Genomic DNA, 71871 nt, shown 5'->3' with positions numbered 1-71871 from the left:
TTCACCCCACTCCATTTTCTTCCAGAGCCCCCCAGCTCTCTGTCCCCTCCAAGGGACTGACCGGGTCTGTGGCCTTCAAGTATGGCCTCCTTTGGAGGAAATGGTGAGCTAACAGGGAGGGCTGAAGGACAAACTCTGCCAGAGCTGGAGAACCATGGTGGCTGCATTACTGGCTCTGGTCGAAGGTGGGGCAGCCCTTGAGGAGGGCGAGGAATGCCTGGAAAAGACACCCCAGCCCCACCATCACCAGAGGTTAGAAGTCAGTTGCTCTGCCTTCCCTGAGGCTATCTCAGTAGCAAGAGCCCCACAGAGTGAGAGTCCAAAAGGACAGGGGGCTACCTGGGTCTCAGACATTTCCTATCCCTTCTTGTTCCTCCCAGGAACGGTCTTGTGCAGTTGCTTGCATGGCCAGAGGAATGTAGCCCATAGCAATGTGTTGTGGCTGGGAAGCCCCGTTCCCGTCCCACTGACCACTGGGGCTGAGCTCTGAGGGGGTGAGAGGAGAGGGTCAGAGGGCTGTTGCCAGAGGAAGGGGCACAGACCAGGTTCAATGCTGCAATATCTTTCACACAGTTGGTCTCAAGGGTGCTGCAAAATCCCTCTGCACACAATCACTACATCTTATAAGTATAACCCATCCAATCATATTTGATTCACTATTATTCAGTCTGAACCATGAAATGATTTTCATTACCATGATAAGGGCCTGAATCATACTGTTAGTCTCAGCCCAAGAAGACCTATTGATCCCATAGGATTTACAACCATGTGTGGAATAAGCTGAGTTTCACAAGTATTGTGATTTCACATAAGCAAAACTGTCTCTGGTCCTCACCAGAGTAGACCCACTGAATCAGCTGAATTTACCTATCTGTTGAAGAATCGTTTAGTAGTTGATTGAATGGGTCTATTCTAGCTCGATATACACAATATATCATATATAAACCAAAGATAAGATAAAAACAAAATAATTTAGGCTATGGCTGGGATACTGAGGATAGATTAAGATATTGACTATCCCAAAACATATACTACATTTAGCCACCAAAGAATTATAGTGCATTTATCCATTTGTTGCCAAATTTCAGTGGCAAATGTCATATTTAAAAAACAGTTCTGGAGAACACTGTGGGCTTGAGGGCCACAGTTCAGATCCAGAGACGTTCCCCCATATCCCCCAACATTTCACAGATGGAAAAAGAAAGACACATGTGGACAAACAACACCAGAAGGTGGTCAAGATGGCCAAAGATGTTTATGAGGAAGGTCACAAAAGCGGGGAAGGGCACAGCAGTTTGCTTTTGCCGCAGACTCCTATAAAGTACAAGTCCCTGCCCCTTCTTACCTCTTCTCTCCCCACTTTTGAGTTGATGGGGTTCAAAATCCTTGGCACTCATTTTGTAGGAACTGAAGTGAGCTGAAGACAAAGGGGAAAGTGGGAGGAGGAGAACAAAACAGGGACATTTTTGAAAGCCCCTGAAAAAGTGGGGTGGCAGAGGATTTACCAGGACTGTCTCTGCCAAATTGGGAGAGTATGTTCTCCACTTGCTTTCATGAACTGGCCCAGCAGTGAAACACATGATACTAATACCCAGTATGGGGACTCACCAAAGAGTTGTTGTACCTCCGCAGCCTCCTTCTCTTGGAGCCCAACCCCCTCCGCTTGGCCTCTGTGTCGGCCATCAGGTGGGCAGGGGTCCTGGTTGCCCTACTCTTGGGTCACTTCCAGCAACAGAGGCCCAAAGCCGTGTACAAGGAGTCCGAGATGAGGTTCCCGAGAAAAGGGACCAGGATTAGGATTGGCTTGGAAAGAAACTCTGCAGCACTCAAAGACACAGAGAACAGAATCCTGCTGGTGACATATGCAGGTGAGCAGAGCTGTGTAATAAGAAAACCCTCTCAGGAAATATACACAAAAGACCCACAAAGAGACACACTTCCTTCCTTTTGGCCCAAGGAGCCTGGCCTCCTTCTGACTCTGGAGCCTCAGGAGAGAAAGAGAGGCCTCTGTTCAACTGAGGCTCAGAGAAGGTTCTGGAACATTATTCCCCACATTCACAAGCAGCACAAAATGGCCACCGGAACACAAAATGGCTGCTGGAACACAGAATGGCCACCTCCACCTCAGCGCTTGGCACTTGGAGGCCACAGCACAGCAGTGAAGCCTACCACTTCCAAGCCTTGTCCCTCTCCTTCCTCCTTGTCTCTCTCTAACCCCTTCTCACTCTCTACTCCTCACTCACTCTTCTGCGCAGAGAGCTAAATAGAGAGGCAGAAGCTCCTCCCCTTCTTCAGTCTGGCCAATGAGGGCAAAGGAGCTGGAAGACCCTGCCCCCTGCCCCACCCTCACAGGCTCCTCCTGCAGTTAATATGGAACAAGGCAGGAGGGACTGAGGGACCCTGGAGCCCCAGCCACACGGACGCTGGCCAAAGGCACACATTCCCAGAGCCTAAGACCCATGAAATGCAGGGCAGGACCCCTCCTCCTTCTGGGCATGTGGATGCTGGGAGATCCAGTCAAGCAAATACACTGTAAATCCCATTGGCAAGAGAAAAGGCTGCTACTGCCTTTCAGAACCAGTTTCCCCCAAATCCTTTATGGGTCCAGAAACCCCTTTGTTAGGAAGCAACCCCAAATATCTCAGGAAAGCCCTATATCTCCCAAGGCCCCTTCCCTCCAGGACCTCCTTCCCTCACTCTCTCTCTCCCCTGAAGGCCTCAAATGTCAACTGCCAAGCACTCAGGCAGAGACAGCCTTTTTGTGTTCTGTCAGCCATTTTGTTTTCCGGTGGCCATTTTGTGTTTTGGAAGCCATTTTGTGTTCCAGTGGCCATTTTGTTTTCTGGCAGCCATTTTGTTTTCCGGTGGCTATTTTTTGTTCTGGAGGCCATTTTGTGTGCTGTTTGTGAGTGTGGAGAATGTTCCAGAACCTTCTCTGAAGCCTCAGTTGAACAGAGGTACACTGTTGCCAATTTTGTGACTTTCACACGGAAATTGGGATTTTTGAGTGCTTTCCGTGTGATTTCCTGCCTGGCTCTATTCTGTTGAGATTCAGGGACTTTTGCACATTTCAGCTCCAGCCCTGAAAAAAAACAACCCAATTTCCGGGACAAACCCCCGAAATTGGCACCAGTGGCCCTGACTCTGAGAGCGAGGCTACAGAGCAACCAGTCCTGTTGGGAGTCACACTGAGAGTTTTCAGGCAATCAGAGAGAGGAGAGTGGTCGTCCGCCCCCCCCCCCCCCCCCCGCCCTCAGGAAAAGCTCAGCCAGGGCAGACGTGCGGGAGACAAGGCTCTTATACACACACACACACACACATATATATATATACACACAACACACACACACATATATACACATACATGTCACAACAAACTACAATTCCCAGGATCCCCTGGTTTGACAAGGGAATTGCCTCCACACTTAGAGATCACAGCCCCAGAGAAAGAGTCTACAGTACATCAGTGTTGCCAGTTTAAGTCCACTTCTTCAGCTGCATTTGGATTTAATAATGATAATAATAATGGTGATGATGATACAGAGATAGATCTTGTAGAAAAGTTGCCAGCATGAGCTTTCCTAGACTTAAGCGTACTTCCTCATATGCATGGGAATTGTAGTTTATTGTGGCACCAGAGCTCTTTCTCAGAAAACTACAATTCCCAGGGTTCCCTAGCACTGAGCCAGGGCAGTTAAAGCAGTCTCAAACTGGATTATTTCTGCAGTATGGATTGGATCTTGAGCATTTATAATAACAAAGGTCCAAAACACACTGCAGAAATAATCCAGTTTGAGACCGCTTTAACTGCCTTGGCTCTGTGCTAGGGAATCCTGGGAATTGTAGTTTGCTGTGGCACCAGAGCTCTTTCTGATAGAGAAGGCTCAATGTCTCACAAAACTACAATTCCCAGGGCTCCCTAGCACTGAGCCAGGGCAGCTAAAGGGGTGTCAAACTGGATTATTTATGCAGTGTGGTTGCAGCCGAACACGTTTCTATTTGGCACAAAGCTTCCTGGACCCCCTTCATGTCAAAATAAATATCTTAAAGGTATTAGAAGGACTGAAAGATTCTTTGTTTGGTCCAATGGTAATTATTGAATATTCCGTGTAATATTTGGGGGGGGGGGGGGAATTCCGTGGATTTTGGTAAAACATGCCAGGAAATATTTTTGAGGATTGTTAGCAACACTGGTCCTGCCGTGCAGTAAGGCCCCTCCAATCCCTCTGAACCGAGGACTACAACTCCCATATCTTCTTATCTTCTTTCTTTCTTTCTTTCTTTGTTACTTTCCTTCTTCCTTCCTTCTTTTCTCCCTAGCTGCCTTGTGTTAGTGGTGTTACTGCTTTTGTTGTCACTGTGTGCCTCCAAGTTGTTTCTGACGTATGGCGACCCTAAAGGAAGCCCTTCTCAGGCTTTTCTTGGCAAGATTTCTCCAGAAGTGGTTTTGCAACTGCCTCCTTCTGAGGCTGAGAGAGTGTGACTTGCCTAAGGTTACTCAGTGGGTTTCCGTGGCCAAGAGGGCATTCGAACCCTGGTCTCCAGGGTCATAGTCCACTCATCCAGCCACTGAACCATGCTGTCTCTTTCTTGAGGCTTTGTAGTTTTTTGTGGTGTGGCTACAAGTCATTGCTGACTTCTGGGGAACCTCTCCTGGGGTTTCCTTGGCAACAGTTGTTCAGAGGAGGTTTGGCATTGCCTTCCCTGAGGCTGAGAGAGTGTGGCTTCTTGCCCAAGGGCACCCAGCTGGTTTCATGGAGGAATGGGGCACTGGACCCTGGCCTCCAGAGTTGCAACCCTACACTCAAACCATTGCACCACACTGCCTCCCATTCCCATGTACAACCTGAGAAATAAGTACAGACTTTTTTCTGTTCTTCATGTATGTCTTCAAGTCGTGTCCAACTTATTGCAACCCTAAGGCAAACTTATCATGGGGTTTCCTTGGTAGGTATCTTCAGAGAGGGGTTGCCATTGCCATCCTCTGAGGCTGAGAGTGTGTGACTTGCCAAGGGTCAACTAAGTCCGAAACACACTGCAGCAATAATCCAATCTGAGACCACTTTAACTGCCCTGGCTCAGTGCTAAGGAATTCTGGGAAATGTCATTTTGTGAGACATCAAGCCTTCTCTGTCAGAGTGCTCTGGTGCCACAGTAAACTCCCTTACCCAGGATTCCCTAGCACTGGGCCAGGGCAGTGAAAGCGCTCTCAAACTGGACTATTGCTGCCGTGTGTTTTGGACCTTTCTTGGCTGCAAACTGTCCATAGCCTGCAATGCATCTCCTAATTCTGTTGGCAGTCCCTCCCTCCCAACACTTTCTCATTTCCCCCCAAAACCAGAGCAAAGCTGGCAGATGGAAAGAGGTTTTAAAGCAGCATTTAAATCTACAATATTTGTTTATAAAAGACTAAATGTCACAAATGCTATTATCAGTTGTGTAGCTACTATTACAGAAAGACGTAGAGTACAAACTCCTCAAGTACCTTTATTTTCTGGAGTGAGATGGGCTTTTCCAACTGACTCACTGTGATGATCTCTGGTGGTCCAAGCAGCCAAACTGCGGCCCTGTAACAACAACAACAACAACAACAACAACAACAACAATATAGCCCTCTCTTCAGCCAAAAGGCTATCAGAGTGGATTACAAATTGTTAATTAGATATTTAGACATTATGGCTCTTAGCCCAGCAGACCCTTAACTTCCTTAAATCCCGCTGCCTCCATCCAGTGAATTATAAAAGGACTTCCCTTAACCTACACTGGGACCAGTTAAGGAACCTTATTTCTACTTCTTTACTGATCTTCCCAAGCATCAACCGAGCCAAGAGAAGTGTAAAAGGATCGTTGAGTAGTAGATACTCCAAGGAGGTATTTATTATAGATAACAAAATATAACTAAAATATAAGTCCTACAAGATATTAAGAACCTTGCAATTACAATATTTGTAAGTATATAATGTTCAGTTCATACAAGCTATTAAAGAAATAGACCTAAGTGTCCAATTCTGAGACTAACTTCCAAGATCCGCTCTTTAACTCTCTCTCTCTCGATCTCCAACCGACACAATTCCCCCAACTGTCTTTTGGTCTCTCAGGCCTTATACCTCCTTCTCACGGAAGCTTCCAGAAACACCTTTATCTTGCTCTCTGATTGGTCAAGAGAGCCTTCCGTAGCAGTGATGTCATTCTGCATTTGCATAAACCTCCCTTTTCTGCCTGAAGAAGACCTCCATTGACTGGAGCCCAGTCTTTACACTTTCCCAAGGCAAGGCTTGCACCTATTTCCCAATGTTGTTCTTGGGGTCTGCCTTCCAGTTGTTTCCAGGTCTTATGGTGACCTTATGGGAGTCTCTGAAGGGGTTTTCTTGGCAGGTTTCTTCAGAGTGGGTTTCCCATGGCCATCCTCTGAGGCTGAGAGAGTGTGACTTGCCCAAGGGTTCAGTCCTTTTGGAAGCCTTTTTGCTTTATCTTCTAGAAGGCAGCTGAGGTGTTGCTTCTTGCTCTGAAGAATGAGAGGAACCTTGTGGCATCCAAAAGGCTAACATTCTCTGGAGTTATGCCTGATGATATGTATATATAGGATTGAAATACTTGTTCATTTATCAAAAGGTTCATAGTGCACCCCATATCATAGAATCTCATAGCTATGTCCCTTAATAGTTAACCAAATTAAACAGTCTCAATGCTTAAGGTAAGGAGCAGTAACCTGAAGTAAAAAATAGCACCACCTGAATACTTCAAGCAAGGTGCATCAGCCTGAAATCAAAATGGGCAGACTCAATGCATGAAGGTAGGAGCATCAGCCTTAGGTCACAATGGGCCGTTCTCAATCCTTCAGAGAAGGTGCTTCAGGCTGAAGTCACAATGGGACAGTCTCAATCCTTCAGCTAAAGAGCACCAGCCTCAACTCATAATAGTCCTATCTAAATCTTTAAGGCAAGGAGCTTGAGTCTGAGATCACAATGGGCCAGTCTCAGTCTTCAGGAAAGGAGCATCAGCCTGAGATCACAATGGGACACTATCAATGCTTCAGGTAAGGAGCATCAGACTGAGGTCACAATGGGCCAGTCTCAAAATGGCTGCTGGACCACAAAATGGCTGCCAAAACACAAAATGGCCACCTCAACCTCAGCGCTTCGCAGTTGGCAGTTTGAGGCCTTCAGGAAACCCATAATGGAGGATGTAAAGTCCCTAAAGTCAGAAGTGACACCAAACAGGATTTCCCAACCTTAACAATACCTAAAGGTTTTCCTGATGCTCTAATATAGAGACTCCCTGAGATAGTCAGTATTCGCAAGCAAAGGAGGGCCAAGAGAGCCCTGGAGAGCCTTGCCTTGAGTGGCTCTGGATCTCTGGTGCCCAACAAACTACAAATCCTAGGATTCCACAGGATGGAGTCAGGAGAGTTAACACAGTTTAGAACTGGAATATTTCTGCAGTGCAGATACAGCCTGAGCTGGTTGTAAAAGGGTTGAAGCACCCAAGTCTGGTTTTTACCCTCTTGATAATGGTTTTACTTTCAAAAAATAAGCACTTTGTTTTTCTGTCTAATCCTTATTTTTGTTGTTGTTTGTTTCTATATTTGTTTGTTTCATTCTTGGTAATATGAGATGGTCTGGTTTGTCAACTTCCTTCATGCGTAAAAATCTATTAATAAGGAAACTGGGGAGACTTTTAAAACCTCCCAAAGGAGCCACTTTTGGCCTTTTTGGGGGGTCAAGCCTCCTCTTAGAAGCCAAAGCCCAATGTTTGTGAAGAATAAGAATAAGGCTTGTATTAAAACTCTCCTCCCCATTTCTGACCCCTTTTAAAACCCATGTTCCCCAGAAGGAGCAGAGCTTTGTAAGAAAACCCTCTCAGAAAAGAGACACAAAAGACAGACAAAGAGTCACACTTTTGGCCCAAGGAGCCTGGCCTCCTTCTCTCTCTGGAGTCTCAGGAGAGAAAGAGAGGACTCTGTTTAACTGAGGCCTCAGAGAAGGTTCTGGAACAATATTCTCCACAGTCACAAGCAGAACAAAATGGCCGCCAGAACACAAAATGTGAGTCTGGGGCAGTGGGCGTGGTCTTCCAGCTGCTCTGCCCCATTGGCCAGCTTCAAGAAGAGGCGGAGCTTCAGCTTCTCTATTTAGCTTTGCGCGCAGAAGAGTGAGAGAGGAGTAGAGTTTTAGAGGGAGAAGGAGACAGACAGACATTAAGGGAGGAAGGAAGGAAGGAGAGAGAGGGGGGTGAAGTGAAGTGACAGCAGAGAGACAAGGCCTGGAGCCACTAGGCTTCAGTGCTGCACTGAGGTCCGGCTGGGCCTGGCTTGGGTCTACTGCTGCTGGTGCTTTCCTTTGGCCACTGCCATTAAGGTGGGGAGGAAGAAGGCCCAGCAGTCTTTCTAGGCAAGGCCCACTCTCTCTGAAGGTGGGAGAGTGGGACTCCCCAAAGGGATTTCAATGCTTTTAATGGTGGATCTCATGTTGTAGCAAAGATGATGATGATGATGATGATATGAGGCCTGGGGGGGAGTATAGAGCTGCCCCCAGACCTTAATCATCATTAATGCCACCATCACTGGGCCTTCTTGTTCTGCACCACTGTAATGGCCATGGCTCAGTGCTATGGAACTCTGGGAATGTACTTTTGGTTTGGCATTTTAGGTGTTGTTAAGGTTTGGAAATCCTGTTTGAGGATCCTTCTGACTTTGGGGCCCCTTCATCCTCCCTTTTGGGTTCCCTGAAGGCCTCAAACTGCCAAATGCCAAGTGCTTAGGAAGAGGCAGCCATTTTGTGTTCCAGAGGCCATTTTGTGTTCCAGAGGCCATTTTGTGTTCCGGCGGCCATTTTGTGTTCCAGAGGCCATTTTGTGTTCCGGCGGCCATTTTGTGTTCCAGAGGCCATTTTGTGTTCTGGCGGCCATTTTGTGTTCTCATGGCCATTTTGTGTTCTGGCGGCCATTTTGTGTTCCAGAGACCATTTTGTGTTCCGGCGGCCATTTTGTGTTCCAGAGGCCATTTTGTGTTCCGGCGGCCATTTTGTGTTCCGGCGGCCATTTTGTGTTCTGGCGGCCATTTTGTGTTCTGGCGGCCATTTTGTGTTCTTATGGCCATTTTGTGCTGCTTGTGACTGAGGGGAATAATGTTCCAGAACCTTCTCTGAGTCTCAGTTGAGCAGAGGCCTCTCTTTCTCTCCTGAGGCTCCAGAGAGAGAAGGAGGCTCCTATCTAATTCCTCTTGAGAGTTTGTCCATTTTGTTTGTTTGTTTGTTGTTTTTTCTGTTTTTTAAATATTGCTTTGGATTTAATACTTTTTTAAGGAGAGGAGGGTACCATTATTATTATTATTATTATTATTAACCTTTATTTATGAAGCGCTGTAAATTTACACAGTCTGGTTTTTAAAGGCTGCAATAGATTCCTCCCAGAGGACCTGAGGGTGTGGGGCAGATTATATGGAAGCAGGCGATCCCTCAAATAGGTTGGACCCAAGCCATGTAGGTTTTTAAAGGTTATAATCAACACCTTCTACTGTGCCCAGAAACTAATAGGCCCGGAAACTAATAATAAATCAACTTCCAAAATTGTATCGCTTTCCCACAATTCCACCACATTTGATAGACTGAGCCCTGCTCCTTTTCACATTTCCAACATGAATTACTGCAATTCTTATACATCTTGCTTATTCTCTCTGGTGTTAAATACCATCAAAATGTTTTATAATAACTCTCTGTTTGATGTTTTGGCTGCAAGTATAGTTCAATCTTTTTTTCCAAGTGTATTCCCATTGGTCTAATTCAATTACAAAACCAAAGTTTTGAGACCATCTGATCACATTTTCTTTAATAATGTTCTCTTATGTACAGATTTTAAGAATACAATTATAAAGTCTTGCTAACAAGGCATCTTTATTTGACATAATTTCTTGTTCTAGATCAGAGTCTGATTTGCAAATACCGGATTGTTTTTTATCCATTAGGAAGAGCTTTCTTAATTGTCTGTAAAAGAACCATGAAAGATAATACCCTGATAATTACGATCTTCTTGTGTCTTTATTCTAGAACCAGTTCTATTTGCATCGATTCTTTATAGGAGATCCAATTTGCGTCCTTTTTTGAATCTCTGGTCTCTTTTCTCAGGAACTGCATCTCGGCCCCTTGGACACAGCTTTGGGGCACCTTTTGCTGGAAGTGACCCAAGGGCCAGACCACCAGGACCCCTGCCCACCTGATGGCTGACACAGAGGCCAAGCGGAGGGAGTTGGGCTCCCAGAGAAAGAGGATGCAGACGTACAAGAACTCTTTGGTGAGTCGAGGTTCTTGACTATTAGTTTCATCTGTGTCACTGCTGGGATAGTTCATACTCTCCCAATTTAGCAGAGACAGTCCTGGTTAATCCTCTGTTGCCCCACTTTTTCAGGCGCTTCCAAACATGTCCCGGTTGGTCTCCCTTCCTCCCACTTTCCCCCTTCTCAGCTCACTTCAGCTCCTGAATGCCATTCAGTTTGCCCCCCATCAACTCAAAAGTGGGGAGAGGAGGGGAAAGAAAGAGGCAGGATATTGCCCTTCCCAGGAGACTGAAGCAAAAGCAAACTGTTGTGCACTTCCTAGCTTGTGTGATCTTCTTCATAAACAACTTTGGCCATCTTGAGCACGTTTTGGTGTTGCTTGTCCACATGTGTCTTCCTTTTCCCATCTGTGAAATGTTGGGGGACATGGTAGAACATGTCTGGGTCTAAATATGGGGTGGTCCCAGTGGCCCTCAAGCCCACAGTGCTCCCCACAACAGTTTGTTAAAATTAACTTTGGCCTCTGAAATGTGGCAAGAAATATCTAAATGCACTATAATTCTTTGGTGGCTAAATGTACTGTATGTGTTGGGATAGTGAGTATCATAATCTATCCTCTATATCCCAGACATGGCCTAAATTATATTGTTTATTATATTGTATATTATATTGAAAGGATTCAAGACAAACTGGATCTCGAAGGCAGTAGCTTTTTTTCTTGCTGACAGAATTTAAAGTTTATTTCCTGGACTGAATTGTGAAGTGATGAAATAATATTTGGGATGAACCATGTGCTTTCCTCCCCTTTTGCTTAGTCACTTTCTGGATGAGGGCTATTTTCTGTTGCAGGTGACCTTTGCGGATGTGGCTGTATATTTCACTGAGGAGGAATGGAAACTGTTGACAAAGGAACAGAGACTGATGTACAGTTATGTGATGATGGAGAATTATCACAATGTGGCCTCTGTGGGTAAGGAACCGTAATCCATTCTCCTTTCTATGAAGAATGAGGTCCTTTTTATGCTAAATTATCATGGTGCTATGATTCCACTAGACTTATAGAATCATAGAGTTGGAATAGACCACAAGGGCCATTCACTTCAACCCTCTTCTGCCATGCAGGAATACACATTCCAAGCACCATCCAGCCTCTGTTTAAAGACCTCAAAGGAAGAGGACTCCACCAAACTCTAAGGGAGTATATTCCACTGTCAAAGAGCTCTTACTGTCCCAAAGTTCCTCCTAATGTTCAGGTGGAACCTCTTTCTATGTGGCTTGCGTCCATTGTGGTGTCTCCCTTTCTCTGTAGCAGCAAAAAGCAAGCTTGCTCCATCCTCAATACGACCCTTTCCACTATTTAAACATGGATATCATAGCCACTCTTAACTTTCTTTTCTCCAGGCTAAACGTACCCAGCTCTCTAAGCCATTCCTCATAGGGCTTGATGATTTCCAGATCCTTCACCACTTTGGTTGCCCTCCTCTGGGCATTTTCAAACTTTTCAACATCCTTTTGTATTGTGGGGCCCAGAACTGGACACAGGATTATTCCAAGGGAGGCCTGACCAAAGCAGAATAGAGTGGCACTATTACTTCCCTTGATCAGGAAACTATACTCATATTGATGCAGCCTAGAATGACATTGGCCTTTTTAGCTACTGCATCACTATCTTGGCCCATGTTCAACTTGTGGTCTACTGGGAGTCCTAGATCCCTTTCAACTGTAGTTTAATTGAGATAGCAACATCCTGTAGAATATTTGAATTTGTGGTTTAGTGAGGCACTATTGCTCCCCACTTTATAAGGATACTAAATACCCCATCGTAAACTGCCAATCGTCAGAACCAGCTTCTGTGGTTCATCCAAAATGATATTGCGGTTTAGGGGGGAATTGTTAGTAGTTTAAATCTTAGTAGTTTTAAGTCGGTAAGTATAATGGGGCCTAGAACGGCTTGGGAGAAGGGAATCAGTTGTGGAGGCTATTAACTGACTGGTTTGTGAGATTTGGGTGGAAGGCATGCCTCAGGGGGAGAGGCATATGAGAACGGTGGAAGAAGAAGGCAAGAGGTACCTTGGCAGCTGGGTTGGTTAGGGACTGAAGGGGGAGGAAAGGGAGGAGTGTGGAGACAGTAAACGACGGAGGGGAAAGATTTCGACTCTTCAGAGACTGCTTAGACGGGTTAATGTATGCTTTTGCTGGAGTTTCTCAATAAACCTTTTGGTTCAAGGACAGGACTTTTTAATTCTGAAATTTAGGATTTTGTGGGAAGGAAGCATGGAGATTAATGCTTTTCTCACCCAAATGGTACTTAGCACATCGCTGAGCAAGTTTCCTACCCTTTTTGGTCCCTCTTCCATCCTTTTGAGGCTCTGGAGAGGGTTCTTGAGGAAAATATCTCCCATGGCCATGCAATGGATCAGAGAGGGCTCAACAGTGGTAAAACAGCCTCCACTTCCCCAAAGGGATGCAATGGGATACTGAGAGGCAAAACATTATTCCATATTTTTAGGCAATACAATGTGGGGGTGCCCCTGAGATCCCCTGAGAGCCAATATGACCCCCCCCCCCATGTGACAATCGTCCATCCCTGTCTTAGAGATGTCTTTAGGCTGTTTTAAGGCTGGTCTCTGGTGCTTGATCCTCACCAAAATTTGAGTCCAGTTCCCAGCCCCCTTGCTCTGCCTTTCCCAATGAATCCTTTGTATATTGATTATCCATCCATTCTCAACAAATGGGCCTCAAAGTGTCCCTTTTATGCATCACACTCTGTGGGTGTGTGTCTGTGATAGAGAGAAGGAGGGAATGTGGAAAACAGAAAGGCAGGGAAGAGATGGTGAAGGTGAAATGCTGAAGCAGTGCAGATGGGCAAGAGGGAAGGTTGGAGAGTGGTGGGAGAAAGGGAAGGGGATCAGGCCTCTGGGAGGAAGGAGGGGAAGGCAGGAGCAAAGCCAGGAGCAAAGCCAGGATCGCCTAGCTCTGTGTGGAGAGGAAGGGACCTCTGGGAAGGGCCAGGAGAGATGCCTTGGGAATTGGGAGGCAGCCACCAACCTGACAGATTTTAAGAACTGAACTGGTGAGAACCGGCTCAGACCCTTGTTTTCAGACATATTGAGGGGTTCCATTTAGCAATTATGAGCAATGTCTATGAAGAGAAGAAATGGCAACACATAAATTCCTTTTTCTCTAATGTTTCTTGTCCAACCTGAGCTTGCTTAGCCCCATGGTTGATTCCAGAGGATCTTTGTCACTCAAAATTCTGGAGTCTGGGGAGGAAACTCACAAGTGCTATGACAGTGAGGGTGAACCTATGCCATGCATGCCAGAAGTGGCACTTTGCCCAGCCCTCTTCCTCCCCACTTATCCTTCCTGCCCTCCAAGTATCCCAAACGGGGCACTTGGAGGGCAGGGAAAGGTCTGTGGGGAGGATGGCAGGGGGGCTGCCCAGCCCCCTTCCTCTCCACTTACTCTTCCTGCCCTCTAAGTGTCCCAAGCGGGGCACTTGGAGGGCAGGGAAAGGTCTGTGAGGAGGATGGCAGGGGGGCTCCCCAGCCACCTATCTCTCCACTTACCCTTCCTGCCCTCCAGGTGTCCCAAACGGGGCACTTGGAGGGCAGGGAAAGGTCTGTGGTGAGGAAGAGAGGGCGCCTGCCCATTCCTCTTCTTCCCCTTTTGCCTTTCCTCACCCCCAAAGGGCTGCAGAGAGCCCCTTGGGGTGAAGAAAGGTCCGGGAAGAGGAGGACTGGGGCTGTGCCCATAGCTCCACCCCCTCATGGGTCTTTGCTGACCCCCAGCTGTCTCTGAGAGAAAGTGGGGGCCAGGAAAAAGGCAAGGGGAAGCCCCACCTAGAGGGTGGAAGCCCCGCCCATGGAGGGTGGAAGCCACATCCCCTGGGCCAGAAGCCCCGTCCCAACACGCAGCCCCATCCCGAGGGGCCAGAAGCCCCGCCCCCTGGCACCTGAACCTAAAAATGTTTGCCATCATTGTGCTATGATTTTAGGGGAAATTCATACTTAGCTCAAAGGAGAGATTAGGGCAACAGTGACCTCAGGATTCATCCCAACTATACCAGGCCGGGAAACACACAGATCTCCAGAGGCATTTCAAATAGGTTTTTGTGTTTTATTTAGGAGGAAAGTAAAACACACATACACATACATATATGTATTCATGCACGCATACACACACACACACACACACACAAACTAGGTAACAAAGGTGGGAGTGGTGCATAGTGTGAGGCTTTGCTAAAGGTAATACATTATCTAGATCAGTGATGGTGAACCTTTTAGAGGCCGAGTGCCCAAACTGCAACCCAAAAGCCACTTATTTATTGCAAATTGCCGTGTCCCTCTGGCTTTCTAGTAACAAACTCTGGCAAAATCCTTGCTGGGGTGATGGCACATGTGCCCGCAGAGAGGGCTCTGAGTGCCACCTCTGGCACACGTGCCATAGTTTCGCCATCACTGACGTACATGGATCTCGAATCCAATTGCTGTGGGTCCAGAATGGGGAGAGAAGACAGTAACTTCGGTGGCAAGTGGGGCTGGCAAGTGTAGAGAGGTGTTTAGCAATGTAAATCAACAGAGGGTCTGCAACTGGACTGAAGCTGAAGAACAGCCAGTTGGGGCTGATATTTATACTGAAATTGTTGCTTGGGGGCAGAAACCGAGCATTCAAAAAGGTTTAAATTGCTTTAAGATGTTTCCTGGGGGGGGGGGGAAGAATTGTCTGAAACTGAAATAAATGCAATGGGTGCTTGGTGGAAATCCTTCAGCCAAAAAGGATTATCACACCGGCTCTCAGGTCCTTCTTGGCTCTGAATTCTGGTCCCATTCAAAGCCAATGTATAGCACAGTCTGAAGGCAACACTCCCAGCGCTCAATAATAACACAGCCAGAACAGAAGCAAATCTCCAGACATACGTATTGGCAATGCAGTAACCACTTTCCACACTTAAAAATAACTCACAGACACAGTTGATTTCCTCCAAGTCCTTCGAGGTTCTTTAGCTTGAGTTGCAATAGAAAACAAATATGTACCAGCTCTCCTCCCTGACTTTCATCAACTTCACAATATCTTGTACACACAACTCCAACCCACATCAATCAGCATGTGAGCTGTATACTGTATTGGTTGTGAGTCATCTTCTGGTGACAAACAGCATGAAGCATCCTTTGCACTTAGCTTGCATCATGCCATGTGCTCTGACTCAACACTCTATGGCAGTCTCACATGAAATGATGCCACTTTTCAATCAAAGTATTTTTAGATATATTTATTGGAATATTTTTCAAAAGTCTGACTATCTGCTTCCACTGATTTCCTCATGGCAGTTACCCTACAATGTCTTCATTGATAGCTCCTAGGAGTAAGGATACAATCATTATATGGATTTGGGGGCATCCAGAACAGGGTTATGCTTGGGTCACTCACACCAACTATGGCGTGTTAGAGACCGCCTGAAAGCGGTGGTTTGCCGGCACTGCCGGTTGCTGCATCCAGGAACAGCAGCGGCCAAACCTGGACGCAGCAAAAAAGCCCGAAAATGGTGCTTCTTTCTGCACCCCAGAAGTGGCGCTGCGAGATGCTAGTCGTGCACTCGCGGTGTCACTTCCACCGTGCAATGTCTGGACGCTATGCCTCTACGACATCAAAATGGCAGCACCCGTGTGGAAGGGCACCGCCATTTTGTACACGCTCCGCGCGTACTAGGTTTCTAACCCTAGTATGCCCCTTACTAACCCTAGTACGTGCGGAGCGCGTACTTTCAGCATGTGTGTAACGCGCCCAAATTAATTTACTCTCACATAGGGAGGGGTGAACATGGGGCTAAATCTTGGGGTAACACCTTCCTCTCTTAATGCTGAGATTCAGTCTTCTCTGTCATTGTCATTCTTTACAGAAGAACTTGTCAGTCTTGAGAGAATCCACACAAGAAAGAAGTCACATAAATGCCAGCACTGTGGGAAACATTTTGCTTACAAGTCAGTCCTTGTCAAGCATTTGAGAGTCCACACAGGAGAGAAGCCATACAAATGCCAGCATTGTGGGAACTGTTATTCTCAGAGATCAAACCTAGTGACACATCAGAGGGTCCACACAGGACAGAAGCCATACAAATGCCAGCATTGTGGGAAATGTTTTTCTTTGAAGTCAAACCTAGTGATACATCAGAGAGTCCACACAGGACAGAAGCCATACAAATGCCAACATTGTGGGAAATGTTTTTATTCGAAGTCACACCTAGTGACTCATCAGAGATTGTTGCAGCTGGCTAGAATAGTTATTTGATAGATAGCCTTTGGATTGTGTGGGATGTTAGCTGAAGAAAGTTGGGGGGGAGGTATTAACAGAAAGGGGCCTAGTTTCTGGGAATGGCAAAGGTAGCCTTGTTACCTGTGGGCCATTGACTGTGGGAATTGGAAGTGGGGGCTAGGTTTGGAAGAGGGTGGAGTGTTAGGTTTTGGGGTTTTAATGTATTATTTGGCTTGGGGTTGGCAGTTCTGACTGTAATGCTGAATTTCTGACTCTGGCCTGATTTAAATGGGCCTTTGTGCAGCCCCCATCACGTGCAAGGGGTTGGCCGAGAACGTAGCATCCATACTGGCCTCACTCCTAGCATATGATGGGGGCGTCAAAATGGCGGTGCCCTGTACACACGGGTGCTGCCATTTTGACGCGACGGATGCGTAGCGTATGCACTTCCTGGTCCCTTTGTGACATGGCAAGTGCGCCATTGGCGCCTTGCGACATCACAAAGGTGCCACAAGAAGAACCTGCTTTTTCTTGGTTCTTTTTGTTCCATGTTGGAGCCACGTGGTTTGTTCACTTTGGCTCCCTTGCGGAGGAAACCAGGTTGGCGGGAGACCACCCTTTTTGGGCGGTCTGTATCCCGCCATTGTGTTCTTAATAAAGTTCTTTGTTATTTCAACACAATGGACTCATTGATGCATATAAGTTCTGAATTTGCACAAAACTGACCCTTTCTTCTCTTCTCAGTCCTCGGCTCCATTCCTAGCCATATGAGCAGCAAACACACTCACAAACACACACACACACACACACACACACACACTCAGAGAGACAGATCTGTATGTACAAAGCAGAGTCTTCACAGCCTTTCCCTCCTGAGTCCAGCTCCGCAGCTTGGCCTCCATTCCGGAAGGAAGGAAGGAAGGAAGGAAGGAAGGGAGGGAGGGAGGGAGGGTGTAGTCCTTCCCTTCTTCCAAATGCCGACAATGGAATAAGCAGCAGCAGCTAGGGCTTTGAGATCCCTGCGCATGCTCAAGAGGGGCCTTGGGTGGCAAATGTGCATGCACAGTCTCAGCCCCTGAATCTGCCGCCCTCACAGCCTGCTCTTAGGGAGGGAAGTGGGGAGAGCCCTCATTCATTCAGAATGGCTGGAGGATCTTCTGGGGGAGGGGTGAGGTAAGAAGGACGGAAAGCCCGATCTCCTCCCCCCAAAGAAAGTCAGGGAGCCTGCCAGGCCTCCTCTCTTTTCTCTCCCTTCCCTGCCCCCTCCTCTGGGGATTCCTTGGGGCCCAGGTACTTGGGGGGTTATTTTGAGAAAAGAGGAAAGGGGGGACCCTTGGAGAGATGCGTGGCCATGGAGGGGAGGGGGATTCAAAGGTAAAAGGGACTGGAAAGTGGGGCAGAAGAGAGACCCTCCCTTCATTTAGGGAAGAGTTTTGTGCCAAATACAAAGCATCACACAGGATAGGTTTCAATAGCATTGGAAACAACATTTTTTTTTGTGGGGGAGACGTTTTCTCTGGGGTCCTGGGGGGAGGGGGCTCTGTCTGGGTGGCGGGAAAGAGCCAAAATCTAGGCCAAATCCAAGAGGAGGGAGATGGAGGGACCCCAAAGCCCCATCTGGGGAGACTGACACTTCCCTGGCAACCTGGGAACTAGTCTTAAAGGCCCACAGGATCCAAATTAGGCATCCCCCACACATACATACCTTTCCCTTCACAACAACCCTGCGGAGGAGGACCAACAGAGAGACCCTCAGCCCCAAAAAGAACACCCTCCTCCCGGTTTTGGGAACATGCTGAACAGGCCTTGGACCCCCTTGAAAGGATGTAGGTAAAAGGAGTAGAAGGAAGGAATAAAGGAGTGAAAATGCCAAGGGAAGAGAAGCATAAAGGGACGGCTTAAGTGGGGGGGGGGGGATCTGGAACCTGATCCAGGCACCTGCCCCCCAGAACCCATCATCAGAGCCTACCACAGATCACTGTGATGCTTTAATGACTATTTCACAGATAATATCTCTCAGATAAGAGCTGACTTGGATGCCACAATTATTGCAGAGGCTATAGGTGAGGTGTCCAGTGACTCTGTGAATAAGATCACACTGGATCCAATTGAATCTGTGAGTCCTGAGGACGTAGACAAGCTCCTTAGAAGTGTAAAGAAGACAACTTGCTCCCTTGACTCTTGCCCTTCATGGCTGGTCCTCCAAGGAGGAGATGCACTTAGGACTCACCTGAGCTATATCATAGATGCATCTCTTAGGGAGGGCTATTTTCCATCTTGCTTAAAAGAAGCGGTGGTACGGCCGCTTCTCCAAAAGCCCTCCCTAGATCCCTTGGACATGAACAATTACAGACCGGTCCCCCATCTTCCATTTCTAAGCAAGGTGATTGAGAGGGCAGTTGCTCTTCAAGTCCAAGTGCTCTTGGATGAAACAGATTATCTAGACCCTTTTCAAATTGGCTTCAGGATGGGATACAGAGTCAAGATTGCTATGGTCTCCTTAGATGATCTCCGCTTGAGCATCAACAGGGGAAGTATGACCCTGTCGGTGCTTTTGGACCTCTCAGTGGCTTTCGATACCGTCAACCATGGTATCCTTCTGGAAAGCCTGAGGGAATTGGGGATCGGGGGCACTGTGTTGCGGTGGTTTTGGTCCTATCTCAGAAGCAGATTCAAGATGGTGATACTTGGGGACACTTGCTCCTCCAAAAGGGATCTTAAATTTGGCATCCTTTACCACATCATCCTGTCCCGAATGCTATTTAACATCTACATGAAACCGCCTGGAGAGATCATCCGGAGGTATGGGATGGGCTTTTATCAGTACGCTTATGACATCCAATATCTCTCCATGCCCCAGACTTCAGCGTCAACTAAGGAAGGCATCTCCCCTCTGAATGAATGTCTTGAGGGAGTAATGGGCAAGATGAGGAAATCAGATTGAAAGTGAATCCATTTAAGTCAGAAGTACTTGTTGTTGGAGCCTCTAACCCAGGTATGGAGGTTTGTCTACCGCTCCTGGACGGGGTCACAGTTCCCCTAAAGGACTATCTTTGCAGTTTGGGGGTGCTCCTGGTTCCTTTGCTCCAGATGTCAGCTCAGAGAGATGCGATGGCCAAGAGTGGCTGTTCTCAGCTTTGGTTGATATGCCAGCTGCGCCTTTTCCTGGAACCTGAAGACCCAGAAACTATGGTTCATGCGCTGGTAAGCTCACATCTTGACTTCTGCAATGCGCTCTACATAGGGCTACCCTTACAGTAAGTCTGGAAACTTCAACTAATTCAAAATATGGCAGCTCACTGTGACAATTTATTTATTCATTCATTTAGGTTCAGGTGAGCTTTATTTATAAATTCACATACAGTTATACATTTGCAATGTTACTTTCCAGTTATTTATAACTTCTGCCAGCATCTCTTGAACGTACACGATATTTACAGATTGGTCATATTTACATGTTCTATGTATTATCTTGGCATAACCTATATATTCTGTACTGATATTTTGCCCTTTCCTGTATTTTCCCCTTACATTAGAAAAGAGGCAGAGAGCAAACTCTTCAAGTATCTTTATTTTATTTTATGGAGTGAGATGGGCTTTTCCAACTGACTCACTTATAATTAGTATTAACTATTAATGAGTCCTTCTTTCTGGGAATGGCTCAAGCCCTTAAAGGCTCAGCCCCCTTCCTCCTCCTCCATTTTCTCCTCTGGAGGGACTGAGCATGCTCAGTGGCAGCCAGGGCAGCCATCTTCCTTCAGGGCAGAGGGGCTTCAGTGGCTGCTACTGAGCATGCCCAGATCTCTTGAGGACCATGCTCAGTACTCTCCCTCCCTCCCTTGGTGTTTCCATGGCGACAATGGACTCTGCCTGGCAACAGTGAAGGAGGCCGTTCTCAGAGGCACAAAGACACTCCTCTGGGGGGATGACATCACTGGTGGGCAACCGTCCAATCAGAGGGCAGCTGTTGGGGAAGAAGCTTCTAGAAGGTGGCTGCTGAGACTAGAGAGGCCTGAATGGGGTCCTAGGAGGCTGTGGCTTTGACCATTGGCTGCTTAGGAAGAAGAAGGGCTCCTTCTGGGTCTCTTTGGAAGGGAAGGGAAGGTGGGGCCTCCATGGGGGACTCCCCAGTTTGGTTCCTCTGTGAGAATGAGGACTGGAGGGGAAGAGCCCCATTTTGGAGCCAGTGATGGGGGGATGGAGGGCCTTCTGTAGGGAGGCAGCTTTGGGGCTGGAAGCAAGGAAGGCCCCTTCTCCTCCTCCTCCTCCTCCTCCCTCCAAAAAAGACAGAAAGGCTCCTCTGGCTGCCAGGCCTCCTCTTCCTTCTTGGGGGTCTCTGTGGGTCTATGAGATTTCAGAGGGGAATCAAAGGGTGTCTCTGTGTGAATATATACATCTGCTTCTGTTCAGGCAAAAGAGGACCATCTCTGGTGTTGAAGCTCTTTCCAGACTCCTCTCCAAAGGCTGGATCCTGGAGGGAAGGGGCTCTGGCTCTGTTTCCTTCATTGCAAACAGTTGGTCTTCTTTCAACTGGGATGGACATCCTATCGCCCACCAGATGTTGACAGACTACAGCTCCCATCATCCCCTTGGACAGCATAACAAATGAAAGAAGGATGCTGGGAGTTGTAGTACACTGACACCTGGAGGCCAAAAGAAATCCCATCCCTAGTTTTTGGACTAAGCCTTGTGCGTAATCCCAGCTAGAGGGGTTTGGGGTTGGTTTTCTTAATGAAGAAAGAAGGAACCCAAGACAAGAGCCTTTTCCTGTTCCTTCGTCTGTTCAGTTGGCTTCACTCTGGAGCAACCCTAAGAAGGAGGGAACTCCAAAGACCTTGTTATTAACTGACTGAACAAGGTCTTGCAAGCTGAAAGTCTTCCTTTCCTTGACTCAGTCCACCTCCAGCCACTCTTTCTCTTTCCTGATGCCTTCCACTTTACTGACCATCCTCCTTTTCCCCAGGGAGTCATGTCATCTAACTATCTGCCCAAAGTACAATAGCTTCATTGATTTGTTTGATCTTCTAGGAAAGGTTGAGGCTTGCTTTGCTCTGAGAGCCATTGAATTCTATCTTTGGTGGTCCATGGAAGACTGCATAAGTGTTGCACATGTAAAACACCTCCATTTGTACTTTCTGCAGGTGTGCAAAGAACCAAGATGGCCTCCAAAGGAAGGAAGAGAGGAGAAACTACCCTCAGTTCCTCCTTTGAGGAAGAAAATGGAGGAAAGAAGACCTTGGGACAGTAAATGTTCAGCCCTCCTTTTTTGAAGTAGAGCCATTGGGAATTTGAGAGACTGGGATGCAATGGGGGTCGGTTATATACAATCCTCTGTCTTTCAGTGATTAGTTGATCCGTGGTTCCTGCCATCTTGCCCTTGCTTCCCCTCCCAGCCAATCAGGGCCAAGGATGGCGGGAGGGACTGTGATTCCAGATGATCAGTGCCAAGGATAGATTGAGGGATTGGGATTCCAGCCAACCAGAGCCAGGGATGGAGGGAGGGACTGGGATTCCAGCCAATGATGGCCCCTCAGAGTGTCCTCAGGAGGACTTCTTCTGTTCCTGCCTTTGTCCTTCTTTGGAAAATTGATTAAGGGAGAAAAAGGTGACAAATGCAATGAACTATAAGGGAAGGTTATTGTTGGGGTATCTTTCCCCTTTTGTTGATTTGTTTTTAGTGGTTTTAATTCTGTGGAGAGTTTGTTTAATTGGGTTTTAGGAATAACCTTTTGAGGTCTTATGTTTTTGCATATTCTTTGGTCAGCATTGGTTTTAATTCTTCTTAGCCACTCCTGCAGTCCCAGGGCTGGGGAAAAGACAGAAGGTGGGTGGGTGGAAGAATGATGATGAAAGCAGAGGAGGAGAAGGATCCACTCTTCCCAGAGCCACCTCCAGCTCTGTCCTGTTTTGCCCTTGCAAGGCTAGCCAACCCTCGGTCCAGAATCTCAGTGTTTCAAGCACTGAGTGAAAGGGAGAAGGGATGGTTGTCTCACCAAGTCCTGTGTAGCAAAAGCAGTGGTGGTATAATCCAGTCCACCTTCATCACGAGGCTTCAGTCATTCCAGTCCATCAGGTTCAAAGGGGAAATCTGAGAGTCCTCCAGGTCCGAGCAGAATTCCAGGTAACAGGCATTCAGCCAACATTCAAGGCAAGAGCAAGGTGTCTCCCAAGCACCATGGATGATTCTCAACCATGCTGGACCGAGGGAGGTGCTGGGATATTTCTAACCCATCTGGGTCTCGCATGTTCTAGCTAGTGGCTTCCTACTTAGCCACAGAGAATGCCCTTGTCTCTCTTCTTCTTGGGGACTCTCTGTGGGAGTAGGCCCCAGTCAATCTGGCTCTGGAGGAGGGAAACCTTGCTGCTGGAAACCTGACCCTGGGACTGGCTGCAGGCTTAACTCCGGAGGATCTGGATAGTGGCTGCAGCCCTGGCGTGTCCCTGGGATCTCAGCCTCCACCTCAGACTCAGAGGACAGACCTGGCTCCTGGCAGCAGGGCATGGCAAGCCCTCACCTGGAGCGCCACCTTCATTTCAAACCCCAAAGGGGGAAAGTTCCCAGAGACCTTCCCTGCAGAGTCTTGTAGGGCCAATTGGCTGTGAGGTTTGAGGTGCTTTTGGTGAGATGCAGTTGTAGGGCAACACATTTGGAAGGCACTCATTTGGGGAAGAGGAAGAGAGAGGGAGGTGCGGCGGAGAACAGGAGCCGGAATCACCTGTTCCTCTGGATAGAACTGGATTGCAGCTCCCAACAGCTTCTAGCAAGCATGGGCAATGGTGAGGGAGAGTGGGAGTTGCAGTCCATCAACATCTGAAAATCTACCTGATTCTCATCCCTGTTGAAAAGGTTGGGTTGCTTTTAAGGAGTTTGGGGTGTGTGTGTCAGAATCCACCTTCAGTCAAGCATTCAGGGTGTATTCTGCCAGATAGATAGATAGATAGATAGATGGATAGGTAGGTAGGTAGGTAGGTAGATAGGTAGGTAGATAGATAGATAGATGTATAGATGTATAGATAGATAGATAGATAGATAGATAGATAGATAGATAGATAGAGATAAATAGATAAACAGACAGCCAGACAGACAGATAGATAGATAGATAGATAGAGGGACAGATAGATAGATAGATAGATAGATAGATAGATAGATAGTAACGTTTAGAATAGGGGGGGATGCCGCCATGGGGACTAAGCCGGATGGTCACGTAGGGCATGGCAGTTAGGCAGTTTATGAGGGGTTGTTGGGAATCTGAAACCAAACCTGTATACAGCCTTAGATCTCTACTTGGTAGAAGAGCCAGGAACCAAACGATCAAACCGCCATTCCTTTCCTCCTACAGATCAAAGGGAGGGATTCTACATCAAAGGCAGAAGAGTAGGGTACCAACTCAAAGGGAGGGGTTTGGGGAATTTTAAGGTTCTGACTGTATTTGGGACCCTCAGTTTCGACAAAGACGTGGCAAGAATACTTACTCCCAAGTTCTTCAATAAATTTTCTGTATTACCTGAAGTTTGTTGTGGATTTTTGGTCAGAGTATTTCCAAAGTCTCACAGGGGGGTGGCTTGCCCCCAAATTTGTTGGGCAATCAGCTCAGGACTGGCATCTCTGCCAGGATGATGTTCCTGCCACCCTCACGCTTGACCTCGCCTTGAGCCAGGGAGAGCTGCCACACTCAGAGGCATTCCTAGTATATTTGTGCAAATCAATCATCAATCATCCCTCTCTCCCACAGCCTTTTCGGGTCCAGCGGAGCTGCTGGACAAGCAGAAGAGGGCGAGGCTCACTTTCTCTTGCCAGACCCATAACTTCAGCACCCCTTCCCAGCAGCGCACTAGGTGATGCCCCCTGCACCCTCCTGGCAATGCTCTTGGCCATCTTTCTGGCCTGGGCCAGTCAGGCACTGGGCCGTTTCCCTTCCTGATCTCTCACACCAAGTTATAGTCGGTGCCCTGACTGAGGTTCTCTGGACAGTGCTGGAGGAAATGCTTGCCTTTGCATAGAATGGGAATCTCTGGCTTCAATAATCTTATTCAAGAAGAATATGCGAAGATTCTGAGGAAGTCAGTGAGCATGTGAAATAAAAGTACTGTCAGTCCTCGGTATATGCTGGGATTTGGTTCCAGGACCCACGGTGGATGCCAAAACCCATGCATGCTCAAGTTACAGTGGACCCTTGTTATACGCTGGGGTTTGGTTCCAAGATCCCCTGTGTATTACAAAATCTGTGTATGCTCAAGTGCCATTCAATACAATGACAAAGCAAAATGGTGTCCCTTATAAAAAAAATGGAAAATCAAGGTCTGATATTTGAAATTTATACTTTTTTTAACATTTTCAAACCGTGTATCCTTGAATCTGTGTATAAAATAATCCATGTATAAGAAGGGCTGACTGTACCTTAAATACAAGGGCATACTAAAATAGTGTCCCTTAAATAAAATAAAATAAAAAGAGTTACTTTTTGGAACTGATAAATTTTGAAAATATTTTCAAGGTCTGGATGCTTGAATCCATGGACAAACATCCCTGGAAATTAGCTGGGAAACAAAGCAGTCCCAGATTGCAAGCAGACCTCTAGAAATTGCCTTTAGCATCCCAGGGAGTCTTGCCAGCTGGTCCAGAAACATTCTATCTAAGCAGAAAGGCAGACTAGTCCATCTTCTGGGATTAAGCTGGAGCCACGTCTAGCCAGCAAGAAAGGTCTGAAAGAGAAACAGCATGGTGCCATGGACTGAGGGCTGGACTAGGACCAGGAGGCCAGGATTCGAATCCTCACTTAGCCTTGGAAATCAATGGGTGAGCCTGCATATATCACACTCTCTCAGCCTCAAAGGAAGGCTCTTCTGAATAAATATGGACATAAAAGAGACCCCTACGACTAAGTATTATACAGTGGTTTGAGTATTGGGCTAGTACTCTGAGAAAGTTTAAATCCCCACTCGGCTATAGAAACTCACTGGCTGCCCTTGGGCAACTTGCACTTTCTCAGTCTCAGAAGAAGGCAATGGTAGCAAGGTTTTTACCAGAGGACCTCAATGTGTGGGGCGGATTGTATGGGAGAAGGCGATCCCGTAAGTAAGGTTATAACCAAGACCTTGTACTGTGCCCTGGAATTAATAGGCAGCCAATTAAGAGATTTTAATATAGGTGTGATATGGTCACCTCTAGATCTTCCAGTGACCACTCTGGCAGCCATATTTTGGATGAGTTGAATTTTCCAGACTTGGTACAAGGGTAGCTTAGGTAGAGCGCATTACAGAAGTCAAGACGTGAGGTTACAAGAGCATGCATGATAGTTTTCGGTTCTACAGGTTCCAGGAAGGGGCACAGTTGGCATATCAACCGAAGCTGATAACAGGAACTCCTGGCCATCGCATCTATCTGAACTCACATCTGGAGCAACGGATTCAGGAGCAACCCCAAACTGCAAGCACAGTCCTTTAGGGGAAGTGTGACCCCATCCAGGACCGGTTGACAAACCTCCATACCTGGATTAGGATCTCCATCAAGTACCTCGGTCTTATCTGGATTCAGTTTTAATCTGTTTCTCCTCATCCAGCACATTACTGCCCCAAGACATTCATTCAGAGGGGAGATGCCTTCCTTAGTTGATGCAGAGGTCTGGGGCATGAAGAGATATAGTTGGGTGTCATCAGCGTACTGATAGCACTTCACTCCATGTCTCCAGATGATCTCTCCCAGCAGTTTCATGTAGATGTTAAACAGCATTAGTGACAGGATGATGCCCTGAGGAACACCAAATTTAAACTCCCTTTTAAAGGAACAACTGTCCCCAAGCATCTCTGTCTGGAATCTGCTTGAGAGATAGGACTGAATCCACTGTAATGCATTGCCCCTGATCCCCAATTCCCTCAGGCTTTCCAGAACGATACCATGGTCGATGGTATTGAAAGCCACTGAGAGATCCAAAAGCTTCAACAGGGTCACACTTCATCTGTCGGTGTTCAAGCAAAGTTCATCTACTAAGGCGACTATAGCATTCTCGACTCCGCATCCCATCTTGAAGCCAGTTTGAAATGGATCTAGATAATCTGATTCTTCCAAGAATGCTTGGAGTTGAAGAGCAACTTCCTTCTCAATCACCTTGCTTAGAAATGGAAGATGGAGCTGTAATTGTTCATGTCCAAGGGATCTAGGAAGGGCTTTTCCAGAAGACGCTGAACCACTGCTTCTTTTAAGCAAGATGGAAAATAGCCCTCCCTAAGAGATGCATCTATGATACATCTCAGGTCAGTCCTAAGTGCATCTCCTCCTTGGAGGACTAGACACGAAGGGCAAGGGTTGAGAGGGCAAGTTGTCTTCTTCACATTTCCAAGGAGATTGTCCACGTCCTGAGTACGCACAGATTTAAATTAATCCAGTATGATCTTATTCACGGAGTTAGTGGACACCTCACCTATAGCCTCTGGAATAAGGGAAGGAATACGCCCTTTCTTCCTTCCTTTCGGAATGGAGCCCAAGCTGCGGAGCTAGACTCAGGAAAGGCTATGAAGACTCTGCTTTGTACATATAGCTCTTTCTCTCTCAGAGTGTGTATGTGTGTGTGTGTGTGTGAGAGAGAGAGAGAGAGAGAGTGTGTGTGTGTGTGTGTGTGTGTTTGCCTCTGCTGTTCTTATAGCTGGGAATGGAGCTGAGGACTGAGGAGAGAAGAAAGTGTCAATGTTGTGCAAATGCAGAACTTCTTTGCATCAAAGAGTCCAGTGTGTTGAAATAGCAAAGAACTTTATTGAGAACACATACAAGGAATTCAGTGGTTAAGCCAGAACTACCCACCCCAAGCCAAACTATACATTAAAACCCCAAAACCTAAAACACCACCCTCTTCCCAACCTAGCCCCCATCTCCAGTTCCTACAGTCTATGCCCCACAGGTAACAAGGCCCCCTTTGCCACCCCCAGAAACTAACCCCCTTTCTGGTAATATCGGCCCCCAACTTTCTTCAGCCTACATCTCACCCATTGCAAAAACTAACATTCCCATAACTATTCGAGCCAGCTGTAACAAATCCCACCCCTCTATTTCGCTAACCGATACCACAATCTCCAGTCAAATTTATAAACTATGATCTATACTAACAGCAATGAAAACCTAAACTTAACAAAATATAACTTTAAAACATAAACAGACTTATCCACAGACAAACCATAGACATATGGATAGACAACCCTTACAAACAAAAGCATAAGGGCCTTTTCACTGCTGGATTGAAAATATATTTTCTATATTAATTCTTGAAAAAATAATGTTAGTTCACTTCTGGGATTTGTGTGGCTTCTCTACTGTGTGGCCTCTTTGATGTCTTACTAGGTGTGACTTCGACGAAAAACATTTCCGACAATGCTGGCATTTGTATGGCTTCTCTCCTGTGTGGACTCTCTGATGTGTCACTAGGCTTAACTTCTGAGAGAAACATTTCCTACAATGCTGGCATTTGTATGGCTTCTCTCCTGTGTGGACTCTTTGATGTCTTACTAGGTGTGACTTTGAAGAAAAACATTTCCCACAATGCTGGCATTTGTACGGCTTCTCTCCTGTGTGGACTCTCTGATGTGTCACAAGGATTGATTTACGAGAAAAACATTTCCCACAATGCTGGCATTTGTATGGCTTTGCTCCTGTGTGGATTCTCTGGTGTCTCATTAGGTGTGATTTCAGAGAAAAATATTTCTCACAATGCTGGCATTTGTATGGCTTTGCTCCTGTGTGGACTCTCTTATGTGTCACTAGGTACGATTTCAAAGAAAAACATTTCCCACAATGCTGGCATTTGTATGGCTTCTCTCCTGTGTGGACTCTCTGATGTGTCACTAGGTTTGACTTGAAAGAAAAACATTTCCCACAATGCTGGCATTTGTATAGCTTTGCTCCTGTGTGGACTCTCTGATGTGTCACTAGGTTTGACTTGAAAGAAAAACATTTCCCACAATGCTGGCATTTGTATGGCTTCTCTCCAGTGTGGACTCTCTGATGTGTCACTAGGCTTGACTTTAGAGGAAAACATTTCCCACAATGCTGGCATTTGTATGGCTTTGCTCCTGTGTGAGATCTCTGATGTATCACTAGGTATGACTTTGAAGAAAAACATTTCCCACAACGCTGGCATTTGTATGGCTTCTCTCCTGTGTGGACTCTCTGATGTTTCACTAGGATTGACTTCCAAGAAAAACATTTCCCACATTGCTGGCATTTGTATGGCTTCTCTCCTGTGTGGACTCTCTAATGCTTGACAAGGACTGACTTGTAGGCAAATCTTTTTCCACAATGCTGACATTTATGTGACATCTTTCTTGTGTGGACTCTCTCATGACTGACAAGTTCTTCTGTAAACAAGGACAATGACAGACAAGACTGAATCTCAGTGTTAAGAGAGGAAGGTGTTACCCCAAGATTTAGCCCTACGTTCACCCCTCCCTATTTCAGGTTCAATTAATAAAGTTGGTGTGAGTGACCTGAGCATGACACTGTTCTGGATGCCCCCAAATCCATATAATGATTGTATCCTTACTCATAGGAGCTAGCAAAGAAGAGATTGTAGGGGAACTTCCATGAGGAAATCAGTGGAAGCAGATAGTCAGGCAGTTGAAAAATATTACAATAAATATATGTAAAAATACTTTGATTGAAAAGTGGCATCAATTCCTGTGAGACTGCCATTGAGTGCTGAGTCAGAGCACATGGCATGATGCAAGCTAACTGCAGAGGATGCTTCATGCTGTCTGGCACCAGGAGATGACTCACAACCAATACAATATACAGCTAAAAAGCCAATGTCATTCTAGGTTGCATCAATACGAGTAAAGTTTCTAGATCAAGGGATGTAATAGTGCTACTCTATTCTGCTTTAGTCAGAATAATCCTGTGTCCAGTTGAGGGCCCCACAATTTAAAAAGGATGTTGTCAAGTTGGAACATGCCCAGAGGAAGGCAGCCAAAGTGGTGAAGGATCTTGAAACCATCAAGCCCTTTGAGGAGCGACAGTAAGAGCTCTTTGACAGTGCAACTCCCTTACTTTTGTGGAATCCTCTTCCTTGGAGGTCTTTAAACAGAGGCTGGATGGTGTTTGGAAATGTATTCCTGCAGGGCAGAAGGGGGTTCAACTGGATGGCCCTTGTGGTTTATTCCAACTCTATGATTCTATAATGCTAGTGGAATCATAGCACCATGATAATTTAGCACAAAAGGGACCTCAGTCTCATAGAAAGGACAATGGATTCAGGTTCCTTACCCACAGAAGCCACATTCTCATAATTCTCCATCATTACACAATTGTACATAAGTCTCTGCTTCTTCGTCAACAGATTCCATTCATCCTCAGTGAAATATACTGCCACATCCGCAAAGGTCACCTGCAACAGAAAACAGCCTTCATCCAGAGAGTGACGAAGGAAAAGGGGAGGAAATCGCATGGTGCAACCCAAATATTATTTCATCACTTCATAATTCAGTGCAGGAAATAAACTTTAAATTATGTTAGCAAGCAAAAACCTGCTGCCTTTAAATCTAGTTTGTCTCGAATCCTTTCAATATAATATACTTAGGGAGCTGGACATGTTTAGCCTGGAGAAGACAAGGTTAAGAGGTGATGTGATAGCCCTGTTTAAATATATGAAGGGATGTCATATTGAGGAGGGAGCAAGCTTGTTTTCTGCTGCTCCAGAAAACAGGATCCGGAACAATGGATGCAAGATCCAGGAAAAGAGATTCCACCTGAACATTAGGAGGAACGTCCTGACAGTAAGGGCTGTTTGACAGTGGAACACACTCCTTCCTCAGAATGCAGTGGCGTCTCTTTCCTTGGAGGTCTTCAAGATGAGGCTGGATGGCCATCTGATGTATATGCTTTGATTGAGAGTTCCTGCATGACAGGGGGTTGGACTGGATGGCCCTTGTGGTCTCTTCCAACTCTATGATTCTAATATCATAAACAATATAATTTAGGCCATTGCTGGGATATTGAAGATGTATTAGGATACTCACTATCCCAATACATACAGAACTTTTAGCCACCAAAGAATTATAGTGCATTTAGAAATTTCTTGCCACATTTCAGAGGCAAACGTCATTTTTAATAACAGTTTTGGGGAGCACACTGGGATTGAGGGCCACTGGGGCTACCCCATATTTAGATCCAGAGATGTTCCCCCATATCCTCCAACATTGCAGAGATGGGAAAAGCAAGACACATGTGGAGAAGCAATCCAGAAGGCAGTGAAGATGGCCAAAGTTGTATATGAAGGAGGTCACACAAACAGGGAAGGGCACAGAAGTTTGCTTTTGCTTCAGCCTCCTGGGAAGGGCAATATCCTGCCTCCGTCTTTCCTCTCTTCTCCCCACTTTTGAGTTGATGGGGTGCAAACTGAATGGCACTCAGGAATTGAAGTGAGCTGAGAAGGGGGAAAGTGGGAGGATGAGAGAGCAACCGGGAAATTTTTAAAAGTCCCTGAAAAAGTGGGGTGACAGGGGGTTAACCAGGACTGTCTCTGCCATATTGGGAGAATATGTTCTCCGCTTGCTTTCATGAACTGACCTAGCAGTGACACAGATGAAATTAATAGTCAAGAACTTCAACTCACCAAAGAATTCTTGTACCTCCGCAGCCTCTTTTTCTGGGAGCCCAACTCCCTCTGCTTGGCCTCTCTGTCAGCCATCAGGTGGGCAGGGGTCCTGGTGGTCTTGCACTTGGGTCACTTCCAGCAAGAGAGGTCCAAAGCTGTGTAGAAAGAAGCAGAGATGAAGTTCCTGAGAAAAGGGACCAGGGTTAGGATTGACTTGGCAAGAAACCCTGCAGCACTCAAAGACACAGAGAATAGCATCCTGCTGGTGACATACGCAGGTGACACATGCCTCCTTTGGGCCGATGCAGAGGTGGGCATCCCCTTCCTCCCTCTGCACCAAACAAAGCCCCCTGGACTTAGCATACACTCACTGCAGCTCCCCTACACAACAGATACTCCATGTCTTAGTAGAGTGATGGGGGATTAGGGGGTGGGGAATTGGAGAGGGCCCTGGTTATGTCCCTGTAGCTGGATGTGAAATGAGTGCATCATAACTAAATAAATGAATAATCTGCTGAAACCTCCAGAGGTCCCCAGTGCTTTCCAGCATCAGCCCCTTTCCCAAGAAGGCTGCATCCACACTGCAGAAATAAAACACTTTGACACCGCTTTAACCGCTCAGTGCTATGGAATCCTGGGATTTTACCTTTGGGACACTTAGCCTTATCTGCCAGAGAGCTCTGGTGCCACAACGAACTACAAATCACAGGATTCCACAGGACAGAGCCAGGAGAGTTAAAGTGGTTTCGAACCGGATTATTTCTGTAGAGCAGATACAGCCTACATCGCTTGTAAAAGGTTAGAAGCACCCAAGTCTTGTTTTTACTCTCAAAATAATGGTTTTCCTTTTAAAAAATAAGTGGTTTGTTTTAGTCTGTAATCCTTATTTTTGTTGTTCTTGTTTCTTTCTATTTTTATTTGGTCATTTGAGACGGCTTCCTTCTTGAGTGAAAATCTCTTAATAAGAAACTGGAGAGACTTTTAAAACCTCCCAAAGGAGCTACTTTTGACCTCGTTTGGGGACAAGCCTCCTCTTAGAAGCCAAAGCCCAATGTTTGTGGAGAATAAGAATAAGGCTTGTATTAAAACTATCCTCCCCATTTCTTCTCCCTTTTAAAACCCATGTTCCCTTTTAAAACCCATGTTCCCCAGAAGGAGCAGAGCTGTGTAATAAGAAAAGACACACAAAGAGACACACTTCCTTCCTTTTGGCCCAAGGAACCTGGCCTCCTTCTGACTCTGGAGCCTCAGAAAGAAAGAGAAGCCTCTGTTCAACTGAGGCCTCAGAGAATGTTCTGGAACATTATTCCCCACAGTCACAAGCAGCACAAAATGGCCACCAGAACACAAAATGGCTGCCAATGGCTCAGCGCTTGGCAGTTGTCAGTTTGAGGCCTTCAGGGAACCCAAAATGGAGGTTGAAAGGGCCCCAAAGTCGGAAAGGACCCCAAATAGGATTTCCAAACCTTAACAGCAGCTAAAATCTTTGCTGATACTATAATACAGAGACTGACTGAGATACTAGAACATGGCCACATAGCCTGAAAAACCCACAAAAAACTATCACTGAGATACTATTTATAAATATTTTTATGTCTTTATAAATAAATAAAATTTAACAATAATACTACGAAGAAGAAGAAGAAGAAGAAGAAGAAGAAGAAGTTGCAACCAGGAGCTAGTTCTCCCAGTGGTTTTTCCCCCAGGAGCCCCCTTCTCCTTCTCCTTCTTCCCCTGAAGAATCCTCAGAGGCCTCTCTGCTCATTCCTCCTCAGGCCCTTCCTCTATGCCTTCCTACACCTCCTAGGACTGCAATCCTGGCCCCACTTTCTGGGAGTTAAGTCCCACTGATTTCTGGTTCAGAACACACTGCAGGGATGATGATGATGATGATGATGATGATGATGATGATGAGTCTCTTCCTTGAAAAGCACAAAGCCTTGTGGAAGCTCAAAGGCTAACAGAGGTCCAAATCACACGGTAGAAATAACCCTCTTTCAGACAGCTTTAACTGCCTTTGCTAAGTGCTAGGGAATTCTGGGGATTGTAGTTTATTGTGGCACCTCAGCTCTCTGACAGAGAAGGCTAAATGTCTCACAAAACTGCAGTTCCCAGAATTCCCTAGCATTGAGCCAGGGCAGTTAAAGCAGCCTCAAACTGGACTATTTATGCAGTTCATTTTGGATCTCTGTTAGTCTTTGAGTTTTCACAAGGTTCTGTGGTTTTGGGAACAAGAAACTAATTATCATAATTGTTGATGATGATGATGATAATAATAATGATAATAATAATAATATCTCATTCCCCCTCATAAAGTGACACAACTGAAATTACAAGTTTAATAAAATTAAATTATAACATACAAAAGTATACATTAAAATAAAAGTAAAAAGAATTAAACTTATTCAGCTCCCCCTCTGGAAAGTGGGAGAGACCTGAAAGGGACTTGAAATGGGAAGAGAGGAAAAGAGGGGAGATGCTGAGGGGGAGTCTCTCATGTCCTGGAGTTTGCACCCATTGCTCCGTCTCCCGGTCTCCTCCGCTGGGAGGAAGGGAGCGTGTGGAATTCTGGGAAAGGCTGGCAGTTGGCTTGGAGCCTGAATAGGTTTCTAGAAGGCTGGTGGCTTTGACTGTTGGCTGCTTAGGAAGAAGGGCTCATCTGGATTTCCCTGGCAGTGAAGGAAAGATGGGTGCCTCAATGAGGAGCTCTCAAATTTGGTTCCAATGTGATAATGATGAATGAAAGGCCCCCAGGTTGGAGTCAATGATGGGGGGCTGGAAGGTCTTCTGTAGGGAGGCAGCCTTGGGGGATGGAAGCATCCTTCATATGAAAAGGGCTCTTCCGGCTGCCAGGCCTCCTCTCCTCTCTTCGGAGTTTCTGTGGGGCCATGATATTTTGGAGGGGAATCCCAAAGGGAGTCTGTGACCAAGGAACCTCAGAATATGATCAAGATTGCAAGGTTCTTCCTGAAGAAGGAGAAGCAAACTAGGAGAGGCTGCAGCTGTTTACTTTTGCCTGAGCCTCTGGGAAGGGCCCCTCTTCTCCTTTCTCCTTGGCTGTCTTCATGGAGGGCAGACTGCTTTTGCCCTTTGGACTCAGTTTGCAGCAATGGCAATGAGCTGAAGAGAAGGGAGAAATGGCAGGAGGAGGAAGAAGAAACCAGGACATTTGAAAAGTAGCTGAGAAGGTGGGAGGGCAGAGGATGAATCAGGGGGAATGTCCCTTCCAAACTGGGAGAGTTGGAGGGCATGCAGAAGGAGCTGGGCCTGGAAATGGAGGAGGAGAAGGGGGCTTGCAAAATGACATCCATGGATGAGAAAGCTGGGCCAAGTCCATGAAATGAAATGGCCCAGTGAAATGGTGTCCATAATATAGGAGCCAGTGTGGCATATTGGTTTGAGCATAGCTGAACTATGTCAGATTTGGAATCCCAGCTCTGCCATGGAAAACCATTGGGTGACCTTGGGCAAGTCACACTCTCTCAGCCTCAGGGAAAGGCAATAGGAAAGCTATTCTGAAGATATTTGCCAAGGAAAGCCCTGTGATAGGCCTGCCTTAGGGTCACCATAAATTCAAAACGACTTGGAGACACACAATAATAACAACAACAAAAGCAACGTCTGTTATGTAAAATGGCAAAACCAAGAATTGCTCTTGGAATTTACATTATTTTCTATATTTTCAAGCCTTGAATGGTTCAGTCCACTGGTAAAGAAATCTGTAGATAGAGAGGGCTATTGTCATCATAATAATCATCATCATGAAAAAGTAGAGGGTCTTCTTTATCAAATTTGTACCAGGAGGCCGACTAAATGGTGAAGCGTCTGGAAACCAAGACCTTTGGCTTAACAAGGCTACAGGCCTCTTCCCCCACAAAAAACTCTAATGCACCCCTGAAAGGAGCTCCTCCCTCTCACTTCTTCTTTTTGTGGAGAGCCCCTTCTCCCCTGCCAATGCCCCTCTCTCTTCTCCTCACAACCACAATCACAACAACAACCCTGTGAGGTTGTTATGCCAGGCAATAGAGACCTGTACCTCCATGATCTCCTTCTGGGTCAGAGGAGGGGGATGGAGGGAAGGCCTTGGCAGCCATTGCTTTGTGTGTGTGTGTGGGGGGGGAGGCAATTGCCTTCATGCCATAGACCAATACTTCCCCCAAAAGAGAGTATTCTTTGAAGCCTTTCCTCCTTCCCTCCATGGCCACCTTTCCCTCCTCCTTCTAGGCCTGACCCCCAAAATCACCTTTCCTCTCCTGGCAATGGGAAATGGGGGCTCTAAGACTTTTCCTGTCCCCCTCTGAGAAGCAGCTCCCCTACACAACAGATACTCCATGCCTTCTTAGAGTGGTGGGGGATTAGGGGATGGGGAATTGGAGAGGACCCTGGTTATGTCCCTATAGCTGGATGTGAAATGAGTGCATCATAAATGAATAAATAAACAAATAATCTGCAGAAACCTCCAGACGTCCCCAATGCTTTTCCTCATCATCGGCCCCTTTCCCAAGAAGGTGTCCTCCACACAACAGAAATAAGGCACTTTGACACCGCTTTAACCGGTCAGTGCTATGGAATCCTGGGATTTTACCTTTGGACACTTAGCCTTCTCTGCCAGAGAGCTCTCATGCCACAACAAACTAAAAGGCCCAGGATTCCATACAATGGAACAAGGAGAGTTAACACACTTTAGAACTGGATTATTTCTGTAGTGCAGATACAGCCTGAGTCGGTTGTAAAAGCACCAAAGTTGATTTTTATCCTGTTAAAAATGGCTTTGCTTTTTAAAAATATAAGCAGTTTGTTGTTTGTTTGTTTGTATGTTTATTTGTTTCATTCTTGGTAATATGAGTTACTCTGGTCTGTCTCCTTCCTTCTTGCCTGAAAATCTATTAATTAGGAAACTGGGGAGACTTTTAAAACCTCCCAAAGGAGCTCCTTTTGGCCTTTTTTGGGGGACTAGCCTCCTCTTAGAAGCCAAAGCCCAATGTTTGTGAAGAAGAAGAATAAGGCTTGTATTAAAACTATCCTCCCCTTTTCTGATCTGTTTTAAAACCCATGTTCCCCAGAAATAGCAGAGCTGTGTAATAAGAAAACCCTCTCAGAAAAGAGACACAAAAGACACACAATGAGACAGTCTTCCTTCCTTTTGGCCCAAGGAGCCTGGCCTCCTTCTTTCTCTGGAGCCTCAGGAGAGAAAGAGAAGCCTCTGTTCAACTGAGACTCAGAGAAGGTTCCGGAACATTATTCCCCAGAGTCACAAGAAGCACAAAATGGCCTCCAGAACACAAAATGGAATTCTGGGAAATGTAGTTTTGTGAGACATTGAGCCTTCTCTGTCAGAGCGCTCTGGGGCCACAATAAACTCCATTTCCCAGGATTCCCTAGCACTGGGCCAGGGCAGTTAAAGCGCTCTCAGACTGGACTATTGCTGCCGTGTGTTTTGGACCTTTCTTGGCCGCAAAGTGTCCATAGCCTGCAATGCATCTCCTAATTCTGTTGACAGTCCCTCCCTCCCAACACTTTCTCATTTCCCCCCAAAACCAGCACAAAGCTGGCAGATGGAAAGAGGTTTTAAAGCAGCATTTAAATCTGCCATATTTGTTTTTAAAAGACTAAATGTCCCAAATGCTATTATCAGTTTTGTAGCTATTATTACAGAAAGACGTAGAGTGCAAACTCCTCAAGTACCTTTATTTTCTGGAGTGAGATGGCCTTTTCCAACTGACTCTCTGTAATGATCTCCGGTGGTCCAAGCAGCCAAACTGCAGCCCTGTAATAATAATAATAATAATAATAATAATAATAATAATAATAATTTTATACCCTTTTCTTCAGCCAAAAGGCTATCAGAGTGGATTACAAATTGTTAATTAGACATTTAGACATTATGGCTCTTAGCCCAGCAGACCCTTAACTTCCTTAAATCACGCTGCCATCATCCAGTGAATTATAAAAGGGCTTCCCTTAACCTACACTGGGACCAGTTAAGGAACCTTATTTCTCCTTCTTTACTGATCTTCCCAAGCATCAGCTGAGCCAAAACACGTGTAAAAGGAGTGTGAGTAGTAGATACTCCAAGGAGGTATTTACTATAGATAACAAAATATAACTGAAATATAAGTCATACAAGATATTTAGAATCTTGCAGGTACAATATTTGTAAGTATATAATATTCAATTCATACAAGGTATTAAAAAAATAAATGAACCCAAGCATCAATTCATATAAGTGTCCAATTCTGAGACCCAAACGTCCAATTCTGAGACTAATTTCCAAGATCCACTCTTTAACTCTCTCTCTCGATCTCCAACCGACACAATTCCCCCAACTGTCTCTTGGTCTCTCAGGCCTTATATCTCCTTCTCACGGAAGCCTCCAGAAGAACCTTCATCTTGCTCTCTGATTGGTCAAGTGAGCATTCTATAGTAGTGATATCAGTCTGTATGCAATGTGGGAGGGACTGGGCTTCCAGCCAATCAGGGCCAGGGATGGTGGGAGAGACTGGAATTCCAGCCAATCAGGGCCAGGGATGGTGGGAGGGACTGAGATTCCAGCCAATGGCAGCCCTCAGAGTGTCCTCAGGAGGACTTCTTCTGTTCCCAAAAGAGCATTGAGCCCATGGCTTTGAGACAGGGCTGGTCCTCCATTTTGATGCAGTGAGGCTCCTGGTGCAGGCAGTTGGTTTGTAGCCATCATGAATGGAAGCCATTCCTAATGACTGAATGTGTGGTCTTCCTATTTTCATTGCTAAGGAAGGGAAGAGGGCCCTGTGGTGTTCTCTGCCTTTTGTGGTAAAAGAACTTGACCAAACAGACTGTAAATCAAATACATAAATAATAAAACTTGGATGATTGGGAGAGGCTGCCATAGACTTACATCAGTTTAGAAAAGCAGATTGTCAGGACCTTCATGGAAAACTTTTCATGTGCTAAAAAAGTCTCCCATCACACAAGAAATCTAGAAGACCAGGAACAAAGACTGTGGCCTTGTCTTTTCCCTCTTATCCCTTTCTTGAAGATCCAGGGAGCTAAGGAAAAGAGAAGGGAGGATATTCCAATAGGTCGCACTCTATTGATATCCTGAAGTGATCAAATCATATTTGGGATTCACCCTGTGCTTCTCTCCTTAATCACTCTCTGGATGAGGTCTATTTTCTATTACAGATCACCTTCTGAGATGTCGCATTGTTCTTCACAGAAGAGGAGGAAAGGCCATTCTTGAGTCTGAAGCAGAAATGTTTATACAGGATTTGGAAACCAAGTTTAGGAAACGGTGCTATAGTCTATTAAGCACAGAGTGATCCCCCCCCCCCCGGAATGTTTGTATAGTCACACAACTACAAATCTAACAATTCCATATCTCTGAGAGCCATGGCAGTTAAAGGAAGCCCTATGAGGAAGGACTTAGGGAACTAGGGATGTTTAGCTTGGAGAAGAGATATTTAAGAGGTGGTATGATAGCCCTGTTTAAATATTAGAAGGGATGTCAGTAGTATATAGGGGTAGCTCCTGTCAAAAAATGATTGATGACCCTTAAGCCCCGCCCCCCTTGAATGATTTATGACCCTTTGGCCCCGCCCCCGACCACGCCCCCTTGAATGATTTATGACCCTTTGGCCCCGCCCCTGACCACGCCCCCTTGAATGATTTATGACCCTTTGGCCCCGCCCCTGACCACGCCCCCCTTGAATGATTGATGATCATTTGGCCCCGCCCATGAATACTCCCGCCAAAAATGATTTATGACCCTTTAGCCCCCGCCCCTGACCATGCCCCAAGAATGATTTATGACCCTTTGGCCCCGCCCTTGATCCCTCCCCTGACCCAGGGGTTCCCATTCACCCCCGCCCTTGAGATCACGTGACCCCCTGACCAATGGTTTGATCTCAGGAGAGCCACGTGGGCCGCGCTAGCCAACCAGTAGGCTGGCTGAAGAGAGCTCTAGCCCGTATCGAGAAGCGGCCATTCTATGCATGCCCAGACACGTTCTGCGCCGGCAACATGGAGACGCCGAGCACCCCACAGCGTTTGGCTAGACCTTCTACAAGCCGGAGAATCAAACCCACCAGAATACCATCCTGGCCAAACTACCACGGGTCTGCGGGCTTTAGTGATCCTCCCGGAGCGTTGAATATTTGGCCTAGAAAGGAATCCAAAGAGCCCGAAAAGACACCCAACATTATGGATTTCATTTACGATTCCTCAGAACTCGAGTGTGATTGCGGTTGCAATTTAAAATCCGTTCTCCAGAAGAAGGAGAAGAAGGAAGTTCCCGACACCCCACAGAGCCCTGATGAACCGCATGGCGCAGGACTTTCAAAACCCGCCGCTCAGATGGAAGAGGCCATGGAAGAGGGAGATCGTGACCCACCACAGCCTTCCCATGCGGAAGAAACTATGAATGAAAGCGTGGATTCCGGCTACTACAGTTTAACGGTAAGTTAATAAAATCTTTAAAAAAAAAAAAAAAAAAAGTTAGTGGACTGGTTATCATTTGGGAGACAAGTGTGTTGTCTGCTAAAAGAATAAAACGTTTCTTATTTCTCTTTATTGGCTTAGGATGAAGACCTACAAGCAGACGGTGCTGAGAACCAGGCTGGAAAGAGTCTACAGCCCCTAAATGTTTCCCCCATCCCTAAGGTGTAGATATGTTTCTAATCTTTCCACCAATAAAATGTTGTTTGTATTACATGAGTGTGTTCATACTTACCTTAGAGTTGAAAATGGGAGGGCATGAAAAAATTCTGGGTGATATATATTATTCTCCAGGGAGAACTGGGAGCTTTGGGGGTGTGAATGCCCTACTTCATGAAGCCAAAATACAGAACAAAAATCTTAAAAGAGAGGAGGTGTCCCAATGGCTTTCTGGCCAAGATGCCTATACGCTACATAGACCTGCCAAAATGCATTTTAAAAGAAACAAGACGGTTGTATCTAATGTGGATTCTCAATGGCAGGCTGATCTGGTTGATATGCAACAGTTTTCTAAGTATAACAGAGGTTACAAGTACATTTTAACAGTAATAGATATCCTGTCTAAATTTGCCTGGGCTTTAGCTTTAAAGGACAAAACCGGTAAAGAAGTGGCCGCGGCTTTTAACGCTATTTTTAGCCAAAGCGGCAGAAAGCCTGTCAAATTACAAACGGATCGTGGCCGTGAATTTCTAAACAAATCTGTGAATAGCCTATTAAAACATCATGGGATTCATCATTTTGTCACCAATAATGAAGTCAAAGCAGGGGTTGTGGAACGATTTAATAGAACATTAAAAACAAAGATGTGGAGGTATTTCACAGCTAAAAATACCTTTACCTATATTGACATGCTTCCCCTGTTTCTAAAAAGTTATAACCAGAGTTTTCATCGAACAATCAAAGCAAGGCCTGCAGACGTCAATGATTCTAATGCTCTAGCCGTGTGGAAAACAGTATATGGGGCCCCTATCAAAACAGAAAAGGAGCATCCGCTCCTTAGAAAAGGAGACCATGTGAGGGTTTCTAAAAGCAAGGGCATATTTGCCAAAGGATATGAACAGAATTTCACCACAGAAGTATTTATTATTGACCAGGTCATCCTAACTGCAAAGAGACCTGTGTACCTGCTGAAAGATTATCTTGAGGAGCCTGTCGTTGGAAGCTTTTACCCTGAAGAGTTACAAAAGGTGAATGTCAAAGAGGATCAAGCCTACAGGATTGAAAAAATACTAGACGCTAAAGGCCGGGGTAGGAGAAAACAATACCTAGTGAAATGGTTAGGCTGGCCTAGCAAATTCGACAGTTGGGTGCTTGCTTCTGAAGTTGGTGAACCTGTGTAGAGGTGGGGAAAAATGGGAGAGAGTGGGTTTTATATCTTGCTCCCTAGTAATAGCAGCGCATCCGTATTTCCACAGAACACAATTTCGTGCTTTACTATCTCTTTAGCAAGAGCCCTGGAACTTCCCGGGGAGTGGGAAGTAGGGCTCGCTGAGATACAGTACCCGCACACTTGGAATAATCTCAATACTAATACACCTTTTGAAATTGCCAATGAGACCAAGAAATGGTCCTTCATTCTGCAACGGGGGTATTATTCTGAGCTCCCTGTACTTCTTGAAGTTATGAATAACCTGATATCAAGAGGTCCTGACCCCCCTGAAGCGCTTCTTCACTATGACCGTGTGACCGGAAAGGTTAGGCTAAAAACAAATGGGCCATACACAATCCAGGCTGGAGGGAGACTAGCTAACATGTTAGGATTAGTACCCAACCGTCATACCAAAACTCCCCCCTTCAAAGCAGACATCACGGCTGGTTTCAACACCTTATATGTGTACACCGATATAGTGGAGCATCAGATCGTGGGAGACTTCTATGTCCCGCTGTTGCGCTGCATCCCTGTACGTGGACAGAGCGACGAATGTGTCAATATTGTTTATGATAAGCCTCACTACATCCCTGTAAGTAAGCATCACATTGACACCATCACCATCGAGATAAAGTCAGACCAGAACAAAAAAGTGCCATTTCGCTCGGGTAAGGTGCTTGTGAAACTACATTTCCGCCCCAGGAGAATACTGAAGCTTTAAAGATGGTATTTGTGAAAACATATGGCGACCCTGCCCTTTATAGAGATTATTACAGGGTCCAAGCCGGTAACGGTCTTCCAGGGTACCATGGAACCCCTGTAATGTACGGATCTGGGCTTGGTGGGATTTTCAGAAGCCTTTTCAGAAAAGCAGGTCCACTTTTGAAAAGAGGTCTGAACATAATGAAACCCCACGTTAAAACAGCCATGCAGAATATTGCTACAGATGTGGTCGGTGAAGTTACTCAGGCAGTTATGAATAAAATGAAACCCACAACTCCACAAGAAGGCTCAGGCCTGATGTATCTTCAAAGAAGGCATCGTCAAAAAAGAAAAGCATCACGGGTGAGGTTAACAGGTCCTCCCCGAGCCCTTAAAAGAAAACGTGTAAGCAGAAAGAAAACTCAGAAGCGGAGAGCTGTAAGGAAGAGGAGGAGTCGGCCTCGCGCACGGTCTAAGAGAGATATATTTTAAACTAAAACCATGGCTTTTATCCACAGCGGATCTGAAGAATGCACAAAATCTGAATTAGACCTGTTTACTATTGGACCTACACAGACAAGTATCGAGAAAAGTTTGTATATTGAGGTGCCCCCCTTGACGGCTCTGACAGAATCTGCGCCGCTAGATTTTTTCATTGCAGGAAATGGTGAAGATTATATGGATCTCAATAATACGCTCTTATATCTAACCTGTAAGATTACTAAGGATGATAATACAAACATTCCTGCAACTGCCGAAGTTGGATTGGTGAACTATCCTATAGCCTCCATTTTTAGTCAGCTGGATGTGGTTTTGGGCGATAGGCTGATCAGCCAGAGCAATAACTGTTACCCTTACCGTGCTTTCATAGAATCTGTGCTGAACTACAGTGAAGACACTCTAGCCACCCAATTCTCTACAGGGTTGTTCTATAAAGATACCGCTGGAGAGCATGAATCGGCAGATCTGGAGGGGAATAATCACGGCTTTATTGAACGAGCAAACCTGACACGTGGAAGCAGAAAACTAGATCTGCTGGGACATCTCCACACAGACCTATTTTTTCAGGAGAAACTGCTTCTAAATGGGGTGGATGTAAAAATCAAACTCACACGCAACAAAGATCCTTTCTGCTTAATGACCGACGATGCAGACAGCAGTTACAAACTGCAAATTTTATCAGCGTCCCTTTTTGTGAAGAAGGTGAGAGTGTCACCGGGAGTACGGCTAGGGCATGCAGAAGCTCTGCTGACATGCAACGCCAAATACCCTGTGGACCGTGTAAGCATGAAAGTGTTTAGTATCCCGAGAGGCAGCCGTGTCACCAACCAGGAGAATCTCTTTTTGGGTCAATTACCCAAGCAGGTGATTATAGGCTTGGTGGACAACGACGCCTTCAGTGGAACTTACAACAAGAACCCCTTTAACTTTAAGCATTACGACATCAATTTTGCTGCGCTGTATTTGGATGGAGAGCAGAACCCCACAAAGCCATTTCAACCCAACTTTGAAGATGGAAACTGTGTCAGGGAATACATGAGTTTGGTGCAGACAGCAGGCAAGCATATGAAAGACCGATCTCTTTTAATCAACCGTGACGAATATGCAAGAGGTTACACGCTTTTTGCATTTGACCTTACCCCAGACCAAGAAGGCGGAGATCATTATTCATTGATCAAAACCGGCAACCTGAGGGCTGAATTCCGGTTCGCCAAACCTCTGCCCACTACCGTGAACATGATCGTATATGGTGTTTTTGACAATGTGATAGAGATAAATCACAGGAGAAACGTCTTGTATGATTATATGTAACATGGACAGCGTGCAATTAACCCGCATCCTTTCTTCAAATCTTTATACTCGAAAGCCGTTCTATGGAGTCTTCCCGTGTGACATGCTCCCTAGAGAGAAGCTGATACAAAGACCTGTTTGTCTAGTCATCAACACTCACCCCCACAATCTCCCTGGAGAACACTGGTTGGCTATCTACTTAACAGAAGAAAATACCGGTGAATTTTTTGACTCCTACGGACACCCTCCCGACCACCCGCTCTTTCCTAAAACCATCGTTAAATTTTTAAGAAAAAACGCCAGCAAAACTATGTTTCAGCCCAGAGCAGTGCAAGCCTCAGACTCTGTGGTGTGTGGTTATCACTGTGTGTTTTTCCTTCAGCATCGCTGTAAAGGCCTGACTTTTAAAAATATTCAAGAATTATATTCTCACGACCTGCAAAGCAATGATGAAATGGTGGTTGAACATGTAAAAACAAAGAGGAACATGCCAAGGCTTGTCTCATACATGCCCAGACTTGTCCCAAACATGTTTCAACCAGCCCAAGGATGTATAACCTGCAACGCTTTTCATAAACGTTCTTGTCAATAAATAGATCCTCTAGGAAGGATTTTAAAGAATTTTTCTTGTTTGTGTTTTTCTTTTAACTAAAATAAAAACATAGACTTAAGTGATAATTTTAACTTATTTATTTCTCTTTATGAAAAAGCATCAGGAGAATCATAAATGGAGCCATTTAGCTGTACTAGACTGTCTCTGTTTTCTCAAAGCCTTGCGGGAGGTCTTGGGGGTGTGAAACAGCACCGGAGTGGCGTCATTGGGGTTCTTTAGATTGTCCAAAAATTCTCTGTTGGCATGGTGCCCAACCACAGACGTTGGGACATTGAGCTCTGCCATGGCCCTCATGAAAACATCCCAGCCTTTTGGAACATGTTTGGCTGGTAAAGCATGGGTCTGAGTGATCCCCTTGACTAAATCCAGCATATTGGACCCAGCCACAGGTTCCCCTTTATAGACAAAGGATCCTTTGTCATTCCATGAAGAAATACTCTTGTGTTGCTTCATTTTGGTTAACAACACCCTTGCTGCATTCTTGTATCTAGCAGGCAGGCTTTCCAGGATTTCTTGAAACAGGGGCTCAGAGGAGTTGGTCAACCCGTTTTCAGGGTGCTGCTGCATTTCAGGCAGAATTAGATTTATGTTTTCTTTCTCTGCTTCCTTCTGTCTGACATGAGTCAAATACCTTTGAAGCAAACTGTCATATTGTTTTGCTTTTTCATACTCTGTTAAGTCAGTCCTTTGAAGAATCCTCTGCATCTCAGCATCCAGGGTATATATGGCCTTAGTTCTGATATTTTCATCCTTAGGAGATGAGCCCTTTAACTGTTCTAACTGATGGCTAGGGACCAAATACATCTTTTCGGCATATTCCATTACTGCCTAGTTAAAAGGCTGGTTATCAGGGGTACAGCAAAGCTTAACAGCGGTCCAAGAAAACCCCCAGACTGCTTCACCAAGACTTTTTTCCTTCTCAGCGAGACTCGCTTGTTACCCAGGGTTTTAATAAGATGGCGCCTCTTTCTCAGTACACGCACCTGATGAGGAGATAAGGGAATGTTGCCTTTTAAAGCGTTCAGGGCTATTTCTGAGATGGCTGCAACCAGGTCATTTGAGGCTGTACATAAAAAAGCTTTCCTCTGGGGTGGGGGCATCTTAATGAGCAGTTTTAAGAGAGCAAGGTTTCTTTTCACACGCCCGGACATGTTGACCCGAAGGGGGTGGTGGGAGCAATATGATGTGGGAATTAAAGCTGAAGCCTTTTGTAACCACTGGCACCTTTCTTCATGGTATACACTACAGGCCAGTCTGGAGGAAAAATGCCCGTTCGTAACCTGTAAGATTCTGGGGTGTTAGTCTGCAAATCAATAATCAGGTAACCAAAGGGTTTGCTTGTTGCATCCGCAAAGGCTTCCATGAAGAATTTAGTGTTCCCTGGGTACATCTGACGAGCTAAAGTTGCAATTTGTAATTTATCCCTAGGGTTTTTAAACAGCACCATGTATTTTGCATTTAAGCTGATGGTCCGGAAGCTTTTTCCCTTGCAGAAAATATTTTGTGTGATGAAAAAAACACTTAGGTTCCTGTGATGAACGTGGACTGTAAACAGTCTTTCAATATTTGAAGTATCACAAGACTGCATTAGATCGTCTATCACTAAGAACTTTATTTTTTTCATGGGCAACAAATCTTCATTATCAAAGTTATCAGGCATACCCTCTACAAATTGAATAAAAGGGTATTTACATAGCAGTTCTTGGTACAAAGGTTGCCAGCAGCTATAACACCACAAAATTTTCTCAGGTTGCACTGAAAACAGACTGTGAGCGTTATCCAACATCTTTTTTACAAATACAGTTTTTCCACAGTTGCTCGGTCCTGCTAGAATAGCTGAGAAGGGGTGTTGCCACCGCGTAGACATATTCAATAACCGTAAGGGAGAGTCTTAAACTCTTCAGTAATCACTCTCTTGTCATAAACCACTCTTTGAGTTTTCTTTAGCTCTTTTGTGTGGATAGACCACTGACGTTTATTTCTAACAATCCCTTGTTGCTGCACCACTATTTCATGAGCACCTCCTTTCTCTCTGTCTGAGGTGTAGTCAAACACCAGGTCCTTCAGACTGTCAAAATTAATTTTTTCACAATTAGCGACATTCAGTGTGATCCCTTTGACCTTCAAGCACGCTGTACCCCCCGAAAGCTTGTACCCGTAGGTTTTGGGTCCAGCTGATACATATTCTGTGATACGTTGATCTGGGGGGATTTCACTGGTGAGATCGCCCAGGTAATCCCCAAGAGGGGGGGAAAATTCTCCCTCTCTACTCACAAAGATGACACTATCTGTATCATGGTACAGAACTCTCTCTTGAAGCTTATCTAACAAAGAATAAAGTTCAATTCTAGCATAAGCGGTTGTAAAACAGGCAATGAACTCATTCTTTCTACCTGCGGTTGTTATGCGGTCAGCAGAGTTTTTCCAGGACACACAAACAGCTTCTTCATCAATGAACTCAAACATCGAAACATTGTAAGCATCAGAAAATACAAGATTGAAGAATTCATCAGGATCCCTCACCACCTGTGTGTTAGTCAGGTTCGTTCTCTGGCCAAATTTTCCCCACAAGGAATTTAAAAACAATTTGGCAATCTGCCACTTTGCAGGATTAACAACGATTTCTTCCCTGCGCAAAAGGACCCCCTCTTTTTCCTCAAAATCAGCTATGTATTTATTTTTGTCTTCTTCAGTAACACACCAGTGGGGAAATCCTGATGCCTCCTGTTTCTGGCGAAGATGTAATTTAATATATTCTTCAAATAAACCCCCTGACCGGCGTTGAAAGTTCCACACTTCATAGATTTTCATCACCTTGTAACCCTTTTCTATAGCTACATTCAGCTCTGTAGTACACCAAGTTCCCAACAAACACCTTTCCTCATCTGTATGATTGCAGGGGTCCTGCTGGCGATGTTCTGCACAAGTTGCACACAGTACAAACATGAGCTTTCCACCGATTCTACTGGGCAAAACAGGAAAGAACAAACCACGAGGGGGCAGTATTTTAAGCTTGGCTAAGCCAAAATACTCTGAGAGCGGTCGAAAATTCTCATAAATGATTTGAGGGTGTCCAAGAGGATATACTTTAGTTTTGTTGACATAGGGGTACAGACTGGTAAAATCATAATACTTAATTTCCTCACCCTCTTTGGGCTTGTAGTACAGACAGATAGCGTTTGTACGACCACCAAAGAGAGCATCCCTGGCCTCTAAGGCAGGTGGAAATTCAGCTTCAGCAAGAAATTGCTTCAGATGCTCATCTGTTTTTTGCTGGGCTGTCCACTGATGTTCCCAGATTGACCGGACCTCATACCCTCTGCTTTTCAGTTCAGCTGCCTTTTGCTGGGTAGCATTGTAAAGAAACTCAAATGTATTCCCCAGAAGCGAGTTCCAGCCGTCTGGAGAATAACATAAAGGGCAACCATGCCAGTAACAGCCGTTAAATTCAAAGGCTGTCTCTTTATTTTCTATGACAGCATAGCCATCAAGATAATAGTTGCCGACTTTTACTTCTCCACCATTTAGGGCATGCTGAATCTGAATGTTCTCTTTGTGTTCAAGGTACGAAAGCCATTGGATTGCAGGGGTTGAGAATCGCTTGCAATAATTATGGTACCTATCAGGCTGGGGAACTGCAATCTGATCTTCCTCTAGAAAATTAAACTTGTACATCGCAAAACACACACTAGCCAGGGTCGGGTACTGTAAAGGGTCTATGGCTACCCATCCTTTCTCCCCTGTTTCTGTCTTCTTGTACACTTTTGTCAGATTAATGATCTCATGTCTATATTTGGCACAAGCTTGTGCCAGAATATTGACATCTTGCTGGCAATAAAAGGCCAGCTCTTTCTGCATGTCAAAGGTTTTTGTTTTGTTGTCTTCATACCATGCTAAAAAAGCCTCCTTTGCCCCAGGCATCATGGTTTCCACACCGTAATCCTCAGGTTTAGGCATAGGGCCGACATAATCCCAGTTTTCAGGGGTGTTGAAAAAATGAGGGAAATATCCCTTACATTCATCAAAGCCCAGGGCCTTTGGGAGTCGTGCTAGAGCCATGGGTAGGTGACTAAGTGAATCAATGAATTTTAGATCTACACCTTTCACTTTTACACATATCAGTTTACCCCCTTGAGCAATAATATCAACGTCCACCTTTTCTTTGACCAATTCTTGGAGGACAAAATAGGAATCATACCCCTTTGAATTGTGGGCTATAAACGTGGTACCCCCAAATTTGCCATCAGTTATGAATGTCTTGATAAACTCAGACATGCAATCCTCCCCCTTAAATTCCCAAGTCTGTCCTGCAGGGCCCCACTCAGGCTGTAACACCTCATTTTCATCACGCAGTTTTGCATGATTAGCTTTTCCTTTCTTACCACCCTTATTCTTCTTTTTACTCATTCCCCCGTCATCCTTTAAACACTCCACAGTTTCCCCCTCAAAGGCTTTGGCAAAACAGTAATTAGGAACATGGACACCTGTACCCTGGTGGGTTTCAATATCGAAAAAGATATACTGGATTGATGTTTTTGGATATTTTATAGGGCGCATGTAGCACAGATGTTTAGTATCCTTTAGGATAGGACCCCAACAAAGTGTGCACAGCACCCCTCTACATTCGCTTTTATCATGGTCAAATGTGACATAACGGCCACACTTCTCACAAAAAGTTTTAGGAACACATCTGACTTTTCCTTCCAAGGCTAGTTTTCTATGCCTCCTTAAGCAGGCCCCGGATCTACAGTTTAACTTACACCTAAAACATCTTTCCATTTCATCTACTTTAGAAGCACAATCACGTTCTTTACACAATCTGCAATAGTAAAGGCATGAATGATTGTGGGTAAATAAAGTATTGCATATTAAACAGAGATTCCTCTTTCCAAACAGACCTTTCACATTGAGGACTCCATAAAAATGATCTTCATGTAGCAAAACCGTGTATGTTTCTGGATATTGGATTTTCTGTGTCTTAAAAAGCCCCCAGCCCTTGTCAGAGTAAAGGGCAACATGGATGTTACACTTTAAATGCTCTTCAACAAATGAAATATCACTAAGGGATACTTTTTTCTGGTCAGACCATCCCAGCTCTTGGTGTAATTTAGCAGCGTCTCTCAGCATTTCTACATCTGTGGGAACCTGCTTAGCCATTACTGCCACAAGGCTTGCAGCAAAACATAAATTAGTGCCTAAGTTAGTAGGATCCACCAGATGCTGCTTCTTTTTAGCAATAATTGAGCTGTAAGGTATAGAATCTATAGATCTGGAACGGCCCCCTCCTTGAGGAGCTCGCACAATAGTGATAACCAATCGGAGTGTTCCCTGTGCACAGATGTCCATATTACTCTGCAGGAGGTTACTTATGTGAGATAAAAAATCCTCAGCATTCATAAGATCCCTGACTCTTTGCACTGAAAACAGAGGGTTTGCTAAACCTGCATCTTGTAGTCTTAGTTGGATAAAATCCCCAGGCCCCGCTCTAAAAATTGCCCGATCCAGAACCTCTTGGATAGCCTGATGGACAGCAGCTATAGCCTCTGAATATGATCTGATATGTTCTAAATTGACAAATCGGAATTCTTCTGCAATATTGATAGCCTGATACCTCCTGTTAAACCATTCCCAACCTCTAACCCTTTCTGCAAAGACATGATTTTCTGGAGGTGGGGGTGGGGGTGGAGGAGTGGGAGGGGCGGGGGGTGGAGGAGTAGGAGGGGCAGGGGGTGGAGGGGTGGGAGGTGCTGGGGGCAGGTCTGGAGATGGAGGAGGTGTTGGAAGTAGATTTTGGTGTTCACCTTGGAGGTTATTTGGAGGCAGGCCTGGAGGGCGTGGCAGTGGCTGAACTGGAGGGGGTGAGGGGGGTGGGGTCGGGGGAAAGGGTGCAGCTTCGGGGCTGTTTGGTGGTGGGGGTGGAGGTGAGCGTGGGCGTGGAGGAGTGGGAGGGGCTGGAGGTGCCCCTACACCTTCAGAATGTTGTACAGCAGCCTGAGAAGCCCTATGTTTACGTTTTTTCTTTGCTCCCTTCCTAGATATAACAAGTGTCTTTCTTGCTCTGTTTAATATTCTAATAGCTCTTTTTCTCCAATACATCATTTCTTTGATAGACTTTTTTCTTTTTCTGCCCTTTTGACAATTAGAACTTCCCCCACCTACTTGAACATTTTCAAAGGGTGTGTCACCACAGACCACATAATTACAGTATTTTTTAATGGCCTTCACAATAGCCTCCAGATCTGCAAGTGTACACTGTGAATTAGCTGCAAGCCTATTCAACGTGTCGCGATGTATCCGCATTTGCTGTGCGGCTCTTTGTAAATGAATAAAACAGTCAGATATTGTCTTGTACTTGAAAGCAAATTCTTCAAGAAGATCCTCATCATGTTTTTGTCTCTTGGGAGGTCTGCTCTCAGGGTCTTCTCCCTTTTGAACTTTATTGTCTAAAGAAGAAGAAGAAAGGTATCAGTAAATAGGGTCCCTACTCCATTTGTAGCACACACTGTATTCAAACATGGAAAGAGCAACCATTTAAATGGTGTTTTTCCCTCATTATATCTTTTCCTGTAAAAGAAATATTGGGCATTTCAAGTACAGTAATAATGATTTTAAATGCACATACTCACCAAAGATCTTTCTTTTCTTTCCACTTGGTGTCAGAGTTTCAATGGAGTTCTTGTCCAGAATCTTAGAGCTGCCTGCTGAAAGAGCAAGGGAAATAAATAATAAGAATAATAATAATATTGCAATGAACTAGACCTTTCAGACACTATACATGCTATGTCCTTAAACCCACACCCACCTGCATTCTTCAAATCTCCCTGTTCACTTGCTGTCAAGAACTTGGGCTTAGAGCTGCCTGCTGAAAAAGCATGGAAAATAAATAAATAAATAAATAATAATAATAATAATGCAATTACATAGACCTTTCAGACACTATACATGCTATGTCCTTAAACCCACACCCACCTGCATTCTTCAAATCTCCCTGTTCACTTGCTGTCAAGAACTTTGGCTTAGAGCTGCCTGCTGAAAAAGCATGGAAAATAAATAAATAAATAATAATAATAATAATAATGCAATTACATAGACCTTTCAGACACTATACATGCTATGTCCTTAAACCCACACCCACCTGCATTCTTCAAATCTCCCTGTTCACTTGCTGTCAAGAACTTTGGCTTAGAGCTGCCTGCTGAAAAAGCATGGAAAATAAATAAATAAATAATAATAATAATAATAATGCAATTACATAGACCTTTCAGACACTATACATGCTATGTCCTTAAACCCACACCCACCTGCATTCTTCAAATCTCCCTGTTCACTTGCTGTCAAGAACTTGGGCTTAGAGCTGCCTGCTGAAAAAGCATGGAAAATAAATAATAATAATAATAATGCAATTACATAGACCTTTCAGAGACTATACATGCTATATTCCCAAACGCCCATACTCACAAAAAGCCTTTCTTTGATTTTCAGCCCTCAAGGTCTTGTCCATAACTTCTGAAAGAGCTAAGAAAATAATAATAATAATAATAATAATAATAATAATAATGTTAACTAAACCTTTAAATGAAATATATGATAGTCTTCAAAAACACGCGCCAGAATCATTTAATTTTCACTTGGTTTCATGGCGTGCTTAGAGGTTTAGAGATGCCCGCTGCAAGAACTGATGCACATTAGTAGGTTCTTCATAATACACCTTAACCATCCTCCTATAAAATATATAAATATAACTTACCGAAATCGGAATCATCACTGTCCACATATTGACAAGCCTTTTCTATGCCCATTCCTAATAGGAAAGGAGGGGTGCAGTTTAGCATCAGGCACATCTTGGATCCTCTGTAATTTTCCAAGGTGAACCCTAAAAGAAAACCTCTTTACCTGTTTGTTTTGATGATGCCATGGCGTTTGTTTCAAAATATATGTCTCAGAAGCTTTGAGATAAATCTGAAAAGCATATACAACATTTTTACCAACAGCAGTGTAAAGACAAATGGGTAGTGCTGCGCTGAATGTACAAGGATAAGCTTGGGGTCATATCCTGGGGAAATGACGCACTCTTATCTTCAGGGTAACATGTTGAGACATGTTAGTACACATCCAGGGATCATGCGCAGTGTCATTTTGTAAAAACAAAGAGTGTGTGTTTGTGGTGAATTTGGCCCGAAAGCCGGTGGTGTGTCTCTCATAAAACCATTGTTCCTTTGCAAAAAAGAAAAACTCTTTGAATGATTAATTTTAAAAGCATCCCTTAAATCAGAAAATAAATGAAAAGAAATATAAATATGCACAGAGTTAATAACAGAACACATTTTACACACAGAATGAAAAATCAGAGAAACAAGAAAAGTTCTGTTACCTAGGCATAACACACAGAGAGAGGCAAAAATATCCTTATACAAAATAACACTTAATTTAAATGAAATACATTGCACTTTAAAAGCAACTCTTAAATAAGCAGAGAGTAAAAGAAAATTATTTTTAAACACACACACACACACACACACACACACACACACACACACAGATGAGGGGAACTTAGATCAGAAGACAATGAATGAATACACCCTAACTATGATTTATTTATCAAACTGTCTAATATTGAATGTGTAAGGGCAATATTTTCATTTCAATCAGCAGGGCCCATGTGATTTAAAACCTTTAAATGAAATATTTAAATAAAATTCATTGCACTTTAAAAGCATTCCTTAAATCAGAAAATAAATGAAAAGAAATATAAATATGCACAGAGTTAATGCATGAACACATTTTATAAAAACTTTGAACAAGAGCAAAGTCACACACACACACACACACACACACACACATAATAATGATGATGCTTTTTAAATCATAGCAGCACAGAAAGAGAGATTAAAAACCAAAGTTTACACTTTTAAACAGTTAGGCAAATAATAATGATTACACAAACCTGCCTATGGTTTATTATTGATCTGACTAAATTGATAATGCAAGACATATTTTGTTTCATAAAAACATGTAGGGAGAATGAATGCTTGGAACAGTGTTATTTTAACAGCGGGGTGGGGTGGGGGTGGGGGGGGCATGTGCCTCTGAATAAACCCATGTTTTAAACTTTGAAATTTTAACTTTAACAGAATATATATATATATATATATATATATGCACAGGGTTATTGCAATAACACATTTTAGAAAAACTTTTAAGAAGAACAACACATGGGAAAGCAAAATTACACACACAATAATAATAATGATTTAAACAGAAAGCAGCAAGTTACACAGAGACAAAGAGCCTTTAGCAAAGATGAGAGGAGGAAGGGTTCACTCCTTCACAAACCCCTCTTTTGATATAGACAGATAGACTGTGCTTGTCAGAGAAGGATGCAAAAACAACATTCAAGTGGAGGAAGAGACAAAAAGGTTGAGACAGTGCCACTCTGTCTAAGCACACACAGAGTGCCTGTAGAGCTCAGAAAAGACACATAGAATGCAAAATCAGAGAAACAAGAAAAGTTCTGTTACCTAGGCATAACACACAGAGAGGCAAAAATATCCTTATACAAAATAACACTTAATTTAAATGAAATACATTGCACTTTAAAAACAGCTCTTAAATAAGCAGAGAATAAAAGAAAAATGTTTTTACACACACACACACACACACACACACACACACACAGAGAGGGGGGGGCAAAGTATCTTTGCAGACTTAATTTTTATGAAACACATTAATGAATTTTAGTGAAACACATACATATAGTAGAGAAACACAAACAGGTCCTGTCTATGTTTTAGAGTTATTGCATGGACACATTTTATAAAACTTTTAATAAGAGCAACACAGAGAGACAGAGACAGACAGAGAGAGACAGAGAGGGAAAGAGGCAAATATACTCACCCAATTTTCAGATGTATATTTAAGACGAAGCACCTTTCTGCAGACAGTCAAGTGTCGAGGAACTTGCTGTCTTTAAACCCGAAAAGGCCTATCTTTTTATAGGATTTTGGACACTATCTGACATACCAGACCTATAACTTAAATTATAGACATCCCTTGTCACGATTCTTTTGAAGTGCCAGAAAACCAGTCGTGCAAAACCAGATACTTTTTGACGTGCCTCTTTGAAAGGCAGGAATTAAGTTATGTTAAAACAGAATTCACACATCACATTTTTTCTTTGCCAGAACACCAATTTCATTTTTCATGAGTTCTAAAGACCAAGACTTAACATTTGGCTGCACTGAAAAACGTTTATTGGCAGATTTCATAGAATATATGACCCTCTCTTTAATTCCTTTAATTAAAAATTAAAGTACTTCGGCAAACTCTAGGCCCCTCCAAAAATTCTTTGCTGTAGGATGAATAGACTGTTATTATGAACATCTGATGGTATTAGCTCCAAGGTTCTTGGAAGGTATTGAAATATGTCTTGTTTTCTAAACATTTAAATGGTTTAGTTTCTAAAAAGGTGTATATATATATATATATATATATATATATATATATATATATACTGTTTTAGAACCATATTTCTTAAAAAGTACAAATTACAAGTAGTATGTAGTTTCCCCCAGTAGGGGTCATCTTTGTGACACAAAGATTGTTCCTTCTGCTGAACTGCTTTTCACAAAATACAGGTGTCCCAAAAAACAGATCTTGCCATAAATTTAAGAGGGTCTGTTCGAAATGGTCAAGATTCTTGCACGTCCTTCCTTACGATTTATCGTACAAACACATACCAGACAGGTCCATTCTGTCTGGAAATCTTATCTCCAAAAACAGATCTGACCACCCATGCCACATACATGAGGCGAAATCGCAATGTGGTTTCAGAAAGGCATTTATTTCAAGACTTTTATTTCAAGACATTGAAATAGGTTTTTATTTCAGATTGTACATATTGTAAAATTGCCTTGTCTGAATGTTTCAACAGACATTTCAAAACATAATTTGCGTGTTCAGATTTAGTTAACTTCTGTAATATTTTGCAGATTTGGTACAATATAGTCCATAGTTGCAGGAAGAATGACCCCTTTTCATTAAATTTATGGCTGTTATTATGAACATCTGATGGCATTAGTTCAAAGGCTTTGGAAGTATTGAAATATGTCTTGTTTTCTAAACCTTTAAATGGTTTAGATTTCTAATAATTCTAATTAACAGGCATTCATAAATAGTACTTGTGGGTTAGAAATTATCACCCACACAAAAGCAAAACCATTATTTCATAGGACTAAAGAAATATTCTTTATTTGTGACTCTGATGATTTGCAACCTATGGCCTCCTTCCCTGCAAAACTTAGGGGTCTGTAATAGAGAATTAACAATGCATTCTAAAATGTTCCTAGATATCAATAAAACCAGCTTCCAAAATCATTTTCCAGCCACCTGAGGCTGCTTCTTGCCAGTGAGAAACAATTAGTTCCTAATTTTTAGAAAGATTTTAAATATGTCTTGTTTTACAACCACATTTCTAATAAAGTTATTATTACAGGCATTCATATGCAGTATTTGTGGATTAGAAATTATGAGGCACACAGTCCTCATTGACACCACAAACACACGCAGAGTAGAGAGACAAAATATTTTAACACAGCCAGCCAGAAAGGTGTGGTTCAGCTCAGTTTGTAGAATAACAGTTTTCTTCATAGAGCACAATTCTCTAAGCATTTGACTCTCTGCAAAAGGTTTTATTTGCAGGTTTGCTAGCTTTAATTCTTTTAATTAAAAGGCTTTTGATGCCCTTCTGCTGCTAGCTTTAATTCTTTTAATTAAAAGGCTTTTGATGCCCTTCTGCTGAACTGCTCTTCACAAAAAAACTGGTGTCCCAAAAAACAGATCTTGCCATAAATTTAAGAGGGTCTGTTCGAAATGGTCAAGATTCTTGCACGTCCTTCCTTACGATTTATCGTAAAAACACATACCAGACAGGTCCATTCTGTCTGGAAATCTTATCTCCAAAAACAGATCTGACCACCCATGCCACAAACATGAGGCGAAATCGCAATGTGGTTTCAAAAAGGCATTTATTTCAAGACTTTTATTTCAAGACATAAGAACAAATCATAGAAAGTTCTCTTTGTTTCATTACAGTTTCAACATATTGTAAAATTTCCTTGTCTGAAGGTTTCAATAATGCTTTTAAGACATCCATAGCATGTTCAGATTTACTTAAAATCAAAACAGTATTTAATATAGAATCAATACCTTTCTTTGTCAAGATCATATTATTTAAACTGTAGGATACTACAATGATCATGTGTATTAAATTTTTAAAGCAGATTTTAGAGCATATCTCTCTCACATATTTAGAAAGAATCTTTTTATCCCTTTTTATACAGGAATGGAATTCTAAAGATTGCTGTGCAGCAGCTTTACAAGCACAACAATTTTTTCCTAATTGTGCATCGACTAGTTTTCTTATAACCACAAAAATGACGCTTCTAGAGATAGTTTTCATAGTCCACCATCTTTTGCTGGGCGGTATTGTTGCAGGTTCCAGGCTTTGCATTCTGATGTCTGCAGATTCAGTAGTAGGCTGCAAACTTATATTACAAGGACCTTCGATGTATTTTGCAACGTCTTGACAGCTGTGTCTTCCAGGCCTCTGTAATTTAAAAACAATCATTATTGATTTTGATCTCCATCCATGAAGCCCCAATTTAAAAAAAGGTTTGGGTTTTTACCTGCCTGGTAGCTTTCTCAGAGTCCAAAACAGCATGAAGCCCCTTAGAATCTTCTGGTGCACAATTCTCTTTGTCAGCCATACTCAAGCCATACTCCCGCTTCCATGGCCTCTTCCATCTGAGCGGCGGGTTTTGAAAGTCCTGCGCCATGCGGTTCATCAGGGCTCTGTGGGGTGTCGGGAACTTCCTTCTTCTCCTTCTTCTGGAGAACGGATTTTAAATTGCAACCGCAATCACACTCGAGTTCTGAGGAATCGTAAATGAAATCCATAATGTTGGGTGTCTTTTCGGGCTCTTTGGATTCCTTTCTAGGCCAAATATTCAACGCTCCGGGAGGGTCACTAAAGCCCGCAGACCCGTGGTAGTTTGGCCAGGATGGTATTCTGGTGGGTTTGATTCTCCGGCTTGTAGAAGGTCTAGCCAAACGCTGTGGGGTGCTCGGCGTCTCCATGTTGCCGGCGCAGAACGTGTCTGGGCATGCATAGAATGGCCGCTTCTCGATACGGGCTAGAGCTCTCTTCAGCCAGCCTACTGGTTGGCTAGCGCGGCCCACGTGGCTCTCCTGAGATCAAACCATTGGTCAGGGGGTCACGTGATCTCAAGGGCGGGGGTGAATGGGAACCCCTGGGTCAGGGGAGGGATCAAGGGCGGGGCCAAAGGGTCATAAATCATTCTTGGGGCATGGTCAGGGGCGGGGCTAAAGGGTCATAAATCATTTTTGGCGGGAGTATTCATGGGCGGGGCCAAATGATCATCAATCATTCAAGGGGGCGTGGTCAGGGGCGGGGCCAAAGGGTCATAAATCATTCAAGGGGGCGTGGTCAGGGGCGGGGCCAAAGGGTCATAAATCATTCAAGGGGGCGGGGCTTAAGGGTCATCAATCATTTTTTGACAGGAGCTACCCCTATATACTACTGATAGAAATGCATAAGTAGGTGTGTGTGTGTGTGTGTGTGTGTGTATGTATTTGTATATGAAGATTGATATATGTTTGTTTGTGTATATGTTTTAATGTTAGAATATGTTTAAAAATTAAAAAAAATTCACTGGACAGAGGCAGCGTGATTTAAGGAAATTTAAGGGTCTGCTGGGCTAAGAGCCATAATGTCTAAATGTCTAATTAACAATTTGTAAGCCACTCTGATAGCCTTTTGGCTGAAGAGAGGGATATAAAATTATTATTATTATTATTATTATTATTATTATTATTATTATTATTATTACAGGGGCCGCAGTTTGGCTGCTTGGACCACCGGAGATCATCACAGTGAGTCAGTTGGAAAAGCCCATCTCACTCCAGAAAATAAAGGTACTTGAGGGGTTTATACTCTGCGTCTTTCTGTAATCATAGCTACAAAACTGATAATAGCATTTGGGACATTTAGTCTTTTAAAAACAAATATTGCAGATTTAAATGCTGCTTTAAAACCTCTTTCCATCTGCAAGCTTTGCGCTGGTTTTGGGGGGAAATGAGAAAGTGTTGGGAGGGAGGGACTGTCAACAGAATTAGGAGATGCATTGCAGGCTATGGACAGTTTGCGGCCAAGTAAGGTCCAAAACACACGGCAACAATAGTCCATTTTGAGAGCGCTTTAACTTCCCTGGCCCAGTGCTAGGGAATCCTGGGAAATGGAGTTTATTGTGGCCCCAGAGCTCTCTGACAGAGAAAGCTCAATGTCTCACAAAACTACAGATCCCAGAATTCCCTAGCACTGAGCCAGGGCAGTTAAAGCGGTCTCAAATTGGATTATTGCTGCAGTTGTGTTTTGGACTTAGGTGACCCTTGGCAAGTCACACTCTCTCAGCCTCAGAGGATGGCAATGGCAACCACTCTCTGAAGAAACCTGCCAAGGAAACTCCATGATAAGGTTTCCTTAGGGTTGCCATAAGTTGGAAACGACTTGAAGACAAAAATGAAGAATAGGAAAAAAGTGCAATTATTTCTCAGGTTGAACATGGGAACAGGAGGCAGAATGAAGAAGAGGAGGAGCTTCTGCCTCTCTATTTAGATCTGTGTTGGGAAGAGAGAGTGAGGAGGAGAGACAGACAGACAAGAAGGAAGGAAAGAAAGAAAGTGTGGGGAGTGGAGAGGAAGCAGAGGGACAAGGCCTGGAAGTGGTAGGCTTCACTGGTGCGCTGAGGCCTCTAACTGCCAAGCAACTGCCAAGGCCATTTTGTCTTCCGGCAGCCATTTTCCACAGCCAGTAACATGGCACCAAACTGGTACAATTGGATAATATGTACAGGACTTTGGTTGCCTACTTTCTGGTGTCCCTCCATCTCTCTTATAGGGCTGTGAATTCAGGTCCTGAGGTTTGTGAGCTAAAACTTAGGACATGGGGCAGGGCCTCTAGAGATCTCATTCAGCCTAATGCCTAAATTACTAACCACAGTCGCTCACAGTTTGTCATTCAAATGTACTCAATATACTTTCCTGTGAAGAAATGAACAGAAAATTTTTTAAAGGTCTGTTCCCAGATCAAGGGGAGATGAGAGAATTATTCTTTCTCACTTGCTTTGAGAGACAGGAAAAAAAACGTGAAGTCAAAGGCTTTCATTGCCGGCTTCCATAGCTTTTTGTGGGTTTTTCGGGCTGTTTGGCCACGTTCTAGAAGAGTTTCTTCTGATGTTTTGCCAGCATCTGTGTCTGGCATCTTCAGAGATTCCAGCCACAGATGCTGATGAAACGTCAGGAAGAAACTCTACTAGAACATGGCCACATAGTCCCCAAAATATCCACAAAAACCTAAGGATAAAAAGCATTTAATTTAGCCTCCTCCTTTCTAGCCAGATGGCGAATGCAGAGTATAGTAGTCAGCCCTTGTACCACCACAACTGAGAGAAAGCAAGAAACTAAACCAATCCATAGACCCCTGCAATTTTTCTAGTTGAAGAAACCAATGAACTAAGCTTTGCAAATTATATTAAGCTACTGCTCTCCCATCTGATCTGGATGTTTGCACAGAGCCCTTTCCTCTTTCCTGGAATTGGGCTCCTTCCAAAATGGAGAAGAGGCAGCCTCATCTCCTGTCTGAAGATCATGCAGGAAATCTGGAAGCTCAATGCCAGGCCCTGCTGTATCGTATCTTTACTGCCACGTGTAAACAGGGCAAGGAAAAACACCTGTTACAGGAGAAGAAAGCAAATAAAACCTGATCCTTTCTGGTCCAGGTTTAGGTCCTGTTCAAAAGAAGGGAAACCAGGATTTGACTTGGGAGTTAGCGAATGCCTGACCGGGGGCCTCCCTGGGGACCAAATCCATCACCCTTCTCTTCCCCCTCAGTCAGCATTCTCACAAAGGAACCAGATTTAGGGGTCTCCCATCGGCATCTTGAGGCACCCACCTTTCCTTTCCTGCCAAGGAAACCCAGAAGGAGCCCTTCTTCCTAAGCAGCCAATGACCAAACCCACCAGCCTTCTAGAACCCTATTCAGGCTCCAAGCCAAACGCTAACAATGGTCCAAGTTCAGGGCTGCTTTATTTGTCTGGCTGAATGCTAGGGAATTCTGGGAACTGTAGTTTTGTGAGATATTTAGTCTTCTCTGTCAGACAACTCAGATGCCATAATAAACTAAAATTCCCAGGATTCCTGTGTACTGAACTAGGGCAGTTAAAGTGGTTTATTTCTGCAAACTGGATTATTTCTGCAATGTGTTTATGACCTCTGTTACTATTTGAGCGTCCACAAGGCTCTGTGGGTTTGAAGGGAAGATTCATCATCATCATCATTATCATCATCATAATTTCTGCAGTGTTTTTGAACCAGATCTGAGAGAGCCATGCAGCCTGGATCTGCCCAAATCCCAAATATTGCCCTCTCAGCAAAGCCTGGAGATATTAACCTTTAAGGACCAGAACTCCTCAAAGGCTGAATTTCCCAATCTCTCCTGAGAGACCCTCCTGGACCTAGGGCAGCCTCAAAGAAAGGGTCCCATTGAATGGGGGGCCCATGTCTTTCTGAGTCTGTGGGTCCAGAGGAAGAGGACTGTTTTCCAGGACCCTCTTCCTAACCTCACAAGGCAGCTCTTAGCATTTGCCCAAAACTGCTCTTGAACATGCAAAGATCAGGCAAGCAAGATCTGCTTTGCTGTTTGCAAAAAAAGATGGAATAACAATGGGCCCTTGGTATCCTTTGGGATTTGGTTTGGATAGCAAAATCCATGGGTGCTCAAGACCCATTATATAAAATGGGTGACCTTGGGTAAGTCACACTCTCTCAGCCTCAGAGGAAGATCAATGGCCAACTGGAAGGTGGACAACACACACACACATCTACATGATGGGAAATGGCATTCATTCTGGGCCATGAAACCCACTGTGGGGGAACCTTGGGCAGCAGACACTCTCTCAGCCTCAGAGGAAGACAAAGGGCAAAGTGGAAGGCAAACCTGAAGGCAAGGAAACCCTGGGAATAGGGTCACTAGACACGAGTTCAAGGCATGCAGCACACCCCCAGCTCCCAAGGCACACTCTCTCAGCCTCAAACGATGACAATGGTAAACACTGTTCGACAAAACCTACGAAGAGACTCCTGTGACAGTGTTGCCTTAGGATCCCCAGAAAGGAATTGAAGGCACACAATTGTCCCCCAAAAGTCTGGGAGGAAAAGGACGAGGAAGGCTTAGAGGAAGGGCTGGAGGAGGAAGAAGGCTTAGAGGAGGAGGAGGAGGAGGGCTTAGAGGAAGGGCTGGAGGAGGAGGAGGGCTTAGAGGAAGAGGAGGAGGAGGAGGAGGGCTTAGAGGAAGGGCTGGAGCAGGAGGAGGGCTTAGAGGAAGAGGAGGAGGAGGAGGAGGAAGGCTTAGGGGAAGGGCCTGAGGAGGAGCAGGAGGAAGAGGAAGGGCTTACAGGAAGGGACTGAGGAAGAAGAGGAGGAAGGTTTAGAAGAAGGACCTGAGGAGGAGGAGGGGGAGGAAGAGGAGAAAGGCTTAGAGGAAGGGCCTGAGGAGGAAGAGGAGGAGTAGGAGGAGGAAGGCTTAGAGGAAGGGCCTGAGGAGGAGGAGGAGGAGGAGGAGGAGGAAGGCTTAGAGGAAGGGCCTGAGGAGGAGGAGGAGGAGGAGGAAGGCTTAGAGGAAGGGCCTGAGGAGGAGGAGGAGGAGGAAGGCTTAGAGGAAGGGCCTGAGGAGGAGGAGGAGGAGGAGGAAGGCTTAGAGGAAGGGCCTGAGGAGGAGGAGGAGGAGGAAGGCTTAGAGGAAGGGCCTGAGGAGGAGGAGGAGGAGGAGGAAGGCTTAGAGGAAGGGCCTGAGGAGGAGGAGGACCAGAGAGACCTCTGGAGGATTCTGCAGAGGAAGAAGAAGGGGCTCCTGAGCATCCGCAGAGGCCTCTGGGGGAGAAGCCACAGGGAGAAATCTCCTGGTTGTAACTTATTATTACTATTATTAGTAGTACCATTAGTATTAGTACATTTTATTTATTTATAAAGACATGTAAAGACGTATTTATAAAGAGTATCTCAGTGAGTCCCTATATTATAGCATCAGGAAAGATTTTAGGTGTTGTTAAGGTTTGGAAATGCTGTTTGGGGTCCCTTCTGACTTTGGAGCCCTTTCATCCTCCATTTTGGGTTCCCTGAAGGCCTCAAACTGCCATCTGCCAAGCGCTCAGGCAGAGGCAGCCATTTTGTGTTCCCGTAGCCATTTTGTCTTCTGGTGGCCATTTTGTGCTGCTTGTGACTGTGGGGAATAACGTTCCAGAACCTTCTCTGAGCCTCAGTTGAACAGAGGCCTCTCTTTCTCTCCTGAGGCTCCAGAGAGAGAAGGAGGCCAGGCTGCTTGGGCCAAAAGGAAGGAAGTGTGTCTCTTTGTGTCTCTTTTCTGAGAGGGTTTTCTTATTACACAGCTCTGCTCTTTCTGGGGAACATGGGTTTTAAAAGGGATCAGAAATGGGGAGGATAGTTTTAATACAAGCCTTATTACTATTCTTCACAAACATCGGTCTTTGGCTTCTAAGAGGAGGCTAGTCCCCCAAACAAGGCCAAAAGGAGCTCCTTTGGGGTTTTTTAATAGTCTCCCAGTTTCCTTATTAATAGATTTTCAGGCAAGAAGGAAGGAGGCAGACCAGAATAACTCATATTACCAAGAATGAAACAAACAAACGTACAAACAAACAACAACAAAAATAAGGATTAGAGACTAAAAGAAACTACTTTTTTAAAAAAGAAAAACCATTATTAGGGGGGTAAAAACAAGACTTTGGTGCTTCTACTATTTTAAAGCTGACTCAGGCTGTATCTGCACTGCAGAAATAATCCAGTTCTAAAGTGTGTTAACTCTCCTGGTTCCATCCTATGGAATCCTGGGATTTGTAGTTTGTTGTGGCATGAGAGCTCTCTGGCAGAGAAGGCTATGTGTCCAAAGGTAAAATCCCAGGATTCCATAGCATTGAGCAGTTAAAGTGGTATGAAAGTGCCTTATTTCTAAGTGCGGATGCAGCCTTCTTGGGAAAGGGGCTGATGCTGGGGAAAAGCACTGGGGACCTCTGAAGGTTTCAACAGATGAATTATTTATTTATGATGCCCTCATTTCACATCTAGCTTTGGGGACATAACCAGGGCCCTCTCCAATTCCCCATCCCCTAATCCCCCCCCCCCCACTCTAAGAAGGCATGGAGTATCTGTTGTGTACGGGAGCTGTAGTGAATCTATGCTATGTCCAGGGGGCTTTGTTTGGTGCAGAGGGAGGAAGGTGATGCCCACCTGTGCATCGGCCCAAAGGAGACTTATGTCACCTGCGTATGTCACCAGCAGGATGCTGTTCTCTGTGTCTTTGAGTGCTGCAGGGTTTCTTGCCAAGTCAATCCTAATCCAGGTCCTTTTTTCCGGAACTCCATCTCAGCCTCCTTGTACACGGCTTTGGGGCCTCTCTTGCTGGAAGTGGCCAAGTGCAGGGCCACCAGGACCCCCTTCCCACCTGATGGCCGACACAGAGGCCAAGCCGAGGGGGCTGGGCTCCAACAGAAAGAGGCTGCTGAAGTACAACTCTTTGGTAAGTTGCCATCCTGATTATTACTTTCATCTATGTCTGGACTGGCTCATGAAAGCAAGCGGGAAACATACTGTCCCAGTTTGGCAGAGGGAATCCTGATTAATCCTCTGCAACCTGATTTTTTTCAGGGACTTTGAAAATGTCCTATTTTATTCTCTTCCTCCCACTTTCCCCCTTGTTTTCAGGTCAGTTCAGTTGCTGCAAAATGTGTTCCAAGTTCAAAAGAGTGTGCATTTGATTCGCTCAAAAGAGGGGAGAGGGGAGGAAAGAAGGGCGCAGGGTCTTGCCCTTGCCAGGAGTCGGAGGCAAAAGCCAACTTTTGCACCCTTCCTCGCTTGTGTGATCTTTATCATTAACAACTTGGGCCATCTTGATCCCCTTCTGGTGTTGCTTAGCCACATGTGTCTTCCTTTCCCAGTCTGTGAAATGCTGGGGGAGATGGAAAAATATCTCTGTACCTAAATTGAGGGTAGGCCAAGTGGTCCTCAAGTTTGAGTACTCCCTAAACTGTTTTTTAAAATTTGCCTCTGAAATTAGGTGATATATGGCTAAATGTACTCTAACTCATACATGTTGTGATAGTCAGTATCCTAATCAATCAATAATATTCCAGAAATGGCCTACATTATATTGTTTATCATAGTATATATTATTTTGAAAGGATTCGAGACAAACTGGATCTCAAAGGCTGTAGCTTTTTCTTGCTTGCAGAATTTAAAGTTTATTTCCTGGACTGAATTCTGAAGTGTTGAAATAATATTTGCAATGCACCATGTGCTTTCTTCCCCTTTTGTTTAGTCACTCTATTTTCTGTTGCAGGTGACCTTTGCGGATGTGGCGATATATTTCACCGAGGAGGAATGGAAGCTGTTGACGAAGAAGCAGAAACTTATGTACAATTCTGTAATGATGGAGAATTATGACAATGTGGCCTCTGTGGGTAAGGAACCTGAATCCATTGCCCTTCCTGTGAAGACTGAGGGCCCTTTCATAATTTACTGTCAGAGCGTTGTGATTCCACTTTAGAATTATAGAACCAAAGAGTTGAAACAGACCACAAGGACCATCCGGTTCAGTTCTCTGCCATGCAGGAATAAACATTTAAAGCACCCCAAAGAGATGGCCATCCACCCTCTGTTTAAAGACCTCCAAAGAAAGAGACTTCACCATACTCTGAGGGACTATATTCCACTGTTGAAGAGCTCTTACTGTCAGGAAGTTCCTCCTAAAGTTTAAGTGGAATCTCTTGTCCCTGTGGCTTGCATCCATTCTTCCATGTCCTTTTCTTTGGAGTAGCAGAAAGCAAGCTTGCTTCATCCTGAATATGACATCTCTTCAAATATTTGAACAGGGCTGTCATATCCACTCTTAAGCTTCTCTTCTCCAAGCTAAACATACCCAGCTCCCTAAGTCGTTCCTCAGAGAGCATGGTTTCCAGACTGTTCACCATTTTGGTTTCCTTCCTCTGGACATGCTCCAGTTTCTCCACATCTGTTTGAATTGTGGTGTCCAGAACTGGACACAGGATTATTGCAAGAGAGCCCTGACCAACAAAGAATAGAGTGGCACTATTACTTCCCTTGATGTTGACACTATACTATTGATACAGCCTAGGATCACATTGGCCTTTTTAGCTGCTGCATAACAATGTTGACACATGCTCATCTTGTGCTCTACTACCATTCCTAGTTCCCTTTCACACGTAATTTAATTGTCATAACAACTTCCTGTGGAATCTTGGAATTTCTAATTTTAGTGAGGCATTATTGTTCTCCACTTCGTAAGGATTCTAAATCTCCAATCCTAAATTGCCAGTTCTGGAATTTTGTGGGAAGGAGCCATGGAGATTAATGCTTTTTGCCCCTAAATGGTCCTCAGCCCATTCCTGAGCAAGTTTCCTGGCTTTTGTGGCCCCTCTTCCAGCCTTTTGAGGCTCTGGAGAGGCTTTGTGGGAAAAGGACTTCCCTTGCCCCTACAATGGATCAGAGAGGGTACAACAGTGGCAAAATGGCCCCCACCTCCGCTCTGAGATCTCCTGGGGCCCAATATGCCCTCCCCCCAAACCCCAACAGTAATCCATCCCAGTCTTGGAGATGTCTTAAAGTCTCCCATCTTCCATTTCTAACCAACATAATTTTGAGGGCAGTTGCTCTTCATCTCCAAGCGGTCTTAGATGAAACAGAGTATCTAGACCCATTTAAGGTGGACCCTGGCACTTGACCCGCACTAATATCAAAAACCAGGTACCAGACCCCTTGTTCTGCCTTTCCTAATGCATTAGTTGTATATTGATGGCCCTGCCTTTCTCAAGAAATGAGCCTCAAAGTGTCCCTTTTATGCATCACACTCTGTGGGTGTGTGTCTGTGATCGAGCGATGGAGGCAATGTGAAAAACAGAAAGGCAGGAAAGAGATGCTGAGGGTTAAATGGTAAAGCAGTGCAGATGGGCAAGAGGGAAGGTTGGAGAGCGGAGGGAGAAAGGGAAGGGGATGCGGCCTCTGGGAGCCAGGAGGGGAAGGCAGGAGCAAAGCCAGGATTGCCTAGCTCTGTGCAGAGAGGCAGGGACCTCTGGGAAGGGCAAGGAGAGGGGTCTTGGGGATTGGGAGGCAGCCACCAACCGGACAGATAATAATAATAGGTTTTATTTGTATTTACCTGTATAATAGCCACAAAACAATAATAGCATCCAATTTACACACAGTAAAAAAACAAGTTGCTTAAAACTCAGTTCGGGACAAATAAAAACATCGTATAAAATGCACAATTGCGATCAGAAGTGGGATTTTTCCTTAAGTTCTTTAGAAGAGGTCGGGTGGGTAAGCCTGCCGGAAGGGATCAGTCTTAAGTGCTTTCTTGAAAGCATCCAAAGTGGTGATAAGACAGATCTCCTCCGGCAAGTTGTTCCATAACTTGGGGGCCATGGCTGTGTATGCTCTGTGAGAAGTTGTTCATAGCCTGACCTTTGGGTAATCTAATAGATTCTTCCCAGATGTTCTGAGAATGCGGGGCGGATTGTGTAGGGAGAGGCCTTCCCTCCGTGGTTGATTCCAGAGGCCCTTTGTCACTCGAAATGCTGGAGTCTGGGGAGAAGACCCACAAGTGCTATGCTTTTAGGGGAATTTCATACTTAGCTCAAAGGAGAGATTGAGGCAACAGTGACCTCAGGATTCATCCCAACTATACCAGGCCCAGAAGCACACAGAACTCCAGAGGCATTTCAAATAGGTTTTTGTGTTTTATTTAGGGGGAATAGCAAAATACACACACACACACAAATATACACATATAGGTGTTCATGCACACACACAAGAATTGGGTAACAAAGGTGGGAGTGGTGAATAGTGTGAGGCTTTGCTAATGGTAATACGTTACCTAGATCGATCTTGATCCCAATTGCTCAGGGTCCAGAAAGGGGAGAGAAGTCAGTAACTGCTATAGCAAGTGGGGCTGGCGAGTGTAGTTAGGTGTTTAGCAATGTAAACCAATGGAGTGTAAGTCTGCAACTGGACTGACGCTGAAGAACAGCCAGTTGGGGCTGATATTTATACTGAAATTGTTGCTTGGGGGCAGAAACCGAGCATTTGAAAAGGTTTAAATTGCTTTAGGATGTTTCCTGGGAGGGGAAAGAATTATATGAAACTGAAATAAATGCAATGGGTGCTTGGTGGAAATACTTCATCCAAACAGGATTGTCCCACCGGCTCTCAGGTCCTTCTTGGCTCTAAATTCTGGTCCCATTCACAAGCCAATACATAGCACAGTCTGAAGGCGACACTCCTGGAGCTCAACAATAACATAGCAGAGTACAGAAGCAAATCAACAGATATAGGTATTGGCAATGCACTAACCACTATCCACACTTAAAAATAACTCACAGACACAGTTGATTTCCTCCAGGTCCTTGGAGGTTCTTTAGCTTGAGTTGCAATAGAAAACAAATATGTACCAGCTCTCCTCTCTGACTTCCATCAACTTCACAATCTCTTCTACACTCATCTCCAATCCGCATGTGAGCTGTATACTGTATTGGTTGTGAGGCATCTCCTGGGGCCACACAGCATGAAGCATCTTCTGCAGTTAACTTGCATCATGCCATCTGCTCTGACTCAACACTCTATGGCCGTCTCACAGGAAATGATGACACTTTTCAATTAAAATAGTTTTACATATATTTAATGGAATATTTTTCAATGACCTGACTATCTCCTTCCACTGATTTCCTCATGGCAGTTCCCCTTCAATCACTTCTTTGGTAGCTCCTATGAGTAAGAATACAGTCATTATATGGATTTGGGGGCATCTAGAACAGGGTCATGCTCAGGTCATTCACACCAACTTTATTAATTTAATCTCAAATAGGGAGGTGTGAAAGGGGGGCTAAATGTTGGGGTAACCCTTTCCTCTCTTAACACTAAGATTCAGTCTTGTCTGTCATTGTGCTCCTTTACAGAAGAATTTGTCAGTCACGAGAAAGTCCACACAAGAAAGAAGTCACATAAATGCCAGCATTGTGGGAAATATTTTGCTTACATGTCAGTCCTAGTCATTCATCGTAGAGTCCACACAGGAGAGAAGCCATACAAATGCCAGCATTGTGGGAAAGGTTTTTCTTTAAAGGCACACCTAGTGATACATCAGAGAGTCCACACAGGAGAGAAGCCATACAAATGCCAGCATTGTGGGAAAGGTTTTTCTTTAAAGGCACACCTAGTGATACATCAGAGAGTCCACACAGGAGAGAAGCCATACAAATGCCAGCATTGTGGGAAAGGTTTTTCTTCAAAGTCATACCTATTGACACATCAGAGAGTCCACACAGGAGAGAAGCCATACAAATGCCAGCATTGTGGGAAATGTTTTTCTTCAAAGTCAAAACTAGTGAAACATCAGAGATTCCACACAGGAGAGAAGCCATACAAATGCCAGCATTGTGGGAAAGGTTTTTCTTCAAAGTCATACCTATTGGCACATGCAAGTTGCCACACAGGAGAGAACCCAAACAAATGTCAGCATTGTGGGAAATGTTTTTCTTGGAAGTCAGCCCTGGTGATGCATCAGAGAGTCCACACAGGAGAGAAGCCATACAAATGCCGGCATTGTGAGAAATGTTTTTCTTCAAAGGCACACCTAGTGATACATCAGAGAGTCCACACAGGAGAGAAGCCATACAAATGCCAGCATTGTGAGAAATGTTTTTCTTCAAAGGCACACCTAGTGATACATCAGAGAGTCCACACAGGAGAGAAGCCATACAAATGCCAGCATTGTGAGAAATGTTTTTCTTCAAAGGCACACCTAGTGATACATCGAAGAGTCCACACAGGAGAGAAGCCTCACAAATGCCAGCATTGTGGGAAGTGTTTTTCTTGGAAGTCAGTCCTAGTGATACATCAGAGAGTCCACACAGGAGAGAAGCCATACAAATGCCAGCATTGTGGGAAATGTTTTTCTTCAAAGTCAAACCTAGTGAAACATCAGAGAGTCCACACAGGAGAGAAGCCATACAAATGCCAGCATTGTGAGAAATGTTTTTCTTCAAAGTCATACCTATTGTCACATCAGAGAGTCCACACAGGAGAGAAGCCATACAAATGCCAGCATTGTGGGAAATGTTTTTATATGAAGTCAGTCCTAGTGACACATCAGAGAGTCCACACAGGAGAGAAGCCATACAAATGCCAGCATTGTGAGAAATGTTTTTCTTCAAAGTCATACCTATTGTCACATCAGAGAGTCCACACAGGAGAGAACCCAAACAAATGCCAGCATTGTGGGAAATGTTTTTATATGAAGTCAGACCTAGTGAGACATCAGAGAGTCCACACAGGAGAGAAGCCATACAAATGCCAGCATTGTGGGAAATGTTTTTCTGATAAGTCAAGCCTAGTGAGACATCACAGAGTCCACACAGGAGAGAAGCCACACAAATCCCAGAAATGAACTAACATTATATTTGTCAATAAGCAATACAAAGAATATATTTTAAATCCTGTGGTGATAAGGAAAAGCCCTTGTGATTTTGTGTGTTAGGTTTGTGTGTCCATTTGTCTGTTTATGTTTTTCAGTTATCTTTTGTTGAGTTGAGGTTTTAATTGCTATTATTATAGATTATTGCTTTAGTTTATAAATTTGAGTGGGGATCATGGTGGTGGAATAGGTTAGTTAAACAGAGGGGTGGGATTGGCTGCAGCTGGTTAGAACAGTTATGGGAATTATAGCATTTGGAATGTGTGGGATGTTGGCTGAAGAAAGTTCGGGATAGGTATTAACAGAAAGGGCTATTTTCTGGGAATGACAAAGGGGGCCTTGTTATCTGTGTGGCACAGAATGTGAGAATTGGAGGGGGGCTAGGTTTGGAAGAGGGTGATGTTTTAGGTTTTGGGGTTTTAATATATTGTTTGGCTTGGGGAGGGCAGCTCTGATTTAAGCGCTGAATTTCTGATTATGTGTTTGCAATAAAGTTTTTGTGGTTTCAACACACTGGACTCATTGGTGTACAGAAATTCTGCATTTGCACAAAATGTACCCTTTCTTCTCTTCGTAGCCCTCAGCTCCTTTCCCAGCCATAAAAACAGAGGCAAACACACATACACACATATATACTCAGAGAGACAGAGCTATACAGTGGTACCCCGGGATACGAAAGCACCGCCTTACGAAATTCCCGGGATACGAAAAAATCCCAAAGAAAAAAACTGTTCCGGGTTACGTTTTTTTTTTCGGCTTACGAAAAAAAAATTTGGTGCTTTTCGGCGCGATTTCACACGGAATCGCGGCTTTCGCTATTAGCGCCTATGGGCTATTCGGCTAGCGAAAGTTTCCGGGTTACGAAAGCGGCGGCGGAACGAATTAATTTCGTAACCCGGGGTACCACTGTATGTACAAAGGAGAGCCTTCCCAGCCTTTCCCTCCTTAGTCCAGCTCTGCAGCTTGGGCTCCATTCCGGAAGGAAGGAAAAAAGGCCGTAGTCCTTCCCTTCTTCTAAAGGCCAACAGTGGAATAAACAGCAGCAGCAGCAGCAGCAGCAGCAAAGGCCTTATGATCCCTGCGCATGCTGAAGAGGGTCCTTGGGGGCATCTGTGCATGTACACTCTCAGCCCCTGATGCTGCTCTGAGGGAGGGAAGTGGGGAGAGCCCGCATTCATTTGGGGGAACCTCCCGGTTCTGGGACCATGCTGAAAGGGCTTTGGACCCCCTTGAAGCGATGTATGTAAAAAGAGGAGAAGGAAGGAATAAAGGAATGAAAGTGCCAAGGGAAGAGAAGCATAAAAGGACTGCTGAAGTTGGGGGGGGGGGGGCGGATCTGGGACCTGTTTCAGGTGCCTTCCTCCCGGAACCCATTATTAGAGCCTTCCACAGCTCACATTGATGGTTTAAATGACTATTTCACAGAAAATATCTCTCAGATAAGAGCCAAATTGGACATCAGCATTATTGTGGAGGCTATAAGTGAGGTGTCCATGAGTAAGATCATACTGGATCAATTTGAATCTGAGTACTGAGGACGTGAACAAGCTCCTTTTAAGTGTGAAGAGGAGAACTTGCCCTCCCGACCCTTGTCCTTTTTATATCACCTGAGATATATCATATATGCATCTCTTAGTTAGGGCTATTTTCCATCATGCTTAAAAGAAGCGGTGCTACGGCCCTTTATGGAAAAGCCCTCCCTAGATCCCTTGGAGATGAACAATTACATACCGGTCTCCCATCTTCCATTTCTAACCAACATAATTTTGAGGGCAGTTGCTCTTCATCTCCAAGCGGTCTTGGATGAAACAGATTATTTGGCCCATTTTCAAACTGGCCTCAGGATGGGATACGGAGTCGAAACTGTTATGGTTGCCTTAGTAAATGATCTTTGCTTCAAGGTGGGATGTAACATACCATACTTTAAGCTGTATTATTATGCAGCTTGTTTCAAATGGTTAGAAGAATGGTTCAAATTAGAAAACAAGAATTTATTGAATATAGAAAAAGCTAACCTGAATACTGGTATCCATGCATATATGTGGTATACAAAACCAAAATATAATAATGCTTTTAACCATCATGTTATAAGAAGATCATTGCTTAAAGTATGGTATAAAATGAGACATCGATTTTGGGTGTCACTGCAAGAAGCCTATTACAATAGAACAAAGGACAAAGATACTTCATGGC

The 71871-nt window shown here is 44.5% G+C and overlaps 1 protein-coding gene and 2 long non-coding RNA genes across 3 annotated transcripts; 1 reads left to right on the top strand and 2 right to left on the bottom strand.

The window, feature by feature from the left end:
- The first annotated feature begins 41324 nt into the window (after window positions 1-41324).
- Window positions 41325-43456, top strand: LOC149287772 (uncharacterized protein F54H12.2-like). The gene is made up of 2 exons (XM_089492592.1): window positions 41325-41610; window positions 42306-43456. Exons 1-2 carry the CDS (start codon window positions 41325-41327, stop codon window positions 43454-43456), a joined length of 1437 nt encoding a protein of 478 aa, XP_089348718.1.
- Window positions 43457-50308: 6852 nt separating this feature from the next.
- On the bottom strand, window positions 50309-50913 carry LOC149287771 (uncharacterized). Its single transcript, XR_016277439.1, has 3 exons — window positions 50851-50913; window positions 50675-50749; window positions 50309-50491 (listed from the first exon to the last, which is right to left on the bottom strand). It is a non-coding gene; the product is annotated as an uncharacterized LOC149287771 (long non-coding RNA).
- A 441-nt stretch (window positions 50914-51354) lies between these two features.
- Window positions 51355-52417, bottom strand: LOC149287770 (uncharacterized). Its single transcript, XR_016277449.1, has 4 exons — window positions 51942-52417; window positions 51796-51849; window positions 51507-51563; window positions 51355-51409 (listed from the first exon to the last, which is right to left on the bottom strand). It is a non-coding gene; the product is annotated as an uncharacterized LOC149287770 (long non-coding RNA).
- Window positions 52418-71871: the final 19454 nt, after the last annotated feature.

This window comes from Sceloporus occidentalis, unplaced genomic scaffold (assembly GCF_023333645.1).
Source record: "Sceloporus occidentalis isolate IW3139 unplaced genomic scaffold, rSceOcc1.0.p SCAF_57, whole genome shotgun sequence".
Taxonomy (NCBI): Eukaryota; Metazoa; Chordata; class Lepidosauria; order Squamata; family Phrynosomatidae; genus Sceloporus; species Sceloporus occidentalis.
This window is presented reverse-complemented; position numbering and strand designations above follow the sequence as displayed.

Bases quoted from the DNA above. Each gene is read 5' to 3' on its own strand.
- LOC149287772 (XM_089492592.1), top strand. From the start codon at position 41,325: ATGTTAGGATTAGTACCCAACCGTCATACCAAAACTCCCCCCTTCAAA. The intron at 41,611-42,305 runs GTAAGGTGCTTG...TTTTCATTGCAG, and splicing joins AAAAGTGCCATTTCGCTCGG to GAAATGGTGAAGATTATATG.